A 72,089-nucleotide genomic window follows, 5' to 3' on the forward strand; every position below is an offset into this window, starting at 1 on the left:
GAGTTGATCTCAAATCTGTTCTCAAAGGTTTAACTGCTTGTGACCCTACAAGTGATTTTTCTACAAACTCTCTAACTTTGTGCAAGACTGTTTATGATCTAAGAAGTGCCTCAGCTCCATAGACTGTGTTCCAATTGAATTTGGCTGTCCTGGCTCCCTGCAGACACTTCTAGTCCATTGACTTTGATATTGTTTGTCCCCTATAGGTGATAACTTGTTGTAGACTGTTACTGCTGGGAAAGGCGTGTCTCGATGTCATTGGAAGATTTAGTTGTCCTCACATATACTGAGAACCTGTTTAACCGTTTCCTTCCTTAACCCTTTACTTTTTGCAAACTCAGAATCTGCAAAGTATAACTAGTGTGATATGTGCATGCCATTACTGTCCTTTTGAATGAAGTCATCTCAGGGGGTTTGAATTGTGGAAGAAGCATATCCAAAGAGTATCCACTAACTTGTGCTGATTCTGAAACGTAATTCTAAAGTGTATTTGCAGTGTTACATCAATTGCCTTTTAGAAGAACGCTTATTTAAAAATGTATGTTAAATAAATAAATAACTATTTATAACTGAAACCTTGAGTGTAAGTGTTACTTGGCTACTTGCATTTACGAATTTCATCTGTACAGCTCTACAGCTCACATTTACCCCTCTTGAGATAGGCCTGGCTGATCGGTCACACTACCAACTTGTGTAGTACAGACCTATCCCAAAAGGTGGCATACCTAATACCAAGCAGATAAGCGTTGTGTGGTCTCACACAGTGTGACTGCATCAATGCTTACCTAACTCAAAGCTTGAAGTCCCTAGGTACATAGCATAATTAAGAAGTAGATAATCACAGATTAAAAACAGACTCACTTTTACTACAGATTACCAATCATTTACATTTAACACTTTAGGGGAATTTCTGTAATGGGCCCGATGGGGTGAATGACGAAAGAGGGAGCCCCTGGTAATAAGTCTTTTTGTAATCTTCATTATGAAGAAAGTCCCTTTATTTAGGACAAGCGGTCAGATGGTCAGCAAGGTTAAAATACATGTCATTCATAACAACATAAAGTAATAATTTACTGAGCTGGAGTTACTGGAAACGTGTGCACCAATTGAGAAAGTGGAGTCCAAAACTAACCCCAATGATCTCATCATCAATGAGTAGGGATGATTGAATTTGAGATTGTGGTATGTGGCATAGTCTTAACAACCTTGGGAAGCATATAACGAAGTGCAACAAGAAGGATTTCATGTTTGTCCTTATTCAGACACAATTTGCCTTCATCCATTTATCAATCTTGATAATAAATTCTGCATGTGTGAGTGGCCATTTGAAGGGTCCTCCTTCAACCTGAAACAATTGCAGTGTCTTCTGCATACTTTCAGAATGTGGCACGATAGTTGACTAACATATCATGCAATGGTTTCAAATAAATGCCAACTAAAAGCAGGGAAAACCCTGCTCCATGAGGAACTCCGCACTCAATATTTCAACCCTTTGCACTTCAAAAGCACCTAGTTTACTTTAGAGATTCTGTTGCCCAAGAATAAAGGATATCCATTGAGCAGACATCTCTGACACTCTTGCTACCTCCATCAGATGATCGATTAGGACAGAGGTATAAAAAGTGTCCATTGCGCAGACAGGTCCAGTAGCTCCAGGAGAACCTCCTTCCCTTCATCAAAGGTATGTAAAAGATTCCTTAACCTCAAGAAGGGCAAGCGCCGTACCTTTATTTGCCCGGGAGCTGGATTGGAAGTAGCAGAGAAGGTGATTATTTTCCATATGTGCCTGAAGCTGTATAGATGCAATCCTATCTATGGTTTTTAACATTCAATGCAGATGTATTATTGGGCAGCCATTTGTAAAGTTACTGGGGTCCAGTGAGGGCTTTTGCAGCAGCAGTGACATTTTCCATGTCAGATGTAACTGGTGCAAAATCAAACAAAGAAATCATTTGAAAAGCAGGAGGAGGCAGTTCTTGGAGGAGTGCGCTCAACACTGGACATGTCCTCTCCCCCTGTCCCCAGCTCACTCCTTCCCCATACATTCGTTTGCAGCATGCCCCCCACCAGCTGGTGGCATGGTCATATTAATGCCAAGTGTTGCTTTAGCTGACAGCTCAGGGCCTGCATCTGGCAACAGGGCTGTGTGTTCTCTCCCATCGGCTGTGCTGCATGCTGACAGGAGAAAAACAAATCCTTCCTGATGATAATAAACTGCCCAGAACCTCCATCAGTGAGGGTCTTATGGTGTAAAGCAGGGATCCCCAACGTGTTGCTCGTGGCACCCTAAATTGGTGCTCGCCAGTTGCTCTTGGCCATGATGTGGAGGCCTAGAAGGAGGTGCTGAATGGATGAGACCTCAGTAGCACTGTAGTCAGGACAGAGTCCTGGACTGTGAAAGAATGTTGGCCAATGAGCCGCTGTGTTTCCAGCTGGCTTATTTTTATACATGCAAGATTTGTGTTTGGTGCCACCATGCACATCATTTTTCAGTAAATGTCCTTATTTGTTATGGTAGTGACATTGCTAAAACCCTGTCCTCTCCAGTTACTTTGCCCAACTGACAAATGTATTAATGAGTACAATATTTGAACCATGTTTGTGTCATGGAGAAAATTGGCATATTCTGTTCCTTGGTACAGGTAGTATGAGCAAAATGGACAAGGAGGTGGTATGCATACCCAACTTTCCTTTATTAAATAATGTGCATGCACACTTTCTGTACAAGTGAGGTTTGTGTCTGTTGCCACCATGCGTATTTATCGACAATATTCATTTTGGTTCCAACTCTATTTATTATTAGATAGTGTCCTAGCAGAAAAATGGTCATCGATTGATACTCTGCCCATCTGGCACATGGTTAATGGGCAGAAACTGTAAATGCATGCCACATTTTTCATAATTAATTTGCCCTATATGCCAATCCAATTAAGTTATTGTTAATAGGTTTAAACTAACAAGCCAATTCATGGATTCAAATACTTTAACACCACCACACCCCTCTATGAAGTGGTCATCAAAAGCTCAAAGGTCTGACCAATGTTTGCCACTAAGTCTTGTGTGAAATCTCTTTTGGGCAGAGAAAATCGGCTCCAAATAATTAAGAAAGTTATTATTTTTATTCCTAATCATTTTTCACCAACTCAACAGCCTTCTGGAGCTTTAATACACATTTGCCATAACATTCCCATATAATTCTCAGGGGATAACCTCCAAAGGCCCAATGAGGTGATCTTTAAAGCCTACCATGTAATAACCTGAAGTACTAATTAATATTTAATCATATTTCTCCATTAAGTCAGCAACATTTAAAAACATGCTTCATATTTTTCATACAATTCACACAGAACAAGCCCAAAATACATAGCAACTTTAACATATTCAAACCTGCTATATATAAAAGCCTGATCATTACAATTAATTGTATATAACATAGCTCCGATGTAGTCCACGCTTATGCAAAACAGAGAAACAACGGCAAAATAACAGAAAATGAACCAAATCTTTGACTCCTATTTTGTAAGCGCATTTTGTGCTTCCTCCTGCACACTTTCTTAATTTATTGAGTGGGTACATTTTAACATACCATTACCACCAGCCTCCTGCATTCTGGGTATCTTATTTCACAGATTTCTCCTTGCCATCTTATAGGTGTATGTAAGTCTGTATATAAGGCTAAAGTGGGCAGCCTATGTATATTTTGGACATCTGACTCTTTTTCCATCAGACAAGCTCTTGCTTTTGTAGCTATTTTGAGGTGACTTAAGGCACCAAAACAGTTATATCCCATCCCTATCCAAATGGACAGTGCCTTACAACCACAGTATTTTTATTCACCAGGGGAGGCTACAATCGCACTTGCACTGAAATTCACTTTATGATTAGCAGAAAATCCCAGATGTGCTTTTAAAAAATAAGGAACATTCTTAACTGGCTTGGCACTTTCAAATTGAACACCCCCAAATCAGCTCACAAGACACTAGCAGGTTTATCTGCGGGGAGACCTGCTATTTGGCACAGCAATTTATTTTGCAACCCCTCCAGGAAATGACAGTTCTAACCACCCTAGTTTTTGCAGCCTTAAAATCATGGATCAGACATTTGTCTTGTATACCTCCAGTCACTTCTCCAATCAGAATGCTGCAAACTTGAAATTACAACGTAAAAAGCCATTTAATCACTAATGATGCCTTTTCAGCTATCTTCTTTAAATGACTGACGCAAGCACAGCTCTTTCAGAAGAGTAGGCTCAAATAAAAATGAGACTGCCCCCTCATCTCTACATTCATTCAAAAACTAATTACAAGGTTTCATCCTTTGCCTGAATACCATCATTTTAGTTTTTATTATATTTCATTTCAAACTGTAATTCTCAAAATAGTAACTTATGCTTAGCAGGCCCTGTTGGAGACCTGCAGGGGGCAAGTCCAAAATAGCTGTGTCTTCTGCATAAGGTAGCATGCTTCAAAATGAACCCTTCCGGCGGAGGGTGGATTAACTTTCCTAAGAGAAGTACTAGAATCGACATCCAAAAGGAATACATTGGAACCAACTGACATCCCTGCTTGTCACATTTATTGGTGTTGGAAAACAATGAATAATTTGTAATCTTGTATATTGGACTGATGCTGAGATGTCTGCATATCACGTTGGAAAAGACTTTTAAAAAAAACAATATTGACCTGTAGGAATGTAGGAGTAGGACTCAGACACAGTGGGCTCATGTTGATTGCCATATACTTTTATTGAAAGTAAAAGGGTGGGGGACTGGGGAAACGCCTCTATTTCCCTAAAGCTAAGAGGGTTTCCCTTCCTCAACAAAAACTAAGGAAACTGTCAGGATGTCTTGTCTAAAGTAAATAGTCCACTGTCACAAGTCCGAAGCCTATTTCCATCTCTCACACTATTGACTAACTTATAAAAAACCAAAGGTCTTCTTAATTCAGAATAATAGGTTGTAGATCTAATCAAAGAGTTCCAAGTAACAAAGGTTCCAAACCCAAATGTCGTAAATGTAAAATAAAGTTCCATACAGTTCTTAGATATTTCTCCATTGCACAAACTTCGCAACAACCAGGGGCAATGACTCCTTTGCCCTGGTTCCTTCTCCTGTAGGTCCCAGATCTCTGCTTCTCTCTCTTTCCGCTTGGGCCAACTTAGTTCACTTCCCTGCCAAGTATGGTCCTTAGTAAATTACTCTGTGGTTTCCCTTCTTCTCATGGGATTGGCCCCCAGACCCCTCTTTATGTTCGGGAACTGGGGGCACTCTTCTCCCAAGTACCACCACAAGGAAGAGGACTTGTGGGTTTCTCGTGTAGTGGGTCCCAAACCTCCCTTCTTCGCGTGAGGTTATTGGAGCTCTCTTATCCCATGTACCACCACGAGGAAGATGACTTGTGTGGTTCTCGTGTAGTGGGTCCCAGACACCTCTTTTGTGTTTGGGTGCTTGGAGCCCTTTCCTCACAAGTACCGCCACAAGGAAGAGGACTCATGTTGCTTTCTTTTGGTGGGTTCCAGACCCTTACGTTTCTCTTGTTGGGGGACAGACATGGCTCATATGCATGCCAGGTACTGTGACTATTAAGATGCTGACTACACCGTCTTAGTTTCCCACCAGCCAGTCTGAGTGCTCCCCTTTTGCGCTTCCCTGTCTGCAGGAACATCGGGAGCTTCTCTCTTCCAGGTCACCTTCTGGTCCTTCCACTGTGGACTGGCCCTTGTCCTTCCAGCTCCCCTCTTGGCATCCTGGTGTGCTTCCTTGAACCTTCCTGCACCATGCTGGCTCCTGCAGCTCCTTCATGGAGGATTAGACAACTTCTTCCTGAGTCCCTTTTCATTTTGTACTCTGCATTGGCCAATGAGCAGCCAGCAACAACTAGACTGCTCATTGTGGTTCTTAGGAAAACTCTTCATGCCTCCGCTCCTCCTTTTCATCCCAATACTTATTCCAAGTAGTCCAGAATGCTCATGTTGGTTATGTGGAACACTCTACATTCCTCCATGAATCTTCTTTGTCTCAGTGGTTGTCAATAGCATATCTTTCAACTCTTCCCCATTCTTCCTTGTCTCAGTATTTCTACCCTTGCTCTCCCTTGGGTCGGTTGTGCTCTTCATAGTCCCAGTACTTATCTAGGGAAATAGCAGGGCGACTATAGCTCATGAGCCTATTAGGGAAGTGGTTGTTTTTTGGGTTATTGGAAGGGGGGGTCTAGGGTCCGGTGATTGGTGATGATACTGCGTTCTCAGGGTAGTGTCGTTCTTAGTCCCATGAGGGGTTTCCTCTCCATGTGATCCTCTCCCTGTGCACCACCCTCAGAGGAACTATTGTACCCAGTACGTACCGTCCCAGCCCCATGGGAATGGTCTCCCCCATAGGGGAAAAGGGACAGCATCCACAGATTTGTCACAGACTCCAATAAAATGTAAATTACGCCACATTATGTTTCTATCAATCAAATACTGATGAAATCCACTGTGGAGTTCTACGGACTCCATAATAGGGGACTAACACCACCCAACCACCACTTGGAATCTAGCAGTGATACCACTGCACCAAGTGGCAGTAATGGTATTTTTGAGATGCCACCAAACTCGTAATGAGCCCCAATGTCCAGTAAGGGAATTGGCCTATATATGTGAGGGGCTGGTGGTCCAAGAAATACTTATCTAAGGGGATGGCATAATGCCAGTCTTAACAACAGCAATAAACATAAAACGATTTGGTGTCCTTCAAAAAAGCTCCCATTGTTTCTCAAATTCTTTTTTTGTCTTAAGCCAATTCTTTTTGCCATTTTGAAACTATAAATCTGACCAGCAGTGAACACACCCCTCATTAAATCGAACCATTGTGCATCCCTTTCTATAAACTGGAACTCCTGAACCTGGGGACACGGTTTGCCAATAGCTCTGCCCTGGATAGTTTCTCCTAAAGACTCAAACAAACTGACGCTTTCCTTTGTGGCCTCTGAACTGGTCAACAGTTTTAAGAGAATATCTTAATTTCTTGTGAATTAGTAATTCTTTCCAATGCCTCCTTTTCAAGCGTAGGCATCGCCAACCAGCCTCTCTGGCTGTCAGATATCTTCTTTGTGGTGCCTACCCTGGCCATTGGAAAATGAACTCAAGAGGATTGTGTTTACTCTTTGATCAATAAGAAATGTACCATTTCATAACATTCCTGGAGGAAAAAAAATCCACAACACAGTCATCAATGACTGTGTAACAGTATTGCCGATCTTGCATGCTTAGGAATGCCCCATTTGCCGTTAAAGACCCCATAAAATCCTAGGCGGAATCTCAGTAGACCTGAAAAATCAGTGGTCCATTTGTGGCCATTTTTACTGTCCATACATTTGCAATAATATTTTGCTCGGGAACCTGAAACCCTTGGTAATGTTTGTTTACTCCTACTCTATTTTTGAACATCTAGACTGGTCCTATATGTCTAAAAATGTACAACTGACCATTCAATTTCCTCAACATTTCTTGTAGACAACCACTTAACATCAAATGAAGTTAAAGGCCTTGCACATTTCCTTGACTACACTAACACGTGGTCTAGATAAATATTAAGTACTGCAAATGAAATGTTCTATACGCAGTTTTAACTTTGCTACATTTCTAATTAGTGTTGCAATCATTTTTCCGCCAACTGTGCGCCAATATGTTACATCAAAAAATTGATGTTGCTCACCATTTAATTTGATATGCCAATTTTGCTCATTGCGCACAAAAGGTTGGGGACCCCTGGTGTAAAGGGTGTCCTTTCCATGGACAACAGAGCTTATTCTATACCAGAAAAATCTTAATGCTTACATTTACTGCACACCATAGCACGTCTGGTTCTAAAAGAATATAGAGTGTTTTCATCCAGAATGTTGCCACCTCTTCACTCCCCTCCACATGTCTGTCACCACTTCTCCTTTCCAAATGTGCACCCTTTCCCTCTAAAGCCAGCTCTTGGCCATAAAGAGCCATAAACCTGCCTGCACCCACCACAATACAGAGAAGCTATTAGGAAAAACTTAGGCACAAGAAAAGCACTCGATGAAACGTCCCAAAAAAGAAATGTTTTTTTTCTTTTTGATGGCTCTAATGCATTTTTTCTTAACATCACAAGTGCGTAGGAACACAGAGCTATGGCTTTTAAGGGCAGAGATATAAACAGGTTGGCACAGGGTTGTCCATTAAGATTTGTCAAATACCTTCTTAACTCTCTTTGTTATCCGCATGATTATCTGAAATGCAAAGCAATTAGTGGTAGATGGCTTGCTATTAAATATAGGCAGATAAAGCCTCAAAAACATGTAAATGTTGGGTGATTAGAACTGAATGAGGTGCATAAGAAGCTGCAGGAAACAAGGTCTACAGCTGTGCTTATGTGCAGATGTGTGATTATGTAACACAGCAGATGTCCACACCTTTGTGGAACTCTCCCGTCCCATGCACACCCAATGTATGTTGAAAAACAACCTGTTATGGTGTTTATCACGAGAAACTCGAGTACCTGTTGGTTTGGTTGTAGATCTTGATGTGGCAGCCAGACTGACAACTGTCTCCAGATGGACGTATGACGTGAGGAACCGACCCTTCGACCACCCAAAATGGTACTGGGTGAAAGATGGACCGACTCCCAACGCCACGGGGTGCTCTCTCCTGATTAGCGTGACGTCAGGACAGTGCAAGCACTGACAGGAGAAGCAGATGTTCAGTGTAGTTGAGTGTCCGATGAGGTTGATTGCCGGAGTGGGATATTCAGCAGAGCAAGTCCAGGAAACAATGGAACTGATGTTGGGAATGGTCGTAGTTCCAACGAAGACCAAGGCAACGTAGCTGAAGAGGTAAGGTCAGGCCAAGGAAGGCAGCCTGAGGAAGTTCCAAGGGGTACAGGCTGACAAGCAAGAGGGCGAGGAACTGATACAGGAAGAAGGGGAACCGGCAGGAGGGGAAACTCACAGGAGAGGAGAACCCTAGGAGAGCCCAAGAGCGAGACCCAAAGGGAAATGAGGAAGGGGAACCCCGGGGGAAGGCCAAGGTGGGAGACCAGGAAACCCCACAAGGAAGCAGTTAGGAAGACAACCAGGACAACAACCAGGACCCAAGCAAGAACAAGGCCAGGAACAGGAAACTGAGCAGGACGCTCGGGAGTCGAGCGAGCAACGCGATAAACAAACCGCTTTGAGATGCAACTAACCCTCGCTCTCGACTCCTCTTTTTGGCCGTCAGCAATCGAGAGGCTTGAGGCGCAAGCTGTCTCGTTGCCTGATACTGACGAGCCCAAAACGAGGCTTGGAACGCAAGCTGCAGCAGTAGCGAGGGCCCAGTCTACTGCGCATGCTCGGAGCCGGGAGCATGATCGTCCGCGCATGCGCAGAGACACACCAGCTCAGACCCCCGATACTCTCCCGGCAGCAGACCCCCAGGTGCGAAAGCGCGGATAGAGCCGCCAAAAGGGAGCGGAGCGGACTGGCGTAGAGGTTCCCAGTCTCCAGGTAAGTGGCGTGACACTATGACCCCCCCCAGAAAGACCCGGGGCCCCAGGTTTCCAAGGAAAGCGACCATAGAATTCACGCACAAGGCGGGGAGCGTGCACATGCCGGTACGGTTCCCAGGTGCGATCACAAGCCGGGTACCCCTTCCAGTCCACCAAAAAATGCAGTGCCCCCCTGCAGAAACGGGCATCACAGATCTCCTGGGTCTCAAATTCGGGGACACCCTGCACTAGGACTGAAGTTGGGGGAGGACAGGAATGACCATGGGTATCGTGAACATAGGCTTCAAAAGGGAGACATGAAAAACCGGGTGCACCCGCCAAGAGGGAGGCAGCTGGAAGCGGTAAGCCACAGAGGACAGGCGCTTGGTTATCCTAAATGGACCAAAATATCGAGGAGCCAACTTCACAGGTAAATTGTTAAGTGGCAGGTTCTTAGAGGACAACCAAACTCTGTCACCAACCTGAAAGTCAGGTTCCACACTCCTCCTCCTGTCAGCCTGCAATTTCATACGTTCCTTAGCTTCCATCAAGGACTTGCGTGCCATCTCATGTTGCTTCCGAATGGTTGATATCAGTGAATCGGCGGAAGGAACCGAACTGGGAGGCACAGGACGGCAAGGCATCAATTTAGGGTGCTGGCCTGCAGAACAGTAGAATGGGCTGTATCCTGTAGAAGCATGGATGGAATTGTTGTATGAAACTTCAGCAAGATCCAGACAAGTCTTCCAGTTGGACTGAGTAGCGTTGGCAAAACAACGGAGATAACACTGTAAAGTCTGATTAGTCCTTTCCGTAAGACCGTTGGATTGCGGGTGGTAACCAGAACTCAATGCCCTGCGGATGCCAAGATGATCACATAGTTTACCCCAAAAATGTGAGAGGAACTGAGATCCCCGATCCGAAATTATCTTTTCTGGTAGGCCATGGAACCGGTACACTTCGTGCAAAAAGGCAACAGCCATCTGGGCAGCCGTGGGTATCTTGACGAAAGGAATGAAGTGGGCATACTTAGTAAAGCAATCAACCACCACCATTATGCAGGTATATCCATCAGAGGGAGGCAGTTCAACAATGAAATTGGTGGCGATGGTGTGCCATGGATAAGGAGCTAATTCCGTAGGTACAAGTAATCCCAAAGGCCGGCCGCCTCCTGGGAACCTTGGACTGGGCGCAGACGGGACAACTTCCCACGTACTTCTCGAACTCTCCAGCCAAACCAGGCAACCAAAACTGTCGGGATACCAGTTCTCGAGTAGCGCTAATTCCACGATGTCCTCCAATCGGTGAATCATGAAAGCCGTGCAGAATGTCATTGCGAATAGACCCGTCGGGAATGTACAACCTCTTCTGGAAGAACAGGAGACCCTCATATTCAGATACTGATTTCCGCTGAAGAAGACCCGTCCGTTCCGGATCCTGTTGGGTGGCATCGGAAATGCACTGTAAATGCGGAGAGAGTGTCAACAAGAAATGGTGTGGGGAAATGAACGGCTGATCCAGACTGGGGTTTCCATCCTCCTTCTCCAAGGATCGGGACAAGGCATCCGCCTTCAAATTAGAGGCACCAGGGACGTATGTAACATGGAAATCATATGGAGAGAAAAAAAAAGCCCATCTGGCTTGGCGAGGCGTACGGCATTGTAGAGAACGCAAGTACTGCAGATTACGATGATCGGTACGGACCTCTACAGAGAAGCGACCTCCAAGTAAAAGATGTCTCCACTCCTCGAATGCAGTCTTTATGGTCAACAATTCCCTTTCAATTACCGCATAATTCCTCTCGCTGGGGGACACTTTGCGTGAAAAGTAGGCCACCGGATGTTCAATGGAAGTTCCGGGATCACATTGTAAAAGAACAGCCCCTACAGCGAAATCCGAAGCGTCTGACTCCACTATGTAGGGTAATTCGTCTTGAGGGTGACGCAAAATAGGAGCGGTAATGAAAGCCGTCTTCAGGGAATTGAATGCCTTAGTAGTAAGAGAATCCCACACATAAGTAACCTTGCTGCTGGTCAACCTGGTGAGTGGCGCTGAAATTTGGGAAAAGTGTGGAATAAATCGCCTATAAAAATTGGCGAAACCCAAAAAGCGCTGCAAAGACTTGACGTCATTAGGCTGTTTCCAATCTTGAATTGCTTGGACCTTCTTGGGATCCATTTGTATGCCAGTATGGTTAATCACATATCCCAAGAATTCAATACTGGATTGGTGAAAAGAACATTTTTCTGCTTTGGCAAACAATTGATTACAAGATAAGCGACGAAGAACCTCATGTACATGTCCTACGTGGTCCTCCTCCGTACAAGAAAAGATCAGAATGTCGTCCAAATAAACCCAGACCAAAACACCTATCAGGTCACAGAAAATGTTATCCATGAACCGCTGGAAAACGGCCGGGGCGTTGCACAATCCAAAGGGCATAACCCGGTACTCATAATGCCCAAAAGGTGTTTTAAATGCAGTTTTCCATTCATCCCCGGCCTTGATTCTAACCAGATGATAGGCTCCACGTAAATCAAGCTTAGTTAAAATCCGGGCAGTGTGGAGGGTCTCCAGGATACTGTGAATCAACGGCAATGGATATCGATCCTTAGTAGTAATATCGTTCAATTGCCGGTAGTCAACACAAGGTCTCAGGGTTCCTTCCTTCTTCTTAACAAAAAACAAAGGGAATCCTGCGGGTGACTTTGAAGGTGCTATGTATCCCTTACTTAAGCATTCTGACAGATAGTCCTGTAATACTTGTCTCTCATTCAGAGTCAGAGAATACAGCTTTCCGTGTGGAATCTCAAAGCCTGGCAACAATTCAATGGCACAATCAAAAGAATGATGTGGGGGGTAAAGGTATGTCCCCTGGCTCAGAAAACACACGTTCAAAATCGGCGTACACTAGTGGAACATGAGAAATGGAACAAAGACCAGACCCTTTGCCAAGGGATTCCAAAGTAGTCGAAGGGGTCTGAATCTGAGCTGGCAAGCCGCAATTCTGAGAGCAAAAAGTGGAGGAAATCGACAGAGTATGAGTCCTCCAATTGATGAATGGATTGTGATGTTGAAGCCAAGGTAATCCCAAAACCACTCTGTATGTAGGTGACTTAATGACATCCAAGGCAATATTCTCCAGGTGTTCGGCAATCCGAAGCGCAAGATCCACTGTGTGCAGACAGACGGGTCCGGAAGACAAAGGAGTCCCATCGATGACTTCCACAGGTAGGGCAGCATCTCTGGAAAGGAGTGGTATCTTGTTGATGGTAGCGAAAGCTTCATTGATGTAATTACCTGAGGCTCCACTATCCAGCAACCCGTATACTTCCAGGACCTTGTCTGGCAATTGTAGTTGAATCTTCAAGGTCAGTAAAATGGCTGGTTGCATGGGATGAAGCACTGAACAAGATGAAGAAAGGACTGAAAAAGGAATGAGACCTGTCGTTGCCCTTCCATTACACAACAGGTCCTCTAGTTTTCCGCCTTCTTCTTCTGAGGGCGTAAAGGACATGTGCCCAGGTAATGCCCAGAGGCCCCACAAGGAAGGCACAGACGTAACGTCCTTCTTCGTCTCCTCTCCTCCTCCGACAAAGGACCTCTCATAGCCCCTAATTGCATCGGCTCTGTTCCAGAATCCGTGGAACCCAACGATCCGGCAGGAGCACTGGTCATTCTGGAGGTGAACCTCTCGGAACGACGTCTTTCCATTCTTCGTTCCGCTAACCTTTGGTCGATCCGGAGCACCTGTTCAATAAGGCGTTGAAGGGTCTCTGGCTCAGGGATATGAAGCAACTCATCCTTATATTCTTCTCTCAGGCCTCGGCGGAACAGAGTCTTCTGGGTGATATCTGGCCATTGTGAATCGGTTGCCAATTGACGGAAACGACTGATGTATGTTATCAAATCGGCGTTTCCTTGTTTCAAATCCATCAATTGATTCTGCGCTGCAGATGCCAGATTGGGCGTCTGAAAAACCTCCAGGAAAGCTTTCTCAAAGGATGCAAAATCGTTCAAAATGGGACTATTGGTAGCTACCAAAGGTGTTGCCCAGGCCAGAGCATTCCCAGTTAAATTTCCCGATCTTGGACTTGTCGTTGTTGAAATAAGTTGATCTGAAGAGAAAATGGATTCGACAATGATTACAAAATTCCGCCACTCGTCGCAGATCACCGTCAAATTTAATTGGAGATGTATGTGCTAATGAACCTTCCGATTGCGGGGCACTCATTGCCCCCTGTGTTACCATTTGGCGTAATGCTTGATTTTCCTGGTGTAGTGCAGTCATCTCGGCTCTGAGACTTTGTAACTCGGTTCATATTGCTTGATCGTCCTCCATCTCCAAATCAGAAGGCTAGCGTCTCAATCTGTTATGGTGTTTATCACGAGAAACTCGAGTACCTGTTGGTTTGGTTGTAGATCTTGATATGGCAGCCAGACTGAAAACTGTCTCCAGACGGACCTATGATGCGAGGAACCGACCCTTCCACCACCCAAAATGGTACTGGGTGAAAGATGGACCGACTCCCAACGCCACGGGGTGCTCTCTCCTGATTATCGTGACGTCAGGACAGTGCAAGCACTGACAGGAGAGGCAGATGTTCAGTGTAGTTGAGTGTCCGATGAGGTTGATTGCCGGAGTGGGATATTCAGCAGAGCAAGTCCAGGAAACAACGGAACTGATGCTGGGAATGGACATAGTTCCAACAAAGACCAAGGCAACGTAGCTGAAGAGGTAAGGTCAGGCCAAGGAAGGCAGCCTGAGGAGGTTCCAAGGGGTACAGGCTGACAAGCAAGAGGGCGAGGAACTGACACAGGAAGAAGGGGAACCGGCAGGAGGGGAAACTCACAGGAGAGGAGAGCTCTAGGAGAGCCCAAGAGCGAGACCCAAAGGGAACTGAGGAAGGGGAACCCCGGGGGAAGGCCAAGGTGGGAGACCAGGGAACCCCACAAGGAAGCAGCTAGGAAGACAACCAGGACAACAACCAGGACCCAAGCAAGAACAAGGCCAGGAACAGGAAACTGAGCAGGACGCTCGGGAGTCAAGCGGGCAACGCGATAAATAAACCGCGTTGAGACGCAACTAACTCTCGCTCTCGACTCCTCTTATGGGCCGTCAGCAATCGAGAGGCTTGAGGCGCAAGCCGTCTCGTTGCCTGGTACTGATGACCCAAAACAAGGCTTGGAACGCCAGCTGCAGCAGTAGCGAGGGCCCAGTCTACTGCGCATGCTCGGAGCTGGGAGCATGATCGTCCGCGCATGCGCAGAGACACACCAGCTCGGACCCCCGATACTCTCCCGGCAGCAGACCCCCAGGTGCGAAAGCGCGGATAGAGCCGCCAAGAGGGCGCGGAGCGGACTGGCGTAGAGGATCCCGGTCTCCAGGTAAGTGGCGTGACACAACCAAGAATTTGCTATTTATTGTATTTTGTTTTATAATAATGCCACTGTAGACATTGTGTGTAATTAAAATAACTTTACTATTCCTGTTTTTTTGATTTCACAGTTCATTAACTTTTTCAAAGTAAATTAAATCCTAAATTCAATTAATAAGATAGACTTGATAATCACAACAAGAACGCTCCACGTTCCATGATCGGAATCACCAACGGAACTACCCAAACTCCTTTCAGACTATACTCGCACACATGTTCTGTAAACATTCATACTGTATGACCATTGTCAACATGCCCGCCTCTGGAACTACACTAGCCTACTGAGCTATCGGCACTTCACCAGCGCAGCTCTATTTACATCGATCAAGGTTTGTTTACCCACCATAATCATGCTCTCAATTCACACTGTATGATTGTCTGTATTTTGCCGGATCCTTAACTTGCCAGTACTTCGCCTGTTTCACTGCCATAGCGCACTATACCCCTCTGCTACCTCTACACTGTTCATTACTTGAACTTAATTGACTTGCTACACTCCTAACCTGCGGCTCGCAATCCACACCCTGCATATCTGATCTACCTTCTCTAAATAACCTGTTCATAACCTGTCCTAGCTGCAACACAATGCCGCTCTTGCCCATTTGCATTTTTATCTTTCTGTTCCCGCGCTTCTCCCAGATAAACCTGCACTGCTAACAGTGTACATCAGAACTGTGATACAAGTGCATCAATTCATTCAATGGTCCACTGCATAATTATAACGTATGCCATTCACATTTGTTGTGCTCATCATGCCCATACACCCTACATTCGATTCTGCTCATCTGCTAGACAGCCAGCTAACGCTATCTTAGTACCTAGCCTTGTCTATTCCAACCTAGATGTTGCCATACGGTCAAACGCCATCCTTCTTGCTACCTGTATTTTTCATTTGTAGCCTAGAGTGTGAGTGCCCCATTTTAGGTGATGCCATACTGCTTTTTAGACTAGAGTGTGATTTCCAGAATTTAGGTGATGCCATACTGCTTTTTAGCCTGGAGTGCCATTCTCAAATTTAGGCGATGCCATACTGCTTTTAGCCTAGAGTGTCATTCTCAAATGTAGGTGATGCCATACTGCTTTTTAGACTAGAGTGTGATTTCCCCAATCTAGGTGTTTCCACATGTATACATTATGCTGTTTGGCTGCATGTTTTAACATGCGTTCACTGTTATGCTTGTTTAGCTTAGCCCCACCTCATGGCATCAACCGTTTTATGCTGACCTACTGTGCTTTGGTGCTTACTTTGACAATTCTGCATGCCGTTTAAGTCTTGCCACTACGATTGCTCGCTCACACCTACACCATATAGGCAACACAGTATCTAACTTTGTATTATACGCGAGCTGCACTGTGTCGCTCTGTGCCACATTAGTCAAACCTGCTTAGAGCTTTTATTTAACTCATTGCGCCATTGTGCTCGCCCGCCCCCCACCTACCTCTGAATTGATCCACAGGAACTTGTTCACCTGCTGCAGGTCGGCGCGCCCCATTTTGAATCCCAGGTGTCTAACACCACCATCATGCTTTTTAGGACTATCCATATCCTTTATTATTTCATGGCCTTACCTGTAGCCATTATTGCTCAGCTACTCATTGTGATAACACCTACACATCTCCCAAGTGCGCTCTCTCTAACCCTCCACTCCTTATCCCCCCAACAGCTCCCTCAGCTGTCAGATAGCATTACCTATCTTAGCCCTTACCACCAGCTACTGCCCAGTTTAGACCCCACAATGGGCTGCCCCGTGACTACCACCACTGAACATTACTACAGCAGCAACTATACCAACCAATACCTTAATGATCCTGCTCTTTGGCTGGAACACTTTGCAAGGAAATCCACGCCGAATCAACCATGCTCCCTCTCGCTTAAAAACAAGAGACTAGGTTCAAGATTCCACCTATTACACACCTGTAGCAATAACTCCAAGCACACTTTACATACACCACCTCGCTCACCTTCACCCACCAACACGGTGAAATCCACTACTACAGCAGCCAAACTGCCACAGATCAAGGGCGCCCTTATTAACGCCAGATCTCTTCCAGCTCACGCACTAGACATCGCAGACCTCATCACAACTCTAGAACTCGATTTTATTGCCATATCCGAAACATGCCTACATGCTGCATCCGGACCTTCACTGTCCTTGGCCTTACCGCCAGACTACGGCATCACGCGATGCAATCGCAACACTGTCCAAACTAGAGGTGGTGGAGTGGCCTTCATTCATAAAAACCCTCTCGGTCTAAGAATGTCGACCAATTCCAAACTGGAGTCAGCCAAACTACTCTCAGTGAAACTACCACTAACACCTAACCAAACCGCCACCCTCCACCTTATCTACAGACCCCCGGGTCCTGCACCCTCCTTTGTTGGCGAAATGTCCACCCTTCTGCTCGACAAAACTAAAACCAATTCACAAATTATCATCCTAGGTGACCTTAATCTGGGACTTGATGACCCTAAAGACTCTACTGCATCAGATCTGGAGAACGTACTAACTGACTTCGGCTTCACTATGCACATTCAAGAACCCACCCATAACAAAGGTAGGACCCTTGACTGGTTAGCCGGATCCAACTGTAATATTAATGTCCTCTCCAATACCCTCTGTTTATGGTCCGACCATCACATCATCACCTTCAATATTGGAGCATCCCCGCGTGCCCCGACCATGATAGCTCCAACCCTCCCCACTAGAAACAAAAGGCACATAACCAAGGAGAAACTACTCCCATTGCTACTCCCATCGCTCAATGCAGCCACATACTCCTGCACCAACCCTACATCCCTAGCAGACACCTACAATCGTACCATGCTCACTGACATAAATTCTATCGCCCCTATCAAACTTAGGAAGTCTAAACCATGTACACATCTCAACTCGTGGTTTACACCGAGTTAGGAGTGCTTCGCAAAGCTAAACGCTGCGCTGAAAATCACTGGAAAAGTCACCCCTCTGATGGGCATAAAGACGGTTTCATCCTTGCCTCCCTCACCTACAAAGATGCCATTATCACTGCCAAAAAGGAGTCCCTTAATAACCGTATCTTGCAAGCAGACCTGAACACAAAATAACTTTTTAAGATCTTAAAATAACTTGAATCTCCAGCCACCCCCCTGACACTTGCACTAAAGACAGTATGTGGTGTGCTAACATCCAGTCCACTCTACTGAAAAAAATCTCTACTCTATAATCTAAAATCAAAGACAAACAAGACAGCCTGAAGCTGGACAACCGTCCACCCACCCCTGTAAGGGATGCCCCTATAGATTCTCGTAATACTAAACCTTTTGCCTTCTCCCCTCTCACTATTGTTGAGGTAGAAGACATCATCAAGAGAATCAAACCTTCAAACTGCTAAGGTGATCCTTGCCCTGCTCCTATCATTAAGGATTCTGCCCACGACTTGGCCCCATTCATCACGGCCTTCATTAAGTCCTCTTTTAAAACAGGCACTGTCCCTGATAACCTCAAGGACGCATGGGTGATCCCACTGCTTAAAAAAACATCCTTAGACCCAAGCATACCTACTAATTTCAGGCCCATAACCACCGTCCCGTTCTTGCTTAAGATTTTAGACCGTGCAGCATACGTGCAGATCCAAGACTACTTGGAATCCAATAATATCCTAGGCCTGCGACAATCTGGATTCCGCCCCAGACATGGGACTGAAATGGCTCTGATAGACCTAAAAACCCAAATTGAGGTCCTGAAAGACAATGGGAAACTAGCTATCCTACTTCGCCTAGACCTCTATGCGGCTTTTGATCTGGTCCACCACCAAATCTTTTGCCGGCACCTTCATTCTGCTGCCCACTTCTCAGACTCAGCCGCGGCATGGATCAAATCCTTTCTGAGTAACAGATCCATGAGGGTCTTCTCACCCTCCGCAGCCGCTGATCCCGCTCCAATTCACTGCAGCGTTCCCCAAGGTTCTTGCATGTCACCCACACTGTATAACGTTTTCACGAAACCGCTCTTTGATGTACTTGATTATCTGGGTGTCTCCTATACCAACTATGCTGATGACACCCAGATACTCATCCCCATCACTGGCGAATATTTAGTTGACACCAAGGCCTTGAACGACATTTATCTGGTCATCCAGGCCTGGATGGCCCAACACAAACTATGCCTTAATGACGACAAGACGGAGCTCTTCATCTTGGGCTCCTCGCAACGTCTTAGCAAACTAATTCCTTCCTACCAGTCATTTATCATTGATGGAAACACCATTAAAGTCTCTAAAAACACAAAAACATTAGGTTTTTACCTTGACGCCACTCTTTCCTTGTCTCGACAAACAAATGCAGTCAGATCAGCCTCTGCTTACACCTGTAAACTTATTGCAGCTTGTAGACTGTTTCTGACTACTCTGAACTGCGTCACCTTAGCCAGAACACTCATTATGTCTAAAATTGACTATTGCAGTGCCATCTACTTAGGGACTAGCCAAGGGAATCTGAATAAACTACAAATCACCCAGAACAATACAATTAGGGCAGCCCTAAACATTCCTAGAAACCACCACATTTCCGAATCCAGAACTAACCTTCATTGGTTACCAGTCAAGCAGAGAATATCATTGAAAACACTCGCCCTCACGCACAGAACCCCCACGGCTCTCCCTCCATTCTTCCACCCGACCTCAAAGAACTGCCCAGACCCATAGCCTATCGATTCCATGGTTCAAACTCCAAAAAGCAGGGGGGACACGAGCTTCCCTGTCCTAGCTTCCAAGCTGTGGAACACCCTCCCTGTCACCATCAGATCAGCGGACTCATTTAACACCTTCAAGTTGAAAACGAAACCAAGGCTCTTCGATCAGAACTAGGCACTCCTATACTTGCGCTATACGCCACAGCTCCACAGTCACCTGCCCTGCCTCCGACTACTTTGCTAATCTGTTAAATACGGCATATTTACCTGCCGAACTTCTATTTTACTATGACTATCGTGCCACTTTTCTACTACGCAACTACCCATTGATCTCTGCTCGTTGTACATTTTGTCTTTATGGCTCACCTTGTTAACTACTATTGTAATTCATGTATATATCTATGTTTGCGTATTATTTATGTATATAACTATGTATGTATATAAGCTATGTATGTATATAAACTCAAGCTGCGCCCTGATGCCCTTGGGCCGGATGGTGCGCGTTATAAATAAACAAAATACAAATAATTACTGGGATGAGGAAGAGAGGGCCTAGGGCTAATGAAGATTACAGGTAGCTAAGTCAGACATTACCTCCATGTACCTTTACCTCATCCCAGTACTTGTGTATGAGGCAGAGTACACAAGAACTGCCTCATCCACAAGTATTGTGGCGAGGAAGAATAGGGCTAGGAGTAATCAAGGCATTAAACACAAGTAGTGGCACAACACCATTGAGTTGACTGGGCTTCAGCACTGCCCCCCTGACATTTTGGGCTATGTTGACTCGACTTGACTGACCTTTAGAGCAGTTGCCGGACAGAACAGGACACAAATGTTAAACGGCACCTGGGTTTTGCTGTTAATAAGGGCCCAGCAATAACCAACGTAAAGCATTTCACTGTTAGCACATGCATTCAAATGCCACATTTTTTAGGCAATTAAAATCACGATGTGGGTATAGTACTTGCTTGCATGCCAGGGGAGTGATTGGAAGGGTAGAGAGGGAATAGGATACTTAAAGGAGAGAGTTAACTGCTTGTAACATTGAATCTGCACTAGAATAGTCTCATTAAAACGCGTAAAGAAGACGACCCCACACAAATAAGTTTGCCCCTCCCCACCACACGTGAAATTAGCACCTTCTTCTATGCCTACTCTGTTATTTAGAATGGTAGACGACTATATGCCCTGTAGATACAGATTCAGAAATGACATATTAGGGTGTTGGTTTAGCCCTCATTTGTTATAAATTGTCCCTTCTAACAGCATCGTGTAGCGGTTGCCAGCTCCCACTTACCGCGAGTCGTCCTGTTCTTAGAACCCACACTTTCAAAAGGAACCGCGAGGAGACTGCGTTCCTAAATGGCTCCTTTTTTATTATTGTGCGTTATGATGTCCCACTTATATTTAGTTTAATGCCTATCCGCGTTTTTTAGAGTTGTCAAAATTTCTGTGTTTCATATTAGACAATACCGGACATGTGTGATTATGGCCAGGGCCACTTTCTTATGTGATTTGGGTACTTTTCACGTCCGGTCTACAAAGAGAACATTTAAGCTTGTGAAACACAAATATTAACAAATATTCATGCCAAGAGATATAAAGAAATGCAGTGAAGTGCCTAAATTATAGACTTGCTTCAAATCATGATTCACCAGTCACCACTTAAACAAAATATGCAACTATGGGCAGATAATGTAATCCCACTGTGCGTTATGTGCCGAAAAGTCTCTAGGGGTGTTTTGGTTTGCAGAGTATGATGTTCAAAGCAAGCAGGGCCAAGCCAAAGGTTTTGGTACTTGGAGTTGTTGATTACATTGGTACATTTATAGTAGCAGTGACGTACAGACATTTCTGGAATTTTAAAACAAAGTGTTGGGTTTCATTAATCAATTATGTACTGCATGTATGCCTATAAATGTAAATGCCTTAAACAACTCCAAACACCCAAACAGTTTATTTTGCCAATGTCTGATCTTCTTGTTTTGGTGCACATCGTGGTGTATGTTTCTTAGATGTTGTACTTGCATGGCTGCAACACATGTAATTATCAAGCTCCATGCCTTCCAAATGTGACACATTGCACAAGACCTACCTGAGTGCTACATCCCTGGAAAGGGGTCGAACACTTCTCTTTACAACATGCCAGTCAGGGTACTGCTGGTGAGATACATGTCAATTATTAAGCACCAAACTGAGTCCATCATTGGAGTGGCTCTCAGGAAAGGTGTGTGCTTAGTTTGATGCCTGTCTCCACAGTGCGGGCAGGGTGTGTTGGAGGAGATTACGGGGAGTGAGGGATGGTTGGCATGGGCATTTAGAGGGAAATGAGTGCCTCAGTAAGTAAAACGAGGGTGCTCATAGTGATATAATGAGGAAGACAAGCAGGACATGGGGGTGGGAGTAAAGGAGTGACAATAGAATCACAGAGGGACCAAAGGCGGGCCCGCAGACTGAGTTACAGAGTGCCAAGAGCATCCTGGAATGGCTATTGTTGACCAGAGGGAACGAAGTACCCACAGGGGCCTTAACTGAAGGTCTGGCAGAAACCAAAAGAAGAGATTATTATTATTTGTATTATTATTATTATTATTATTATTATTATTAATATTGTATTTATTTAGCGCAGACCATTTTTCGGGAAGCAACAGAGCGCTTTGCAAATTATAGGATGAAAGACACATTGAGGGAAGCTAAGCTAACAACGGGTGAGTTTGGGGAAGTGTGGCCATTTTGGCTGTAAGGGATCTACATACAACTATGGGAGGAGACGGTGGGGGTTCACCCAGCACCCACTCTCAGGTTAGAAAGGAAGACAGGGTATGTGGGCCTATATGTTAGGGGGGAGCCATTTCTTGAAGAGGAGGGTGTTAAGCTCCTTCTTGAAGTGTAAAAGCCAGGGGGTGAGTCCTTTGTTGATGGGTAAGAGGTTCCAGAGTCGGGGGGAAGAGACAGAGCAGGCCTGTCTTCTAGTTCTTTCCTTCCTGCATCAGTGGAGTTCAGGTCTGCACATGTCCTTAATTCTGGTGTATCATAGGCCTCTGGAGAGGCAGAGCTTCTCTGCAAGGTAGCTTGTGGACTTCAGGGCAACATAACTTGTAGATGATGCAGCAGTATGTTTAGATGATATGTGCTTGCAGCTGGAGCCAGTGCAATTCAATGAGGCCCGGGGTGACGTGGTTCAATTTCTGGGGTTCTTGGATGAGTCGTGCTGCAGAGTATACACCCTATCTCTGGGTTTGGTAGGGTATTTGCCAGAAGGCCTTCCAGAAGGGCATTGCCACCAACCAGTAAGGAGAGGATAAATGCTTGAACAGAACATGGGAAGTTTTGTCTGGGATAAGGGACTTGATTCTCCACAGGAGAGAAAGTTGGTACCAAGCCCTTTGTGTCTTCCTGGCTTTGTGCTGTCTTAAGGAAGGATGTCTGTCGATTTCAAACCCAAGGGGCTTGGTGCAGGTGGTCAGCTGGCCTGGATGTCAGGTTGTTCAGTGTTGTTGAACAGCAGTAAGAATGAAACAATGTGAGTCAGGCCACAAGCCCGTAGATGTCTTCTTACGTGGAGAATATCTTAAGGCAGTGCTGCCTGTCATCTACGTGTTGGTGGATATGGATGTAGTGTGGAGCCACAAGGGTTCTGAGTGGATCCATGCATAGGTGGAAGATCACAGGGCACTGTGGGGTATGGATCCTTGTGGTACTCCACAGGTGATGGGTAGAATTGGTGATCTGGAGAAATCCATTTGGATGAATTGATGAGAGGTGAGGACGATTTTGCTGATCCCCATGTGGTGATGTAAAATCTTGGTGATTTTCTTTTGGTCTACGATGTTGAATGCTGCTGAGAGGTGATGGAGAACAATTAGACAAGGATGTCCATCAGCAAGGATGTTAAGGGAATTGTTAAGCACATTTATGGTTGCCATTTCAGTGCTGTATCTGGGTTTGAAGGTAGATTGATGGCGCCAAACAAGGTTGTTGGTTTTGATGTGTTTGAGTAGTTGTGTGGCTGCTGCTTTCGCAAGAATATTACCTAGGAAAGGGAGATGGGTGATGAGGAAGTAGAATCTTAGGTTGTCGGGATCCAGGGTTGGTTTCTTGAGAAACAGCAGCATTTGGCTGGACTTGCGTGTCAATGGGTAGGTGCCTTCAGTAAGGGAGATGATGATTGTCAGGTACGGGAGGAGTGCTTCAGTCGGAAGGGTCTTGACTATGGAGACAAGCAGGATGTTCTCTGCGTACGATGTGTCCTTCAGGTATGTTAGTGTGGCAGGAAGACATTTCATGGTGAGTGTCTTCAAAGTTGTCTAGGTAGTAATGGTTTTGAAAGCTTAGATGTGTAGTGTGCTGTCAGTGTGGCCTTGATGTGTATGTGCTTGTGGTTCATGCTGATCTTGCTGATGAAAAAAGCGTTAATAGGAGTGGATTTTTCGATGGATTGCAGTGAATTTGGCTCATGCAGAGGGTTGATGCAACATTTAATGGCTTAGAAGAGGGCTCTGCTTTCATTGTTAGGTCAAGCTATTGTATTTTGGTAGTAGTAGGCAATGGCAGTGGTGAACAGTCACATGCATGTAGCACAGAGTTCTTTGAGTAGTTCTTGATCGATTGCACTGCAGGAATTTCATCGAAATTCTGTTGATTCTGTTGTTGAAGTTGAGTTCTTGAGCGTACCAGGGTGCGGAAGGTTTAGGCATGATGGTGCATTTTTTCACTGGGGCATGGATGTTGCTGTTAGTTGTGAGACTTGTGTTGAGTCATTGAAGAAGCTGGTCAAAGTCCTGGTTCGTTTGAGGAAGCGTGGCCCATGTGAAGTGGAGGTTGCCAAGGTCTTCCGTGCGAGCATGCAGTGGGAATTGCGTGAATGATCTGAAGAGTTGTTTGCAGGTTTCCAATATGTGTGCTTAACTTGGATGGTGTGACTAATGTCAAAGGGGTTCGCCAGATGATTCAGTCAGTAAAGTGGGATTGGAGAGCTGTGATGGAGAGTGGGAAGGTCAGTGATGAGGATGTGAAGTTATTGCCTTTCCTGTGAGTTTGGTCCTGGGTCTTTTGTATGCTATATAAGGTCCAGAGTGTCATTAAAGCAGTGCATATCTTCCTTAATCGAATTGGTTGCTGTGAGTATTACTAACAGGGTTGCAAAGGGCAAGAGAGTGATTTAAGGGAGGGGCCACCAGAGAATCACCAAATATTTGCGGGGCTATTTTTTAAGAAATGTACTCAGTGGGTGAAGATGGAGTGCTTGCATGAGAGTCCTAGAAGAGACACAAAGTAATGCTGAATAATTCTCAGAGCAAGGTTATTGCGAGAGGATAGTCATGCTACCTTTCAGTGTGAGGTGGAAAGATTAAATTGTTGCAGGGCCTTTGTGCTTTTTCAATTACCCAGGCAGTTTCATACATTTTTGATGCTGAGCACCAACCCAAGATTTCGATAGGAATTCTAATCCTGACATATATATCTAGATTCTCCAGGCATGTTCCCTCACCAATTTGACTACTAAGGGCTTACTGATTGGTTGCAACGTTTATCATGAATTTCATGAAGCAAAGCACATATATACAGTGTGAGAGCATTACAATACCATTCTCTCTCTAATAGTCGAGGTCAAGCCCCTGCAATCTCACGTTGCTGCTAAACGTGTGTGTGGTATACAGATGCAGGCTTATATCAACAATGCTCAGCTGCCTGGGATCTCCAGAATGCATGATCTGCATGACTTGGATGTCAGGATTGAATCCACAGCCTGGGCCTTTGCCCCAGAAGAAGCCCACACATATGTAATTTATGATAACCACCAGTGATAGGTAGGCCACAAACATTTTTAAATGATGCTGCACAGTGATTGAAGATCAGGCCCCCAATCCTCAACACAAAAACCCATAAATTGAGACAACCTTCTCCATTGCTTTGTTGATTTATGGTAGAAGACATCCAACTGAAGGTGATGTGAAGAAGCCCTAATGAGAAAGTTGAAAGTCTCCTTTCTTTCAGTGGGACCACCTGCAAAAAACTCCCCTACAAACACATGCTACCTCACCTGTTCACTGGCAAATGGCACAACCTGACTGCTGGAAGAGATCACTATTAATAAACACCCTGAAATTGATAAAGATAGAGAACAACACTGTCAAGCCTACAAGGACATCAATGTGCATTGTCATCACCTGCCTTAAAATAAAAGCAAACTTCCTTCCTAGTTTTGGGTACTTTTTGTCAACCTACTATCACCAGTGATGTGTCTCCCCATGACCAGGGGCTGTTCATCACACCTCATCAACCTTGACTATCTTGATGGTCGTTCATATGCTGTGAAACCATCAGGGACCTTTTTTACACACTGGCATGCAATCGAGGGAACCTATGCACCACCCAAACAAGACACCACAGGGTCCAAAAAACAGGTAACTGTAACCATGAGAGTCCATGAAAACAGAAGCTGTTTTGATAAATCTGGGCTGAGGCTCACAACAGCACCTAACCTTGAGGTTCTATCCTGAAGGTATGTCAGCTGGCACATGATAACAGGTGAAGGATGATGACAGTGAGTTGTGTATGCTTTTGGTCCAAACACAGAATCTCTTGCCCCTCTATCCCTGTTAGGCATTTGATCCTCACATGGGAATCAAGATAAATAAGGCCACGAGAGACATGCTGCTAAAGTATATGCAGAACCCAGACACCATCACCGTCTGTCTTGACCACTGTAACCATGTAGTGCAGTAGGGACATCCCCCGGTAGACCAATCAGCCCTCTCATGGCCAGAACTCTGGTTCAGGACTTAGCGAAGCAACTCCATTAGACTGAAAAACCTACATTGGACATGTTGGGCACACCTGCAATCGTGTATGGACCGTAAAGATTCCCAGTGTACCCCTAAAAAGTTGTGGGTTTTGCAGTTTACCATTTGAACACATGCAACTAGAAGGTTAGGGTTTTCACTTTTTGACATTTTCTTCCCTGCAAATAACACTTCTAGGTGTACCAAACTTTTTCAAAGTATTTGAGAACTGCTGTTGTCCTGGAATTATTTGTATTCACTGCAATGATTTCTTATGGTGGCATTTCCTGTTTCTGCCGGGGGTTAAACAGTATTTACCTTTTCCAGATATCATAACTCAAATAGTTCTGGAGCCACCCATGAAAAAGTCACTTTATTTCCATAGTCTTGAGGTTTTTCTGCCAGAGGAAGGGACCGATTGATAGTGCTACACCAAAACCGTGATAAAACAGACTTCAATGTGTTCAATATCTGAACTTATTCAGGGAGAAGGCATCTGTTCTTGGCTTTCTCCAGGGCCCTCTTAACATCCTCATTTCTCAAAGTGTAGATAATGGGGTTTAACATTGGTGTTACAACAGTAAATAATACAGCAGCCACACGGTCTTCCTCCAGCGACGCCTCTGTTGTAGGTCGTAAATAAGTGAAGAGGGCTGTCCCATATAGTACCACAACCACTGTTAAGTGTGCAGCGCAGGTGGAGAAAGCTTTACGCCTCCCCTCCTGTGAGCGGATCTGTAGCAGAAAAGTGCTGATGTAAATATAAGAGAGGACGGTCATCAAAAATGAAGCCATCGCCAGAGAGCCGGTGACCACTGACAGGAGAAGCTCATTGAGGTGTGTATCAGTACACGCCAGCCTTAGGATAGGTTTGATATCACAGAAAAAGTGTTTGATTACATTAGATGCACAGAAAGGCAATCGGCATGTCATAACTGTGTGTAGCATGGAATGTAGAAATCCCATAAGCCAAGAGCTGGAGGCCAGGCTTACATACAGCCTGCAGTTCATGATGGTGGTGTATCTCAAGGGGTTACAGATGGCAACGTACCGATCATAAGACATGGCTGTTAAGAGCAGGACCTCAGTGCTACCTAGGAAGTGGAAGAAATGGAGTTGTGCAATGCTGCCTGCAAAAGATATGGTTGGCTCCTGAGCCAAGAAATTTACCAGCATTTTAGGCACAGCCACAGATGAGAAGCAGATATCCAAGAGAGAAAGGTTACCAAGGAAGAATTACATTGGAGTATGAAGACGAGGTTCAATGATGGCAATGACCACTATGGTGAGATTCCCCAGCATGTTGATAATGTAGACAATCAAAATTATGCCAAAGAGAAAAGGCTGTAAATGCAGAAGATTTGTGAGTCCAAGGAGAAGAAATTCTGCCACCATTGTCTCATTGGGCTGATCCATGTATATTTATTCAAATCGTCCTGCAGAAAAAAATACAATGTATCAGGACTATATACATGTCAATATTACATTATAAGATGGCACTTCCGAGATCATCTATTCCAGGAAGATAAACTATCTCTGATTATCTAGAAAACAATGGTTCTCATGATGACCAGCTGACCACTACTGACCACTGTTGACAGAAATAGCCTATACATATCCCAAATTGCCTTCCAGAGGAGAAATTCATTTAAGACAGATTCTTGTTAAAACTTATGTTATGTTATGTTATGTTATGTTATGTCATGTCATGTTAAGGTCTGATAGTGGTAGCTCCCTTCAGACTTAAAAAAGGGGCAGGTAAATCCTTCCCTATAACCGCAGCAGGCCTTTGGAACAACCTCCCCGGACAGTTAAGGATTGAAGCCAATTACCAACGCTTTCGCAAACAACTGAAAACCCACATCTTCAAGTAATACATATACTACAACCTGCCCACCTACCTATGCAGCCCTAATGTCTCCTGTTATGTGTTTTATTATCTTACTTTTTGTCTTTGTGTTCTTGTCTCAGCGCCCCGAAGCTCGAGAGCTACCGGCGCAATACCAGTAAATAAATAAATATGTTATGTTATGGTGCATTTGTATAGCTCCTTATGTACCATTGGTATGATCTCAAAGCACTGTGGGTTGAACGCCCTGAGGGACCGTGGTCCGTATCAGTGGAGAGACTAGTGTAGCATATAGTGCTTGGGTGCACCTGGTATGTGTGCAGCCGGAGTGGTTTGGGCAGATTGTCTGCATTCTAATGCTATGTGTGGTGTGGTTGATGGGAGAGATCAGTGTAATGTGTGCAGCAAGGAGGGTGGTCTTTGAGTCTGCATTCTGGCTGCCTTGGGAACTGTGTAAGAGATTATGTGTGCCGCTAGGCCGATTTATTCATGGGATATAGCTGTATTCAACCAGACTATTGAGGTGTTCTATGAGAGATGTAGGTATGTCTGCAGCTAGGCCAAATTGATTGCGAGGTGCGGCTGTGTTCTATTGTTTGTTGATGTAAAGTGGAGAGTGAGCATATTGGTGTAGGAATGAGTGTGTGTGCTTGTCAGTGGGTGGCCTCATTTCTTGGGATGCTTTCAGAGCTCAGTGCGCCTGCCATGTCTGTCCTGGTGGTTTGTGGCAGTGGATTTCAGAGAGGTAAACTGGCTGGTGAGAATATACCACACCTCAAATAGTGATCTTACTTCCTTATGCAGCCTTCCTAAGTTTAGTTTAGTTTACAACATTTATATAGCGCTGCCGTGAACCCATAGGCATAAGGGTGCAGGACAAAACATAAATTCATAGAAGGGAGAAAGCCTCTCCCTTCTCTCTCTCCCTCCCCTGCTGACCTACCTGTCTGCTGTACTGACAGATTAATTGGATACCCTCAGAGTCTCTCCGAGTCCAGGCTCTTTCTTGATTGGTCACCCTTACACTGTATCCGTGCCTACCATGCACTTAGGGGCTGTAACTGTAACTCTGCAGCCCCTTGTTCTCCTTGCACTACCCATAGCGTGCTGCCCTGGCTGCACTTACTCAGAGCATTGCAGCCCTGTTTTCCCCTTCCCTCTCCCTTGCACTTCCCCCCTCCCTTTCCTCTTGCACCTCTCGTTCTCGCAATGACCCAAGGCCTAGTGAGATCATTTGTCTTGTGCTCCCTCTATCTTCCGTCCCTTATCTTGTCACGCATAGAAACACTTGTGTACAGACGCATTATAAATTACTTTTATCATATCATTTTATCACAGATGCCCAGAAAAATATACAATTCCGTAGTAAGAAATGGCTAGACTGGCAGCACCCAAATACCAATCTAGCCCGGTAATTACACTTAGCAGGACTGCTTTATCAGAAATTCCCAGTTAAAAGAAAGTCAGACCAAGCTGAGGAATGAGTAGACTGGCTGCACCAAAATGCCTCTCTAGCCACTAATACCACATATCATGCCTGCTTAGCCTGGACATGGACAACCATTATAATTTATTATAGCACAATCCCCCCCCACACATCCCCTATCCCTCCCAGCCTCTACCCCAACCTCCAAAAATCAGCTCCTTGGCCAAGAATTACCTCCATGTCCCTCTTCCTTGTCCCAGAGCTTAAGTATGAGGTTCCCTGCCGGCCCACATCCTAAGGCTCACAACACAAAGCAGGCTCCTGTCCCGAGCCCAGTCCCTGAAGATCGCCGTCGGATCAGGAGAGGCACTAGAAACAAAAGGCACATAACCAAGGAGAAACTACTCCCATTGCTACTCCCATCGCTCAATGCGGCCACATACTCCTGCACCAACCCTACATCCCTAGCAGACACCTACAATCGTACCATGCTCACTGACATAAATTCTATCGCCCCTATCAAACTTAGGAAGTCTAAACCATGTACACATCTCAACTCGTGGTTTACACCAGAGTTAGGAGTGCTTCGCAAAGCTAAACGCTGCGCTGAAAATCACTGGAAAAGTCATCCCTCTGATGAGCATAAAGACGGTTTCATCCTTGCCTCCCTCACCTACAAAGATGCCATTATCACTGCCAAAAAGGAGTCCCTTAATAACCGTATCTTGCAAGCAGACCTGAACATAAAATAACTTTTTAAGATCTTAAAATAACTTGAATCTCCAGCCACCCCCCTGGCACTTGCACTAAAGACAGTATGTGGTGTGCTAACATCCAGTCCACTCTACTGAATAAAATCTCTACTCTATAATCTAAAATCAAAGACAAACAAGACAGCCTGAAGCTGGACAACCGTCCACCCACCCCTGTAAGGGTTGCCCCTATAGATTCTCGTAATACTAAACCTTTTGCCTTCTCCCCTCTCACTATTGTTGAGGTAGAAGACATCATCAAGAGAATCAAACCTTCAAACTGCTAAGGTGATCCTTGCCCTGCTCCTATCATTAAGGATTCTGCCCACGACTTGGCCCCATTCATCACGGCCTTCATTAAGTCCTCTTTTAAAACAGGCACTGTCCCTGATAACCTCAAGGACGCATGGGTGATCCCACTGTTTAAAAAAACATCCTTAGACCCAAGCATACCTACTAATTTCAGGCCCATAACCACCGTCCCGTTCTTGCTTAAGATTTTAGACCGTGCGGCATACGTGCAGATCCAAGACTACTTGGAATCCAATAATATCCTAGGCCTGCGACAATCTGGATTCCGCCCCAGACATGGGACTGAAATGGCTCTGATAGACCTAAAAACCCAAATTGAGGTCCTGAAAGACAATGGGAAACTAGCTATCCTACTTCGCCTAGACCTCTATGCGGCTTTTGATCTGGTCAACCACCAAATCTTTTGCCGGCACCTTCATTCTGCTGCCCACTTCTCAGACTCAGCCGCGGCATGGATCAAATCCTTTCTGAGTAACAGATCCATGAGGGTCTTCTCACCCTCCGCAGCCGCTGATCCCGCTCCAATTCACTGCAGCGTTCCCCAAGGTTCTTGCATGTCACCCACACTGTATAACGTTTTCACGAAACCGCTCTTTGATGTACTTGATTATCTGGGTGTCTCCTATACCAACTATGCTGATGACACCCAGATACTCATCCCCATCACTGGCGACTATTTAGTTGACACCAAGGCCTTGAACGACATTTATCTGGTCATCCAGGCCTGGATGGCCCAACACGAACTATGCCTTAATGACGACAAGACGGAGCTCTTCATCTTGGGCTCCTCGCAACGTTTTAGCAAACTAGATCCTTCCTACCAGTCATTTATCATAGATGGAAACACCATTAAAGTCTCTAAAGACACAAAAACATTAGGTTTTTACCTTGACGCCACTCTTTCCTTGTCTCGACAAACAAATGCAGTCAGATCAGCCTCTGCTTACACCTGTAAACTTATTGCAGCTTGTAGACTGTTTCTGACTACTCTGAACTGCGTCACCTTAGCCAGAACACTCATTATGTCTAAAATTGACTATTGCAGTGCCATCTACTTAGGGACTAGCCAAGGGAATCTGAATAAACTACAAATCACCCAGAACAATACAATTAGGGCAGCCCTAAACATTCCTAGAAACCACCACATTTCCGAATCCAGAACTAACCTTCATTGGTTACCAGTCAAGCAGAGAATATCATTGAAAACACTCACCCTCACGCACAGAAACCCCACGGCTCTCCCTCCATTCTTCCACCCGACCTCAAAGAACTGCCCAGACCCATAGCCTTTCGATTCCATGGTTCAAACTCCAAAAAGCAGGGGGGCACGAGCTTCCCTGTCCTAGCTTCCAAGCTGTGGAACACCCTCCCTGTCACCATCAGATCAGCTGACTCATTTAACACCTTCAAGTTGAAAACAAAATCAAGGCTCTTCGATCAGAACTAGGCACTCCTATACTTGCGCTATACGCCACAGCTCCACAGTCGCCTGCCCTGCCTTCGACTACTTTGCTAATCTGTTAGATACGGCATATTTACCTGCCGAACTTCTATTTTACTATGACTATCGTGCCACTTTTCTACTACGCAACTACCCATTGATCTCTGCTCGTTGTACATTTTGTCTTTATGGCTCACCTTGTTAACTACTATTGTAATTCATGTATATATATATGTTTGCGTATTATTTATGTATATAACTATGTATGTATATAAGCTATGTATGTATATAAACTCAAGCTGCGCCCTGATGCCCTAGGGCCGGATGGTGCGCGTTATAAATAAACAAAATACAAATAAGTACTGGGATGAGGAAGAGAGGGCCTAGGGCTAATGAGGATTACAGGTAGCTAAGTCAGACATTACCTCCATGTACCTTTACCTCATCCCAGTACTTGTGTATGAGGCAGAGTACACAAGAACTGCCTCATCCACAAGTATTGTGGCGAGGAAGAATAGGGCTAGGAGTAATCAAGGCATTAAACACAAGTAGTGGCACAACACCATTGAGTTGACTGGGCTTCAGCACTGCCCCCCTGACATTTTGGGCTATTTTGACTCGACTTGACTGACCTTTAGAGCAGTTACCGGACAGAACAGGACACAAATGTTAAACGGCACCTGGGTTTTGCTGTTAATAAGGGCCCAGCAATAACCAACGTAAAGCATTTCACTGTTAGCACATGCATTCAAATGCCACATTTTTTAGGCAATTAAAATCACGATGTGGGTATAGTACTTGCTTGCATGCCAGGGGAGTGATTGGAAGGGTAGAGAGGGAATAGGATACTTAAAGGAGAGAGTTAACTGCTTGTAACATTGAATCTGAACTAGAATAGTCTCATTAAAACGCGTAAAGAAGTCAGACGACCCCACACAAATAAGTTTGCCCCTCTCCACCACACGTGAAATTAGCACCTTCTTCTATGCCTACTCTGTTATTTAGAATGGTAGACGACTATATGCCCTGTAGATACAGATTCAGAAATGACATATTAGGGTGCTGGTTTAGCCCTCATTTGTTATAAATTGTCCCTTCTAACAGCATCGTTTAGCGGTTGCCAGCTCCCACTTACCGCGAGTCGTCCTGTTCTTAGAACCCACACTTTCAAAAGGAACCGCGAGGAGACCGCGTTCCAAAATGGCTCCTTTTTATTATTGTGCGTTATGATGTCCCACTTATATTTAGTTTAATGCCTATCCGCGTTTTTTAGAGTTGTCAAAATATCTGTGTTTCAAATTAGACAATACTGGACATGTGTGATTATGGTCAGGGCCACTTTCTAATGTGATTTGTGTACTTTTCACGTCCGGTCTACAAAGAGAACATTTTAGCTTGTGAAACACAAATATTAACAAATATTCATGCCAAGAGATATAAAGAAATGCAGTGAAGTGCCTAAATTATAGACTTGTTTCAAAGCATGATTCACCAGTCACCACATTTCCGAATCCAGAACTAACCTTCATTGGTTACCAGTCAAGCAGAGAATATCATTGAAAACACTCGCCCTCACGCACAGAACCCCCACGGCTCTCCCTCCATTCTTCCACCCGACCTCAAAGAACTGCCCAGACCCATAGCCTATCGATTCCATGGTTCAAACTCTAAAAAGCAGGGGGGCACGAGCTTCCCTGTCCTAGCTTCCAAGCTGTGGAACACCCTCCCTGTCACCATCAGATCAGCTGACTCATTTAACACCTTCAAGTTGAAAACGAAATCAAGGCTCTTCGATCAGAACTAGGCACTCCTATACTTGCGCTATACGCCACAGCTCCACAGTCGCCTGCCTCCGACTACTTTGCTAATCTGTTAAATACGGCATATTTACCTGCCGAACTTCTATTTTACTATGACTATCGTGCCACTTTTCTACTATGCAACTACCCATTGATCTCTGCTCGTTGTACATTTTGTCTTTATGGCTCACCTTGTTAACTACTATTGTAATTCATGTATATATCTATGTTTGCGTATTATTTATGTATATAACTATGTATGTATATAGGCTATGTATGTATATAAACTCAAGCTGCGCCCTGATGCCCTTGGGCCGGATGGTGCGCGTTATAAATAAACAAAATACAAATAATTACTGGGATGAGGAAGAGAGGGCCTAGGGCTAATGAAGATTACAGGTAGCTAAGTCAGACATTACCTCCATGTACCTTTACCTCATCCCAGTACTTGTGTATGAGGCAGAGTACACAAGAACTGCCTCATCCACAAGTATTGTGGCGAGGAAGAATAGGGCTAGGAGTAATCAAGGCATTAAACACAAGTAGTGGCACAACACCATTGAGTTGACTGGGCTTCAGCACTCCCCCCCTGACATTTTGGGCTATGTTGACTCGACTTGACTGACCTTTAGAGCAGTTGCCGGACAGAACAGGACACAAATGTTAAACGGCACCTGGGTTTTGCTGTTAGTAAGGGCCCAGCAATAACCAATGTAAAGCATTTCACTGTTAGCACATGCATTCAAATGCCACATTTTGTAGGCAATTAAAATACGATGTGGGTATAGTACTTGCTTGCATGCCAGGGGAGTGATTGGAAGGGTAGAGAGGGAATAGGATACTTAAAGGAGAGAGTTAGCTGCTTGTAACATTGAATCTGCACTAGAATAGTCTCATTAAAATGCGTAAAGAAGACAACCCCACACAAATAAGTTTGCCCCTCCCCACCACACGTGAAGTTAGCACCTTCTTCTATGCCTACTCTGTTATTTAGAATGGTAGACGACTATATGCCCTGTAGATACAGATTCAGAAATGACATATTAGGGTGCTGGTTTAGCCCTCATTTGTTATAAATTGTCCCTTCTAACAGCATCGTGTAGCGGTTGCCAGCTCCCACTTACCGCGAGTCGTCCTGTTCTTAGAACCCACACTTTCAAAAGGAACCGCGAGGAGACCGCGTTCCAAAATGGCTCCTTTTTATTATTGTGCGTTATGATGTCCCACTTATATTTAGTTTAATGCCTATCCGCGTTTTTTAGAGTTGTCAAAATTTCTGTGTTTCATATTAGACAATACCGGACATGTGTGATTATGGCCAGGGCCACTTTCTTATGTGATTTGGGTACTTTTCACGTCCGGTCTACAAAGAGAACATTTTAGCTTGTGAAACACAAATATTAACAAATATTCATGCCAAGAGATATAAAGAAATGCAGTGAAGTGCCTAAATTATAGACTTGCTTCAAATCATGATTCACCAGTCACCACTTAAACAAAATATGCAACTATGGGCAGATAATGTAATCCCACTGTGCGTTATGTGCCGAAAAGTCTCTAGGGGTGTTTTGGTTTGCAGAGTATGATGTTCAAAGCAAGCAGGGCCAAGCCAAAGGTTTTGGTACTTGGAGTTGTTGATTACATTGGTACATTTATAGTAGCAGTGACGTACAGACATTTCTGGAATTTTAAAACAAAGTGTTGGGTTTCATTAATCAATTATGTACTGCATGTATGCCTATAAATGTAAATGCCTTAAACAACTCCAAACACCCAAACAGTTTATTTTGCCAATGTCTGATCTTCTTGTTTTGGTGCACATCGTGGTGTATGTTTCTTAGATGTTGTACTTGCATGGCTGCAACACATGTAATTATCAAGCTCCATGCCTTCCAAATGTGACACATTGCACAAGACCTACCTGAGTGCTACATCCCTGGAAAGGGGTCGAACACTTCTCTTTACAACATGCCAGTCAGGGTACTGCTGGTGAGATACATGTCAATTATTAAGCACCAAACTGAGTCCATCATTGGAGTGGCTCTCAGGAAAGGTGTGTGCTTAGTTTGATGCCTGTCTCCACAGTGCGGGCAGGGTGTGTTGGAGGAGATTACGGGGAGTGAGGGATGGTTGGCATGGGCATTTAGAGGGAAATGAGTGCCTCAGTAAGTAAAACGAGGGTGCTCATAGTGATATAATGAGGAAGACAAGCAGGACATGGGGGTGGGAGTAAAGGAGTGACAATAGAATCACAGAGGGACCAAAGGCGGGCCCGCAGACTGAGTTACAGAGTGCCAAGAGCATCCTGGAATGGCTATTGTTGACCAGAGGGAACGAAGTACCCACAGGGGCCTTAACTGAAGGTCTGGCAGAAACCAAAAGAAGAGATTATTATTATTTGTATTATTATTATTATTATTATTAATATTATTATTATTATTATTATTATTATTATTATTATTATTATTATTATTGTATTTATTTAGCACAGACCATTCTTCGGGAAGCAACAGAGCGCTTTGCAAATTATAGGATGAAAGACACATTGGGCCTCATTACGACCCTGGCGGAAATCGCGGTGCAAAATGCACCATGGGGCACGGCGGAAAGCTGCCGATAGCGCCATGGGGGTTGGCGGATTCACCGCCCCATTCCGACCTTGGCGGGGCGGTGAATCCCCATTCCCCATTTTACCCTTCCCCATTCCCATTTTTCCCCCTTAGGGTATAATGGGAGTGGGGAAGGCGTTAATTACGCCACCGTTAAATACGGTGGCGTAATTAACAACAAGGTCCCGTAGCGCCATGGATTTCTCCGCCCGGAAAAACCAGGCGGAAAACGCTCCATGGCGCTACGGAATCTCGTAGTAGGGCGGACGGGTCCGCCGCGAATAACGCTGGCGTAAACCCACTCCGCCAGGGTCGTAATGAGGCCCATTGAGGGAAGCTAAGCTAACAACGGGTGAGTTTGGGGAAGTGTGGCCATTTTGGCTGTAAGGGATCTACATACAACTATGGGAGGAGACGGTGGGGGTTCACCCAGCACCCACTCTCAGGTTAGAAAGGAAGAATGGGTATGTGGGCCTATATGTTAGGGGGGAGCCATTTCTTGAAGAGGAGGGTGTTAAGCTCCTTCTTGAAGTGTAAAAGCCAGGGGGTGAGTCCTTTGTTGATGGGTAAGAGGTTCCAGAGTCGGGGGAAAAGACAGAGAAGGCCTGTCTTCTAGTTCTTTCCTTCCTGCATCAGTGGAGTTCAGGTCTGCACATGTCCTTAATTCTGGTGTATCATAGGCCTCTGGAGAGGCAGAGCTTCTCTGCAAGGTAGCTTGTGGACTTCAGGGCAACATAACTTGTAGATGATGCAGCAGTATGTTTAGATGATATGTGCTTGCAGCTGGAGCCAGTGCAATTCAATGAGGCCCGGGGTGACGTGGTTCAATTTCTGGGGTTCTTGGATGAGTCGTGCTGCAGAGTATACACCCCATCTCTGGGTTTGGTAGGGTATTTGCCAGAAGGCCTTCCAGAAGGGCATTGCCACCAACCAGTAAGGAGAAGCTTGAACAGAACATGGGAAGTTTTGTCTGTGATAAGGGACTTGATTCTCCACAGGAGAGAAAGTTGGTACCAAGCCCTTTGTGTCTTCCTGGCTTTGTGCTGTCTTAAGGAAGGATGTCTGTCGATTTCAAACCCAAGGGGCTTGGTGCAGGTGGTCAGCTGGCCTGGATGTCAGGTTGTTCAGTGTTGTTGAACAGCAGTAAGAATGAAACAATGTGAGTCAGGCCACAAGCCCGTAGATGTCTTCTTACATGGAGAATATCTTAAGGTAGTGCTGCCTGTCATCTACGTGTTGGTGGATATGGATGTAGTGTGGAGCCACAAGGGTTCTGAGTGGATCCATGCATAGGTGGAAGATCACAGGGCACTGTGGGGTATGGATCCTTGTGGTACTCCACAGGTGATGGGTAGAATTGGTGATCTGGAGAAATCCATTTGGATGAATTGATGAGAGGTGAGGACGATTTTGCTGATCCCCATGTGGTGATGTAAAATCTTGGTGATTTTCTTTTGGTCTACGATGTTGAATGCTGCTGAGAGGTGATGGAGAACAATTAGACAAGGATGTCCATCAGCAAAGATGTTAAGGGAATTGTTAAGCACATTTATGGTTGCCATTTCAGTGCTGTATCTGGGTCTGAAGGTAGATTGATGGCGCCAAACAAGGTTGTTGGTTTTGATGTGTTTGAGTAGTCGTGTGGCTGCTGCTTTCGCAAGAATATTACCTAGGAAAGGGAGATGGGTGATGAGGCAGTAGAATCTTAGGTTGTCGGGATCCAGGGTTGGTTTCTTGAGAAACAGCAGCATTTGGCTGGACTTGCGTGTCAATGGGTAGGTGCCTTCAGTAAGGGAGATGATGATTGTCAGGTACGGGAGGAGTGCTTCAGTCGGAAGGGTCTTGACTATGGAGACAAGCAGGATGTTCTCTGCGTACGATGTGTCCTTCAGGTATGCTAGTGTGGCAGGAAGACATTTCATGGTGAGTGTCTTCAAAGTTGTCTAGGTAGTAATGGTTTTGAAAGCTTAGATGTGTAGTGTGCTGTCAGTGTGGCCTTGATGTGTATGTGCTTGTGGTTCATGCTGACCTTGCTGATGAAAAAAGCGTTAATAGGAGTGGATTTTTCGATGGATTGCAGTGAATTTGGCTCATGCAGAGGGTTGATGCAACATTTAATGGCTTAGAAGAGGGCTCTGCTTTCATTGTTAGGTCAAGCTATTGTATTTTGGTAGTAGTAGGCAATGGCAGTGGTGAACAGTCACATGCATGTAGCACAGAGTTCTTTGAGTAGTTCTTGATCGATTGCACTGCAGGAATTTCATCGTGATTCTGTTGATTCTGTTGTTGAAGTTGAGTTCTTGAGCGTACCAGGGTGCGGAAGGTTTAGGCATGATGGTGCATTTTTTCACTGGGGCATGGATGTTGCTGTTAGTTGTGAGACTTGTGTTGAGTTATTGAAGAAGCTGGTCAAAGTCCTTGTTCGTTTGAGGAGGCGTGGCCCATGTGAAGTGGAGGTTGCCAAGGTCTTCCGTGAGAGCATGCAGTGGGAATTGCATGAATGATCTGAAGAGTTGTTTGCAGGTTTCCAATATGTGTGCTTAACTTGGATGGTGTGACTAATGTCAAAGGGGATCGCCAGATGATTCAGTCAGTAAAGTGGGATTGGAGAGCTGTGATGGAGAGTGGGAAGGTCAGTGATGAGGATGTGAAGTTATTACCTTTCCTGTGAGTTTGGTCCTGGGTCTTTTGTATGCTATATAAGGTCCAGAGTGTCATTAAAGCAGTGAATATCTTCCTTAATCGAATTGGTTGCTGTGAGTATTACTAACAGGGTTGCAAAGGGCAAGAGAGTGATTTAAGGGAGGGGCCACCAGAGAATCACCAAATATTTGCGGGGCTATTTTTTAAGAAATGTACTCAGTGGGTGAAGATGGAGTGCTTGCATGAGAGTCCTAGAAGAGACACAAAGTAATGCTGAATAATTCTCAGAGCAAGGTTATTGCGAGAGGATAGTCATGCTACCTTTCAGTGTGAGGTGGAAAGATTAAATTGTTGCAGGGCCTTTGTGCTTTTTCAATTACCCAGGCAGTTTCATACATTTTTGATGCTGAGCACCAACCCAAGATTTCGATAGGAATTCTAATCCTGACATATATATCTAGATTCTCCAGGCATGTTCCCTCACCAATTTGACTACTAAGGGCTTACTCATTGGTTGCAACGTTTATCATGAATTTCATGAAGCAAAGCACATATATACAGTGTGGGAGCATTACAATACCATTCTCTCTCTAATATTCGAGGTCAAGCACCTGCAATCTCACGTTGCTCCTACACGTGTGTGTGGTATACAGATGCAGGCTTATATCAACAATGCTCAGCTGCCTGGGATCTCCAGAATGCATGATCTGCATGACTTGGATGTCAGGATTGAATCCACAGCCTGGGCCTTTGCCCCAGAAGAAGCCCACACATATGTAATTTATGGTAACCACCAGTGATAGGTAGGCCACAAACATTTTTAAATGATGCTGCATGGTGATTGAAGATCAGGCCCCCAATCCTCAACACAAAAACCCATAAATTGAGACAACCTTCTCCATTGCTTTGTTGATTTATGGTAGAAGACATCCAACTGAAGGTGATGTGAAGAAGCCCTAATGAGAAAGTTGAAAGTCTTCTTTCTTTCAGTGGGACCACCTGCAAAAAACTCCCCTACAAACACATGCTACCTCACCTGTTCACTGGCAAATGGCACAACCTGACTGCTGGAAGAGATCACTATTAATAAACACCCTGAAATTGATAAAGATAGAGAACAACACTGTCAAGCCTACAAGGACATCAATGTGCATTGGCATCACCTGCCTTAAAATAAAAGCAAACTTCCTTCCTAGTTTTGGGTACTTTTTGTCAACCTACTATCACCAGTGATGTGTCTCGCCATGACCAGGGGCTGTTCATCACACCTCATCAACCTTGACTATCTTGATGGTCGTTCATATGCTGTGAAACCATCAGGGACCTTTTTTTACACACTGGCATGCAATCGAGGGAACCTATGCACCACCCAAACAAGACACCACAGGGTCCAAAAAACAGGTAACTGTAACCATGAGAGTCCATGAAAACAGAAGCTGTTTGATAAATCTGGGCTGAGGCTCACAACAGCACCTAAACTTGAGGTTCTATCCTGAAGGTATGTCAGCTGGCACATGATAACAGGTGAAGGATGCTGACAGTAAGTTGTGTATGCTTTTTGTCCAAACACAGAATCTCTTGCCCCTCTATCCCTGTTAGGCAGTTGATCCTCACATGGGAATCAAGATAAATAAGGCCACGAGAGACATGCTGCTAAAGTATATGCAGAACCCAGACACCATCACCGTCTGTCTTGACCACTGTAACCATGTAGTGCAGTAGGGACATCCCCCGGTAGACCAATCAGCCCTCTCATGGCCAGAACTCTGGTTCAGGACTTAGCGAAGCAACTCCATTAGACTGAAAACCTACATTGGACATGTTGGGCACACCTGCAATCGTGTATGGACCGTAAAGATTCCCAGTGTACCCCTAAAAAGTTGTGGGTTTTGCAGTTTACCATTTGAACACATGCAACTAGAAGGTTAGGGTTTTCACTTTTTGACATTTTGTTCCCTGCAAATAACACTTCTAGGTGTACCAAACTTTTTCAAAGTATTTGAGAACTGCTGTTGTCCTGGAATTATTTGTATTCACTGCAATGATTTCTTATGGTGGCATTTCCTGTTTCTGCCGGGGGTTAAACAGTATTTACCTTTGCCAGATATCATAACTCAAATAGTTCTGGAGCCACCCATGAAAAAGTCACTTTATTTCCATAGTCTTGAGGTTTTTCTGCCAGAGGAAGGGACCGATTGATAGTGCTACACCAAAACCGTGATAAAACAGACTTCAATGTGTTCAATATCTGAACTTATTCAGGGAGAAGGCATCTGTTCTTGGCTTTCTCCAGGGCCCTCTTAACATCCTCATTTCTCAAAGTGTAGATAATGGGGTTTAACATTGGTGTTACAACAGTAAATAATACAGCAGCCACACGGTCTTCCTCCAGCGACGCCTCTGTTGTAGGTCGTAAATAAGTGAAGAGGGCTGTCCCATATAGCATCACAACCACTGTTAAGTGTGCAGCGCAGGTGGAGAAAGCTTTACGCCTCCCCTCCTGTGAGCGGATCCGTAGCAGAAAAGTGCTGATGTAAATATAAGAGAGGACGGTCATCAAAAATGAAGCCATTGCCAGAGAGCCGGTGACCACTGACAGGAGAAGCTCATTGAGGTGTGTATCAGTACACGCCAGCCTTAGGATAGGTTTGATATCACAGAAAAAGTGTTTGATTTCATTAGATGCACAGAAAGGCAATCGGCATGTCATAACTGTGTGTAGCATGGAATGTAGAAATCCCATAAGCCAAGAGCTGGAGGCCAGGCTTACATACACCCTGCAGTTCATGATGGTGGTGTATCTCAAGGGGTTACAGATGGCAACGTACCGATCATAAGACATGGCTGTTAAGAGCAGGACCTCAGTGCTACCTAGGAAGTGGAAGAAATGGAGTTGTGCAATGCAGCCTGCAAAAGATATGGTTGGCTCCTGAGCCAAGAAATTTACCAGCATTTTAGGCACAGCCACAGATGAGAAGCAGATATCCAAGAATGAAAGGTTACCAAGGAAGAAGTACATTGGAGTATGAAGACGAGGTTCAATGATGGCAATGACCACTATGGTGAGATTCCCCAGCATGTTGATAATGTAGACAATCAAAATTATGCCAAAGAGAAAAGGCTGTAAATGCGGAAGATTTGTGAGTCCCAGGAGAAGAAATTCTGCCACCAATGTCTCATTGCGCTGATCCATGTATATTGATTCAAATCGTCCTGCAGAAAAAAATACAATGTATCAGGACTATATACATGTCAATATTACATTATAAGATGGCACTTCCGAGATCATCTATTCCAGGAAGAGAAACTATCTCTGATTATCTAGAAAACAATGGTTCTCATGATGACCATCTGACCACTACTGACCACTGTTGACAGAAATAGCCTATACATATCCCCAATTGCCTTCCAGAGGAGAAATTCATTTAAGACAGATTCTTGTTAAAACTTATGTTATGTTATGTTATGTTATGTTATGTTATGTTATGTCATGTTAAGGTCTGATAGTGGTAGCTCCCTTCAGACTTAAAAAAAGGGGCAGGTTAATCCTTCCCTATAACCGCAGCAGGCCTTTGGAACAACCTCCCCGGCCAGTTAAGGATGGGAGCCAATTACCAACGCTTTCGCAAACAACTGAAAACCCACATCTTCAAGTAATACATATACTACAACCTGCCCACCTACCTATGCAGCCCTAATGTCTCCTGCTATGTGTTTTATTGTCTTACTTTTTGTCTTTTGCGCCGGTAGCTCGAGAGCTACCGGCACAATACAAGTAAATAAATAAATGTGTTATGTTATGGTGCATTTGTATAGCTCCTTATGTACCATTGGTATGATCTCAAAGCACTGTGGGTTGAATGCCCTGAGGGACCGTGGTCCGTATCAGTGGAGAGACTAGTGTAGCATATAGTGCTTGGGTGCACTTGGTATGTGTGCAGCCGGAGTGGTTTGGGCAGATTGGCTGCATTCTAATGCTATGTGTGGTGTGGTTGATGGGAGAGATCAGTGTAATGTGTGCAGCAAGGAGGGTGGTCTTTGAGTCTGCATTCTGGCTGCCTTGGGAACTGTGTAAGAGATTATGTGTGCCGCTAGGCCGATTTATTCATGGGATATAGCTGTATTCAACCAGACTATTGAGGTGTTCTATGAGAGATGTAGGTATGTCTGCAGCTAGGCCAAATTGATTGCGAGGTGCAGCTGTGTTCTATTGTTTGTTGATGTAAAGTGGAGAGTGAGCATATTGGTGTAGGAATGAGTGTGTGTGCTTGTCAGTGGGTGGCCCCATTTCTTGGGATGCTTTCAGAGCTCAGTGCGCCTGCCATGTGTGTCCTGGTGGTTTGTGGCAGTGGATTTCAGAGAGGTAAACTGGCTGGTGAGAATATACCACACCTCAAATAGTGATCTTACTTCCTTATGCAGCCTTCCTAAGTTTAGTTTAGTTTACAACATTTATATAGCGCTGCCGTGAACCCATAGGCATAAGGGTGCAGGACAAAACATAAATTCATAGAAGGGAGAAAGCCAGTGAAGAAGAGGGGGCTAGGCCACCAATCAGCTAAACAGCAAGGTTTTCAATTTCTTCTTGAAAGATTCCATCTCAGGTTGGTCTCTGAGATTAAGAGGGAGATTGTTCTAGGCCTTGGGGGCTGATATATAGAAAGCTCATTTTTCTGCCTTTTTGGTTTGACTTCTAGGAATGCTCAGAAGTTTTTGATTATTTGATCTCAGAGAACGATTTTGTGTTCTTTCCGAAATGAATTGCCTTAAGTGATCAGGCATAGTGCCATTGACGCACTTATAGGTAATCACCATAAGCCAGAATTGTATTCAAGCTTCCACTGGTAGCCAATGCAGGCCTCTTCTTGCAGTCGAGACACGATCACGGCGCCGGAGCCCTGAGACGGCTTGAACAGCCCCATTCTGAATAACTTGGAGTCTATTCATGTCTGATTTCTTAAGGCCATCCAATAAGCTACAACAATAGTCAATTTTTACTCCTCCAATTGCACAGGCAATTGTTTCCGCATTGGCTTGACTGATGAAGGGCCTGAGCTGGGCAAGAAGTTTTAAATAAAAAGCTGCACTGTAAACCAGGCTGCTCACATGAGATTTCATGGATAATTGTTGATCCAGAACTACCCCCAAAGTTTTTACTTTTTTAAGGGGAGTGAGGGTGGTCTCACCAAAAAGAAAACTAGTATAGACCATGCCCAGCTTATATGCTAAGGTGGGCGAGGCTACAAGCAGAGGTTCTGTCTTGTTCTTGTTCAGAGCAAGATTGTTTCTCAACATCCATCTCTCAATAATTGCATAGACACGATTCAATTCTGCCTCATCAACTGAATGGGTACCCACCATGGGGACAACACATTGGGTATCGTCCGCATAATTTGTGAACATGATCCCCTCTTGCTCAAGAAAGCAAAAAAGGGAACCATGAACACGTTATGTAAATAGGGGTCAGACAAGCACCCTGGGGTACACGAAATTTGATAGGGACAGAAGAAAAGACTCTGCTAATACACTTGTTCAAAAATGGGGGCGAAATTGGCTACTGCCTTCAACCTGTCGACCAGAATGGTATGGTCAACCAGGTCGAAGTCAGCAGATAGATTCAGGAGCATAACCATACATGCCAAGCCCCTGTCCATCCGCTCCATCAATTTAGATTCAATTTCTAAAAGGGCGGATTCCGTACCATAGCCAGCTCGAAAGCATGACTGACGAGAGTTAAGCACAGGATATTCAATAAGGTGCTTGGCAAGTTGTTCATATGCAACCCTGTCCAGAATTTTTAGGAGGAAAGGTGTATTAGTAATCGGTCTGTAGTTAAGGGGTCTTCAGGGCCAAGGCCAGGTTTTTTTATGATAGCGGTGACCCATGCTTGTTTTAAGACTTGTGGGAACATTGCCTTCCATAATGGAGGCATTCACAAAGTTGCATATGGCCGTCAGGAGCATCGGTGGACAGGTTTTAATAATAAGTGCAGAGCAGGGGTCTCCTTTACACAAGGTGGTTTTAAGACCCTTAACTATATTAGAGGGTTCCTCTTCTGTGATAGCGAGGAAATTGAATTGGGGTATAGAGGGGTCTCTGTTAAACTCCCAGGACATTTTAAGTGTGTGTCCTATCTATGTGCCTACAACTTTATCTTGGAGTGCAATGTGTTGAGAATTGATGATAAGAAGATTAATTTCATATTTCGTCCGATGCATTCGTTTTAGGATAATGCATTTAAAAATGTCAACTAATAACAATGAGTATCGCTCCAGAATTTATAATGGGGTGACATCAGCTAACTATTTCCAAACAAAGAGTTCTTATTGAGCATCTTTTACAATGGCAGTAACAATATTTGATTTGTCCTATAAATAACTTTGACAAAGCTCTACATTATGTGGAAACATACATACAAAATAAAGATTGAGGAGGTCCTACTAAATACTGGGTGCAATGGAACTACTGCAGTTGTTAGAATACAGAGCACTCTCAAATGAATTGTCTACAGTCTTTAGCTTAAAAAAGGCATCATTGTCTTAATAAATGTTTGTGAAGGCAGACATTAAAGACCAATGCATTTCGGACCTGTTCAGACCTTCAGCAGAGCTATTTGGCGAAATGTTTATATAAATAGTAACTTTGATTCAGTACAGATAACAGCACTGTTCCTTTTGAGTGTATGATACAGTCTATAAGAGGACCTCTGGTCGTGTGTGTCACTCAAACTTTGGCCTCACCTTAGTAATGCTCTATTAATAGAGGGTTTTGACAGTGTTTACCTGCCTGGTCAAGTATTCAAGAGACAAATCTTTCAGCGAATGAGCAGACATCTTGAAATATAAGCAAAGAAATGCATCACCCATAAGCCCTACTTGGATAATTCAAGTTTGTTATATAGTAGACAGCATAGAGCGGGGCAGAACATCTACCCACGCACACAGTTACCATTAAGGAACCAGCATGGGTGCATTTGTATGGTAAATCAGAAGCAACATACTGTTTCGCGCAAAATATGTTGCCTCCGGATTCACTGATTCCTGCACTGGAAATTTATATGAACTAAAGTTGCTGAAAATAAGAATAGTTCACTATCATAAGCATAGGCGGGGGTAACAGAGAGGGAGACGATACTGCAAGAGGTGTTTTAATAGTGACACTGCTGAAGTTGAATCCCCACCCTCGTTTTTCTCTTCCCGTATATCTAACCATGGATCCCCATATGAAAAGATATATGGCAATGATTGCATTTAATACATTTAATGCAGCATCAAGAATAAGACATATTTAAATGCCTATGCTTCTGAGGACAAGTGATCTGCTTCTTGCGTGGGTCTGCATTGGGGTTACCCAATTCACTTTAGGTGTAGGTAAAGTTGAGATATATAACACAGGGCAATAACTGTAAATCATGTGTGTTAAGCAGAATTATATTCAGTACCCTTTGGGAACACTACACACAATTAGGACTACAAGTGGCAGCACTAATTTACCTTTGGTACAGGCCTGTACTACACAGTAAAGTGGTAGCAATGGCTGAGCAGCCAGACTTATCTCAAGTGCAAGTGAGCAGTATCAAATAGTTACACAAAGGACCGCAGTTACTATGATTCAAGCAAACACTGACTCAAGGTTTCCAAGAAAAAGAATATACATTTACTTACTCTTCAGTTGTATAACAATTCACTAAAGTAAAGCAGTTAAGAAATCACACAGTTAATACACCACACCACTCCCAATAGTTTCCAGACAAGTTAAGCTCACAAAATGAAGGGGGAGCAAAATGGCACTCTGTTAATTAAAAAGGGAGGGCAAGGCAAAATTAGGTAGAAAGGGAGCAATACCAACAGGTAAGTAAGCAGGGCAATCTATAAAGAGGAACTACAGTGATGGAATCAAGTCAAATAGGCTTAGGGCGAACATCAATAGGACAAAAGTATTTTGCTCAAGAACACACAGTTCAGGGTAGTTTGTGTTTAAGTCTTTGCCAAGAGTTCAGAACTAAGTTGGTCCGCAGAAATGTTAGCTTAAAGAGAAGAGAAGGACAAGCTCTCGGATTGGCGAAAGGTTTCACACCCTTCCACCGCGGTTGGACGAAACGAACAACCGGATGTTGAACAGTACCTTAAATGGAGAAGAAGCTGTAGCTGCGGCGGACTTTCCTGGTAGTTCCAGCAGGCTCAGAAACCAGCAGCAGAGCAAAGCAATGAATAAAAGGTGCGCTCCTTAAAACCCAAAGCAGGGTCAGACCGTCCTGGCTATCTGGCACACTGTAGCTCTCTACAGCGAATTCAACCAGAAGAGGGGGACCTGGCTTGGAGTTTGGGTGAACTGGTTGGTCCCACCAGCTCAAGGGAAGAAGATTCTTGGAAGATCCTCTCTGGCGTTGGAGTCTGAAGATTCTGACCTGCAGCAGGGCTTCACTGGGTGGTTCAGTCGTGGTAGGGGCCCTCGTCTGTCAGCTCCTCTTCGGTTCTCTCGTTCCAGTGGCGACTCTGCTCTTCCAAATCCAGAGACCTGCTTTTTATGCAGTTTTCACCCATTCACTCAGCCTGGCTGTCAATCACACAGCAGGGTGGCTGTCCTGGCAGGGACAGTCACCCAGCCAATCAAATAGGAGTGTGACTTGGGTTACCAAGGGAACCCATGGCAGGAGTCTTAAAATCCGTCCCTCACATCCTGCCTACCCAGACTTTCAGGCGCCAAAGGAGGGCTTCTGTGCAGAAGCTGGCAAAAAAACGGTGAACAAAGGAACCAAACCTGGTTTGACTCGTAGAGACAAACATGAGAAAGACTTTTCGAAAAAGAAATGACGACTAAACCCAGCCGGAACAATATTAAAAGAAATATGGTCAAGCAGGTTTAAGTTCGAGGCTACCAAGATAGCCTAAAACAATACTATGGTTATTTAAGATAACCGCGGTAGGAAAAATAGGGTAGTTACCACTGCCACCAGCCAAGTCTTAATGGAAAGGGAGCAAAACAATGCTCCAAGAGAAACAGACAAAAAGGGATAAGTATTAACCCTTTCCAGTACTCTATGTAAGGTGGTGTGTACTGGGTCTGTGGATTATTTAAAAGAGACTATTAAAGTTAATAGCAACTTTACATGTTCTGGGGGACAGTAGTCAGCCCAGAAAATGGAGTCTGAGTTGGGAAGTCTAAAAGACAACCCTGTGTCACTGCACTGAGGGTGCTGTGTAACACATAGTAAAAACATGATGCCTGTGGAGTAGGTGAGGCTCCACAGTCCATGAACACAAAAATGTTAAACACACACATCAACACACATGTAAGAGTGGGAAAAAAAGGCTCACACTCTTACCAGGTGAAAAAAAGAAATCTTAGAAATCCAGCAAAGCTGCTGAGGGACTCACTAGGTAAGGGAAATTAGCCATACTTGAGAATTCTCCCTAACAATGTGTCCCCTACTTTTTTGTTTGTGGGACATGACATGCAGTTTGACACATTCACGATCTCAGTTATTATAGGTGCTAACTTTGTGGGCCGGAGGCCACTGTATGTCAGGTGGTTTTGAGACCACAGGGATGAGTCTCATCAGCTCACTTTGGTCACAACATCACTAGTGTCCATTGTATTGTATCTGTGTTTGTAATGTAATGTTCACTTGGGGATTAACTCTCCAATGAATGTATTACATGATATGTTTGGTCACTGTTATCACAACGTCTAAGCCCCACTATTAGAATACAAATAAGGTTGTGAAGAATACACAAAACCTCGATGTAACTGTAGATTAATACATTTTAGAGGATGTTGTTGGAATAGTCTTTTGATTTAACACTAATGAACATTGATTGCGCCTTATTAATTCCACGTAATCGGGGGTTCCACAGTGGGTCTTCCCAACTAGAGATATTTTTGAAACAAGTCCCTATGGGACCTGATGAAGGTAGGTGAGAAGATGAGAACTCATTTGGGTTTTCAGTAACATGTGTCAGCTGGTTTACAAAGGCCCAGGCTGATGAACATATTTTAAAGAAAAACTGCCCATATACTTTATTTAATTATATTTCATTCATATAGAAAAGGGACCTTAATGCTGTGCAAAATGTGTAGAGTTGGATTCACAATGTTTTTCCAGCACCATTGCATTATATGTTTTTTGTAGTGTTGGGGGGTGGGGACTCATGTATTTATATCTCTGATTATATAAGATTTAGCTATTACCCTACCAAATGCTATTTACTGGTCACTAAATTAAGCATGTGTGGTTACCTTTTTCTGTATTTGTATATCATTGAATTTTGATAATTTAAAGTCTTTCTGCGGTTAGTTAATTACTTTTTGGTGGATCCACTATTACAGTTACTTAAAATACCCAAACACTCTATAAAATACTAGTTTAATACATGCAATTATTTCATTAGGCAAATACCATGTTTGTTAATGTCAAATATAACAAGAGTAAGTATTTTCTTTCAAAAATAAAATGAGCTAATTTAAACGAGTGCCTGTAGTCATGCAGCCATGTTTCATGACAATGTATACACATTGTACTTTAGTATTCGGTAATGATATGATAGACAGAATGTGTATTTAAATGTATATAGTTTGAGTTAAATGTCCTGGTAGGCCTTTGCTTCATTAAATTGTGATTACCAGTAAGAATAACACATCAAGCATATTTCCTCTTTAAATGTAACCTCAAAATGGTCTACTGAAATTCAACTCTGGTTAAACCTAAGATGTGTGCTTATACAGGGCTCAGCTCTCTTAAAACACAGAGTGCAAGTGTCAGCTTTCTGTAAACAGACCTCATCAATAGTCAGTGACTAAGCCATTATAAGAAATTAATAGACATAACTTTGTGTACACAGAACAAAAGTCTTGTCTGGAAAATACAAGAAAAATACACTTAATATATTCTATATTCCATATTCTTGGATTTCATAGGCCTGTGCATTTCGGGTTAGCTGGCCTTACTGGAATGGCATTGGCATTGGAATGACATTGATGGATGCATGGTCAGCCAGTAATGGCAACTTCAGATGATGATATGTTTACACAAACCCTGAACATTGACGCGATAGAACAATAAGACCTCATCCATTATGCATATATGTCCATTAAGGAGCATAAATGATTCCTTTGTTTCACAAGTTTTTTTCAGTTAATAACAAGACCCGACCAAAACATGTAATTTGCAGCATTGGAAATTAAATAGATTTACAGTGACAAATAATGCAATACAAAGTATTGAACCCTTTGCTTCATTCAAAAAAACAAAACAGCCCTAATCATGTGCATATACAAATTACATATTAAAATGAATTAATTTGTATTAATGCATTCACATATTTTACTGATTGTGTTCTGCCTGCACCTACAAAAACATGAAGGATATCTCTGAATTCAGAATGTTCTTGTGATTCTGAATATATAGGTATCAATAATGGCACAGATCAATACAAGACATTATATGGGAAAGTCATATTTCAGTCCAATTTGATCATAATTCCTGAGGGAAGGGCTAACACACAGTTAAAATATGTCTTTTTATGACATGGTAAAATGTATTGGGTCAATCAAAGCAAAGAGGAGGATTCTTGTGGGTGTAAGCAAGTTAAGTGAACCTATCACAGGTATCATCCAATCCAGAATTGCCACATCAAATGATGCTGCATCAGTGGAGTCTATTGGGTATTTAAAGATCAAGATGTAGGAAGCGAGGATGGGTTTTTGGGAAAGCAGAAAAGGAAGAAACTGGAAGAAACCTGATTGGGGTACCTCCTGGATGTAGCTGATGAAGAGTCCTCCTCAAGTAGGCCTTTTCCCTAGGCAGCTGAATGCAGATGCGTTTTCCAAGACAGAAACAGATTGCCTGAGAGGCATTTGGAAGAAGGAGGGCAGATTGACAGGAAGAGCTTACCTGGTGGATTTCCCGTGTGCTGTTGACATGCCTACATTTCATCAGCCTTTAAAAGACAAGCCACGAGTGAATCCAATATGTCCAGATCATTTAGATACATTTCCCAAGAATTAATTACATTCCAGATCGCAATTGAAAATATTTTGAGGGAACCCTGTTGACAGGTTATTTCACTATGGGTATTTGTGTTTTTAAGTGAAACTTTGTGGAAGTATTTTTAAATTATAATGCCTTAGAATCTATATTTGTGCAAGGCATATTTGCTTCTGGCAATAATCAATTATGAATACTTTACCTGAGTTTTCACAGAAGCAGTTGTATATGCATGTGTCAGCATGGTGTGCAATATGACTCACCCAATTTCAGTGATTGGTAGACTACTTGACCTGTGAAAAAAAATAGTTTAAACAAAAAGAAAATCCTGAATATAGTTTTCTACTCCTCAAAGTGGACTAGGAAGAATGTTAGTTTCTCCCCTTAACTGCCATGATAATAATGGCAATTTGAATTAGCAATGTCATTGGTAGGAATTAAAAAATATTCCATAGATGTATTTATTTAATAATGTAGTATAATGTGAATCTGGCACAAGAGCTGCAGGGCTCTTTACAACGTTTGGAGGCCAGTGTTGGGCATACGATTTTTGGATAGAAGTACAGTTCAAATGACTGATGTAAGGCCTGAAAAACATGGATTCAGGAGGTATTGCACGAGGTAAAGATGGATGAACCACATTTTTGTGTTTTGCGGAACTGGAGGATGAGGGGCACATTCCGTGCCTGCAGTGGGATCGAGTTCCAGAGAGTCAGAGCATGTTAGAAGAAGGACAGTTTGTGGGTCTTATCTTGTGAGCTAGCTTTGGCTCCACCCTTTTGATGAATTTGTTATGGGAGGAACAAGAGCCTCCAGAAGTGTGGAGTTCAGCCAGCAGGTATGTCAGTATGCCGTTCAAGACTGCTTTGCAGATGATAAAAGTTGTTTTTAACAGGATCCCGGTAGAGAGAGGGAGCCAATGAAAGCACATGCAAGTAGGAAGAGGTGTGGTTGAAAATGCAGGCACTTATAATGAGGCTTGCTATGGGATGCTGGACAGCCTTGAGGAGGGCCAGATGCGTGGATAGCAGCTAGGTAAGGAGGGCATTTCCCCCATCAATGTTGAAGATCCAGAGAGCCTAAACTAACATGCAAAGGTTGTCTGGGGAAATTAAGGGCTTGATTGGGAACTATTGCCAATACTTACTACTAATTTCAAAGAAAAGTGTGGGATAATGTTCACCAGAAGAGAAAGAAGTGTTCACAAAATGTAAGTCAGGATGGTATGGCTGGGTCTCCCTTCCCCACGTTTGAGGCATGGGACAAAGTGGGACTCTCAAGCACAGCACACTACTGGGCCTCGAGAGCACAAGGTTCACAGTTCAGTTCAACAATACCAAAACCCCTTCAGTGGTTAAGTCCCTTTCCTGCAGATGTAACAAACAAACAAACGTTCTCTCAGTGTTCTTGTACTCTGAGTGATTGTTCTTCACCCCTATTTTTCCTTTTAAAAACGGGCCACCATCCGTCAGGTTCACTACGGCCTTTCTTCAATACAGTTCATGTATTCCTAATACCATTCATGTATTGCTCAGTTTAATCAGAAAGCAGGCTTTCTTTCTCTTTAGCTTTCTTTCGGCATCCCTCTGTCGGGTTCACATTTGCCAATTCTCACAGTTCACAATAATAGTGGAAAGCTTTCCTCTGGCAATGGATCAGAGACTTTTTATTATACAAGGGATTTGATGTGACCCTTGCAGGACCACTCTGATGGCTCACACCACCCTTCCCTAGAGTCTTCTGGTTGTTGTAGTTTCAAAAACAGGTCCCGGTCAGAGACTTTTGAATGAGCGTCGATGTGGTGCTGGACCCCTCTGCACCTGGACCTCAACTGGACTTTCTTTAAATTTCAAACATACACACAAGTCCTTTCTTTTTGCGTTCAAAATGTTGCTACTCTCAACCTTGGGCTTAACACAGTTTGGTTTGATATCAGCTTCCTCCGACTCACCGGCTGTGCTGAACCCATTGGTTTCTTTGTTCTCTGGAGTCAAGAATAGTACCACGGTAGCCAGCTTTCCTCCCCACTTGCGTTCTAAACGCGGAAGGCCCCAGTGTACTGTTGACATCTGTTGCTCTGCGCAACAGCTGTAACTCCCGGTCTTACGATTTTCCTTCTGGAGGCTTTGTGGGTCTGAGTTGAAAAGGGCAAGGGCGATTCCCCCTTCATCGTCCTTCCAGGTCTCACTGCTTTTCTTCTCCCTTTGTACTGCCAGTTTGATGTAGCTGTCTCATCATGTGTTCGGCCTTGCTCGAAGTGTGCTTTCGTGCTCCGCCTTTTATCCCTGTGCGGAAGGTAAAGGGTCATCAGGCGTGCAGGGTTATTGTCAATTGCCTGACTCTGCCTGACCTGATTGTTGGGACATGTCAGGTGGCTCTCGTGTTAGTCCGTTGTCTGTTACCATGTAAGAAAGTGTTTGTGTGGGAAAGGGGGGGGGGGTAGACCCTCTAAATATCCTACAGGGTAGGATGGGGAAAAGTTGTTACAGCGAAGGGGATACCGTGTCTCAACCCTCTGTGTCCCACTTCCACTCCCTGAAGACCCCTCGCACAGGTGATCCTCCCCCACTTGTCCAACCCAGGAACTGGATCCAATAGTGATGGCCGTGACCTGGCCACCTGGACGGCAGGTCTCCGTGGACAAGCGCGTGAGACACCTTCAGGTGTATCACAAGGTGTAGTAAGCAGTCTTAGCCTTAGAGACTGTGGGGGTAATTCATAGAATGCAGCAGCGCCAATTACGCCCCCAAGAAAGCCCCTTGTGCAGGGAAAAGCCATCAAAATCCCCAATTCAGCGCAAAGGGCTGCGCTAACCCTGTACCAGCATGGCAAGCGGGGTACGTGTATCACTGGGGTGCGCGGGAAGTTCCTCACGTTATTTCAGCTGGGTACGTGTATTTCAGGGGTGCGCGGGAAGTTCCACACGCGATTCCATCAGGGTACGTGTACATCAGGGGTGCGTGGGAAGTTTCACACGTGAATTCAGCAGGGTACGTGTATTTCGGGGTGCGCGGAAAGTTACACACGTGAATTCAGCAGGGTACGTGTATTATTGGGGTGCGTGGAAAGTTCTACACGCGATTCCATCAGGGTACGTGTATATCAGGGGTGTGCTGAAAGTTCCACACGCGAATGTCCTGGGTACGTGTATTTCGGGGTGCGCGGAAAGTTACACACGTGAATTCAGCAGGGTACATGTATTACTGGGGTGCGCGGAAAGTTCTACACGCGATTCCATCAGGGTACGTGTATATCAGGGGTGCGCTGGAAGTTCCACATGCAAATGTCCTGGGTACGTGTATTTCGGGGTGCGCGGAAAGTTACACACGTGAATTCAGCCGGGTACGTGTATTACTGGGGTGCGCGGGAAGTTTCACACGTGATTGGCCCTGTGCGAGCATGGTACGTGTATTTCAGGGGTGCGCAGGAAGTTTCACATGCGATTTCAGCTGGGTACGTGTATATCAGGGGTGCGCTGGAAGTTCCACACGCGAATGTCCTGGGTACGTGTATTTCGGGGTGCGCGGGAAGTTACACATGTGAATTCAGCAGGGTACATGTATATCAGGGGTGCGCTGGAAGTTACACACGTGAATTCAGCAGGGTACGTGTATTTCAGGGGTGCGCGGGAAGTTCCACACGCGAACATCCTGGGTACGTGTATTTCGGGGTGCGCGGAAAGTTACACTTGTGAATTCAGCAGGGTACGTGTATTACTGGGGTGCGCGGAAAGTTCTACACGCGATTCCATCAGGGTACGTGTATATCAGGGGATGCGTTGAAAGTTCCACACGCGAATGTCCTGGGTACGTGTATTTCGGGGTGCGCGGGAAGTTACACACGTGAATTCAGCAGGGTACGTGTATTTCAGGGGTTCCGTGGAGTACTACACGTGAATTGGCCGAGTGGGTCCTCCCAGGTGTTCGCTCCACAACCTACACGGCCCCTGCAGGCAGCACACACCACGGGGGACTACCCTGCACCCCCACTCATGTCCCCCAGCACCCCCACCCCCCAGCACTGTGGGGCACCCTCCACCAGGCCCCCAACTCATGTCCCCCTGCACCCCCACCCCCCAGCAGTGCAGGGCACCCTCCACCAGGCCCCCACACATGTCCCCCTGCACCCGGACCCCCCAGCACTGTGGGGCACCCTCCACCAGGCCCCCAACTCATGTCCCCCTGCACCCCCACCCCCAGCACTGTGGGGCACCCTCCACCAGGCCCCAACTCATGTCCCCCTGCACCCCCACCCCCCAGCACTGTGGGGCACCCTCCACCAGGCCCCCACTCATGTCCCCCTGAACCCCCACCCCCCAGCACTGTGGGGAACCTGCCAGCAGGTCCCCACTCATGTCCAACTCATGTCCCCCTGCACCCCCGCCCCCCAGCACTGTGGGGCACCCTCCACCAGGCCCCCAACGCGTGTCCCCCTGCACCCCCACCCCCCAGTACTGTGGGGCACCCTCCACCAGGCCCCAACTCATGTCCCCCTGCACCCCCACCCCCCAGCACTGTGGGTGACCCTCCACCAGGCCCCAACTCATGTCCCCCTGCACCCCCACCCCCCAGCACAGTGGGGCACCCTCCACCAGGCCCCAACTCATGTCCCCCTGCACCCCCACCCCCCAGCAATGTGGGGCACCCTCCACCAGGCCCCAACTCATGTCCCCCTGCACCCACACCCCCCAGCACTGTGGGGCACCCTCCACCAGGCGGCCAACTCATGTCCCCCTGCACCCCCACCCCCCACCACTGTGGGGCACCCTCCACCAGGCCCCAACTCATGTCCCCCTGCACCCCCACCCCCCAGCACTGTGGGGCACCCTCCACCAGGCCCCAACTCATGTCCCCCTGCACCCCCACCCCCCAGCACTGTGGGGCACCCTCCACCAGGCCCCAACTCATGTCCCCCTGCACCCCCACCCCCCAGCACTGTGGGGCACCCTCCACCAGGCCCCCACTCATGTCCAACTCATGTCCCCCTGCACCCCCACCCCCATCACTGTGGGGCACCCTCCACCAGGCCCCCACTGATGTCCCCCTGCACCCCCACCCCCCAGCACTGTAGAGCACCCTCCACCAGGTCCCAACTCATGTCCCCCTGCACCCCCACCCCCCAGCACTGTGGGGCACCCTCCACCAGGCCCCCACTCATGTCCAACTCATGTCCCCCTGCACCCCCAGCCCCCAGCACTGTGGGTCACCTGCCAGCAGGCCCCCACTCATGTCCAACTCATGTCCCCCTGCACCCCCACCCCCCAGCACTGTGGGGCACCCTCCACCAGGCCCCAACTCATGTCCCCCTGAACCCCCACCCCCCAGCACTGTGGGGCACCTGCCAGCAGGCCCCCACTCATGTCCAACTCATGTCCCCCTGCACCCCCACCCCCAGCACTGTGGGGCACCTGCCAGCAGGCCCCCACTCATGTCCAACTCATGTCCCCCTGCACCCCCAGCCCCCAGCACTGTGGGGCACCCTCCACCAGGCCCCCACTCATGTCCAACTCATGTCCCCCTGCACCCCCAGCCCCCAGCACTGTGGGGCACCTGCCAGCAGGCCCCCACTAATGTCCAACTCATGTCCCCCTGCACACCCACCCCCAGCACTGTGGGGCACCCTCCACCAGGCCCCAACTCATGTCCCCCTGCACCCCCACCCCCCAGCACTGTGGGGCACCTGCCAGCAGGCCCCCACTCATGTCCAACTCATGTCCCCCTGCACCCACACCCCCAGCACTGTGGGGCACCTGCCAGCAGGCCCCCACTCATGCCCAACTCATGTCCCCCTAGACCCCCACCCCCCCCAGCACTGTGGGGCACCCTCCACCAGGCCCCAACTCATGTCCCCCTGCACCCCCACCCCCCAGCACTGTGGGGCACCTGCCAGCAGGCCCCCACTCATGTCCAACTCATGTCCCCCTGCACCCCCACCCCCCAGCACTGTGGGGCACCCTCCACCAGGCCCCAACTCATGTCCCCCTGCACTCCCACCCCCCAGCACTGTGGGGCACCCTCCACCAGGCCCAAACTCATGCCCCCCTGCACCCCCACCCCCCAGCACAGTGGGGCATCTGCCAGCAGGCCCCCACTCATGTCCAACTCATATCCCCTGCACCCCCACCCCCCAGCACTGTGGGGCACCCTCCACCAGGCCCCAACTCATGTCCCCCTGCACCCCCACCCCCCAGCACTGTGGGGCACCTGCCAGCAGGCCCCCACTCATGTCCAACTCATGTCCCCTTGCACCCCAACCCCCCAGCACTGTGGGGCACCTGCCAGCATGCCCCCACTCATGTCCCCCAGCCAACATGTCATCACAATCTAGATCCCTTGCCCCTATGGTCAGCCTCCAAATGCCAAACACCCACCCGAGTATTGCATCCACACACTTAGAAATAGCAATAACATGATAGAACCCCAATTGCAAGTTTGGAAATGAACACATGTTCCTCACATACACCCAATGGGTGTCAGTGAATCTCAAAACCCATATCATGATATGCATGAAACCAATGAGATGATACTACACATTGAAGTTTGAACAAAAAATATGTATTAAAAGAAACATAAATTGAATCAAAAATAAACAAACAAAAATGGGAATTTAAAATAATAAAAAGCAGCATGTCCGTGAAACAATGCAAAACCACAAATCATAATCGAAAGGAAAGGTGTCCAAAGTCACAGTCCACAAAAGTAAATCCAATGGAAAATTTAAATGTAAAGTGATTGCTCCATAGGTAAATTGTAAAAAAAAATGAAAATCCAACAGTCAACTATATACAGATAAACAATCCAGGGTCCATGATCCCAACAGAAGAAATGAAACCTATCTAATAACACTACCTAATAAAAAAAAACTATATACAAAAATGTGGCCCATTGTCCAAAAGGTCCAAAAAAAATGCGAAACCAAAGGAAACCTAACACTAACTAGAGAACTATTTACGAGGGCAGCGGGCTAGTCCGACGGCTCACTTTTGGATGTCCCAGGCCAGGGCATCATCGAACTCCTGCTCAATGTCCCGGAGGCGGTCCTCCTCCATGGCCCCGAGGGTCCGCAGGACCGTCGACGTGTCCACCTCCAACCCCCTGCGGATTGCCTCGAGGCACTCGGCCCGCCACAGGGCCCTCCGCATGGAGTTCTCCGCCCTGACCATCGTGAGCTGTGCCTCTTCCGCCCGCTGCAGCTCCGCATCTATGGCGTGGCCCAACCGCTGCCAGACGGAAGACACTTCCCGTCCTGGGTCCTCCTGCCCTTTGGCCGATGCCTGCCCCTCCGATGTCGAAGGCCCCGAGCCATCATGGCTCCCACCACGTTGCTGCTGCTGCTGTGCCTCTGCCCGTGCACTGCCTTCTGCTGCCTGCACATCCTCCGCTGGCTGGGGTGCAGTCGTTGATGTGGCCACCCCTGCTGGACGTCCGACTCCCGACTGTGGCAGGGATGCCTCCTCCACCAGCCTGGCCGCACCATCAGAGGCAGCTCCACAGGGCACCCAGGCGGCTGATGGGTGGGAAGATGGCACAGAGGACGAATGGCGCATAGGGGGTTCAGTTGAGGAGGGGGTCGTAGCAAGCCCCATCAAACGGAGGAATCCCGCCTGGGTGACCTGTCCCAGTAGGCCGACGCGGTCAACGAGCCATTCGAGATGACGTGCAGTCTCCTCATGAAAAGACTGCAGGTCACCTCGCATGGCCTGTTGACGCAATGCCACACCAGTCAGGACAGGCTCAACCCGGACCCGGATAGCCACGTCCGCAGGCAGAGGAAGGCCAGTTGTCGTGAGCTCATCCCCTGCCTGAAAACGGGTCTGGACGTAGGCATCCCTGCTGGTGCAAGATGATGCAGGGACAGGATCAGGGACAGGATTGCACACAGGCACCTCCGCGGCGGCCTGTGCTGCCTCCTGTCTCTGGTCCTGCACTGCACCACTAGCACCAGTGGAATCCCCACCTCCAGACCCCGTCTCTGTTGCTTGCACGGCCTCCTCCTCCACCAAACCCCCCACCAACCTGGATGACTCCGTGCCATCTTCCCCCGTTGGGCCCTGTGGGGTCCCAGCTGCCCCTTCAGCTGCCGAGGAGTCCAACTCCAACCTCCACCTCTTGGACCTCCCCCCGGCAGCTGCGGCCTGGGACGCGGCACCGGACTCCTCACTCCCCGACGAGATCACAACCTGGGAGGGGAGCCGGGCCTTGCGTTTCCAGCTGCCGGTGGGATCCCCGCCGCTGTGCTCCACAGCACCTTCTCCACCCTCTTCATCAGTTGACGCTGCAGACAGGGAGAAATAAAACACAGGCATAAGGGCACTGTACAATGGACACATACACACATGACAGTTGTACATGAGTGGCATTGGCAAACCTCAGACATGCCATCACAATCCCCAACACACATGTCAATTCAACTTGCACACATGAGCCATACCACAGCCATATCGCAACTGCCAGCACCATCCATACACATACAACAGCATGAGCAGGCAATGGTGAGCCAGACATCACATGCAACACAGGGAGTGCACTACACATGTACACACACCAGCACACTTGCATGCATGTGTACACCTCTGCCAAGTGTCGCAGTGTTCAGATGGGCATCCATGTCACATCTGCCAATCAGGCTTCCACATCCCGCTGTCACATGCATCCATGTTGCATCACTGTTGCAACCTTGTCAAATACACACACATGCACATGTACACAGTGTTGATACATGCAGCTGAAAACAACATACATGCGTGACATCACAAACATGTCTACTTACATACACATTCATCCAAACATGTGTGCCCACACAACTGCATTTGGCATGCAAGCCTACACACACAAGCACCATCCATGTCTCACACATGACAGCCCTCGCATGTGTTAGCCTCACGGCACTGTACACCCCCACCCATACTCGACCCCATACAAACAGATGTGCAACCTCCACACTACTGAAACATCACCACACGCACAGCTTACAATCAGGATGCATGTACACTTACCGCTCGACTCCAGATATGCGTTCCAGGACCCTCATCTGATCTTCCGACAAGTGGCCCCGGCGCCCCTTAGCATCCGCTGCCTTCAAGAGGCGCCGGGCCTTGTTGAGGGTCCTGGACCTGAAGTCCTCCCAGCGCTTCTTGACATGTTGGAAGTCGTGGACTGCCAACCCCTCCGCGTTGATGGCAGTCACGATGTCCTTCCAGATCCAAGTCCGTCCTTCCTTGTCGGCGCAGGAACTTCCGAAGAGGGCATCATACTGCCCCAGGACTTGCTCCACCAGGACACCAACTTCCCTGGCACTGAAGCTGGTGCCCCTCTGCCTCTCTGGCCGGGGGTTGTCAGTGGTGCCAGATGTTGCAGTGCCCGACATGACAACCCCAGAGGCAGGAGTGGGTGGGCAACTGGGTCCTGGGGCTGGGCTGTGGAGCGATGGAATCCCAGTCGGGAGTCTTCGGTTCCAGCAGGGGTGGTCACAGCAACAGCACCCCTCGCTGATGTGCAGGCAGCAAATGGCAGGGCACGTGGGCAGCAGGCAGTCAGGCAGCAGCAGATGGCAGGTGGGAGCGTGCTCGGGGCTCTGGGGGGCAGTAATTCAGCCTTCTGGGCAGGAGCGTGGTCTTCCGTGTGATTACGCATGGCCAGCTTGATACGGAGTGATTTGGCACGTGAAAATTCTGCACGTCAGCGTGTAATTTGAGGAAAGGCCCTTAGCGCGTAAGCGCGTCTGCACGCATACGCAATTTCATTGGACAGAAGGCCCTTCAAGCGCAAGCGCCCCTGTGACGTGACGCGCGCAGGTGTGCATGGGCGTTTCAGCGCGCGTGAAAAACTACACGTCCGCGTGTAATCCGAGGAAAGGGCCCATGCGCGTAAGTGACGTGACACGCGCGGGCGTTTCCCTCAGCACGGGTTAAAGGTGAGCGGGGCCAGCAGTTTGCTGTACGTGCCTTTCGTGGAGATGCCGTGTGTTGCTGCTTCCTGTTGTTTCGCGCGCCATCACAACTTCACAGCTATCAAGGACGTATCTCTTCTTTTGGCGGAGGTATTGGCTATGCGTGTTTTTCTGCATCGCGCTAGTTAGACGGTGAGTCGCACACGCTCTTTTTCCCACTGCGGGTGCCCCTGTGTATCGCACCCATTTTCGATGTCATAGTAACCTGCGTGTCCCACGCGTACGCATTATTCGTGTTACTGGGTGCCACCGCGTACTGCGGGAGGTTGAAGCCACGCACGTAGACTGCAGGGTTGCGTGCACGGTTTTACTGCAGTTTTGGGGTGCCTGAGCGTTGCGTGACCCGTCACTACATCACCGGGGTCACATACAGCCTTGCAGGTGCAGGGGGGCTGTTAACATCTTGCTTCCCACCCCCTTCACCCCAATTGCCCAGGTCAATTGTGGTGTACACCTCCCATTGGCACTACTCCATCTGTGCCGGCACTACTCCATCTGTGCCATGGTTGGGAGGACACCAAAGGTGAGGGGCGCCTCAGCTGGGCGTACTCCTCGTGGCGGGCGTGGTCGGGGACGTGGCCGTGGTGACTAGGGAGTAGGGGGACTCCAGGGTGTCCAGGGCGGCCACAGAGGGGGAAGAAGCAGGGGTGCGCCACTTGAGCACAATGTAGTGCCATGTGTCGGTGCAGTCATGCCACCACCCCCTGTGGTTCCGGGGGATGCAGCTTCTGCATCTGGCACTGGCGCCCGTGTGACCCGGCAGTCCGTTCCATCGACTACCATGGGCCCAAGGGTAGTGGTAGCTGCAGGTGCAGCTGTGGACACTGCCACCCAGGCTCAGGGTCTGCCAGCGCAGGCTGCGTTGGCACTTGAGGAGCCCTTGGTAGATTTCCAACAGGCCAGGAGGGAAACCATAGGGGCAGGCCGGGCTGCTCAGACCAAGACAGGTGTCCCTGGGGCAGTTATGTCATCTGCTGCCCCGAACAGCCGGATGTTGGCAAGTGCAGGGACAGATGCACCCAACAACACCCCGGTTGTGAGTCTGCCAACCAGGACCGTTGCGGTCAATGTCCCTGCCACAGATGATGTTGCTGCGCAGGGTCCATTAGAGGGCACCCAGCTGCCAATGACACAAGTCAGGCCTTTGGTCGTCCCTCCACCTGCCACTCCCTTGGCTCAATCCACCGAACCCACTGGCCATACTGGTCAGGGCGGCATTAGCCAGCCAGGGTCTGCGCCACAGTCCAAGAGGAGGAAGGTTGCACCTGCAGCACAGGCTGGGACCCCACACACAGCCACGACCTCCTGCACGTCGAGGAAGAAGCCTTTCTGCAAGCAGGAACTGGATTTCCTCGTGGGCTTCGTGCGGGGCCACAGCCGTGACATGCTAGTGGGTGCCAATAGTCAGACTACGGCTGCCCAACCTGACACCCACTGGAAGCATGTTGCGGAACATGTCAGTTCATTCGGCCATGAGGTGCGCACGGCGCAAGAGTGCAAAAAGCGTTGGAATGACATCAAACGCAGCACTAAGGCTAAACGTGCCTCTAATTACAACTTGACTCTGGTGACTGGCGGTGGGCCTGCACCAGAGGACGAAGAGCTCACTCCGCATGAGGCACTCGTTGCGGAGTTCATACCACCTGAATTGGTCGAAGGAGTGGGAGAGATGCTGGACTTTGATGCCCAGTCCAGTGAGTGTTGATGCGTGTTTGTTGAGGACGTGTGTGTTTCACTTGTGGGATGTGTTGTGCATGATTCCCACTACATGTGACATGTACATGGTTCTTATGTGTAAGTAATGCAATGCTTCCGTGATGCATGTCTCCTCTGCCTGCATGTGGGGACTCCATGTAGGCATGCTCCCTTGCCCCTCCTCCGCCACTCTGCACCCCAGTTCCACCTTTGCACTGGTCTGCTTCAATCTTGCCAATGTGTACATTCCTGTTCATGCGTCCTGTGTAGATGCTAACTTCCAGCGTAGAATCTGCCAGAAATATGCCATGTGGTACAGCTTTAGTACTTGATGCAGGGTATCTCACTTGTACTGTGCATAGGTCAGATGTCCCGCAGGGACATGAGTGCCCATTCATGCTCCATGTGCATTGCACGCATGCCCCTATGTGTCCTTGACTGGATGATCACTGTAATACAAGTTCTTGGTTACATACATTGCATGGCATCTCATCAGCCTTCCCATGTCAACTGTGGCTCAGTACTGCGTTGCACACATGTTTAGGGTCTGAGAATCTGTGTGGCTCACAGGCCTCAGCCTGTTCAATGGCCAATGACTCTGTCCAACTGTTGTTGCGTCTTCTTCACACGTGGGCGGCCTCCAGAGTTTTCATCATGTGTCCTGCTTGCTGTCCCATCATCATTTGCAGTGTTGTCACTTGAATCACATTAAGCTGTTGATGCCAGTCAACACTGCCTGTCAATACACAGGTGTATGGTCAGCCTTTTGATACTATGCTAGGCATCCCTGCTTTGGTACTGGGGTGGAAGGGTGCTTGGCTTCTAGATATGGTACACATTGAATGCACAATGCACGTGATGCCTGAATTTGACCTTGCACTGCCTTCACATTTCCTGGCACACACCATGGAGTCCTTGTACATGTAGGTAGTGAGTGGCGTACACATTTTCTGCACTGCATAGACCCACTTCCATGGAAACTGCCACCTTTCAACAGGTCTGATCACAGAAGCAATTCAAAGTTGACCCAGCATGCATGCCAGGTTATATGTTGTGTGTCACATGTCTGCCTGATGCGTTTGTTGTCGGTGTGTGTTGTGTGCTTCTGACATGTGTAGTGACCTTTTTTCTCTCTATTTTTCAGGTGATGACACAATGGAGGCGGAGGATGGTGTTGTCATGCCAGACACAGGGTTGTTACCACTACATCAACCCGGCACAAGTGGGGGTCGTGGGATGGTAGGCCACGAAAACCCCTAAGTGCTACAGTCCATCTTGTCTCTGGCTGCCTATGAGTCCAGCCTTGATGACGACTCTGACATCCATGTTGAGTTGGATGAGCATCAAGTCCATGTGTCAGGGGTGAGTGATTCTAATGTGGACACTCCTCTGTCTGCGACACCTGCACTGAGGGATCAGACAGTCTTGGTTCCTCCGCCCGTGGTGGATCGGGACGCAGGGTCACCCTCCACACCAGTCACTGATGTGCCTGGGACATCACGTCGACGGGGGCATGTATTCGTGCAGCCGCGGGCGGTGCCAACACAGCGAGGACACCCGGTCCTTGGGTCCCGCAGGGGTCAAGCCCGGCAACGCGGTCGCCGCGCGCAACTGCAGTATACTGAGTGGGAGCAAGACATGACTGCCAATTCAGAACGGCAGGGGGCAGCAATGGAGAACATCGCTGAGAGCATGGAGCGTGTGGCCCGATCTGTGCTCCCCCTGCTAGGCAGGTGCTTCTCCAGCTGCAGGCGGCACAGTCCAGGGCCCGCTCGCTCAGGCTGGGCATGGCGGCCTCAGACAGGGCACGCCAGGCTGAAATGTCGTCTCTGCGTCAAGCAATTGTTGCTCATGCAGAGGCGCACATGGATGCCCTGAGGGAGGAGTATGCTTCCCTCAAATCCACTCTGGGTGTCCTTATGATGTCCCAGAGGCAGCGGGCAGAGGAGAGGTTTGCACAGCTTGAGCGTACCATCTCGGCTGAGCTACAGGCTTGCCGGGAGGTGCAGCGGTTGTCCAGCCAGGCCTTGCAGGAGGAACTCTGTGTTACACGTGCTACCTTGCAAGAGGAAGCACATGTATCACGTGAGGTTCTGCATGCAGACCTACGTCACATCGCCACACAGAACCAGGCTCACCCGTCCGGCAGACTTGCTGCCAACGAGGGGCAAGCTGTGGCTAGGCGTGGCCAGGCTACTGTGCCACGTCCTCCTTTCCAGGATGAGCCAGACTCGGACGACCATCTATCTCCCACAAAGGTCGGGCTGTGCAGGCGTTGAGCCCATGGAGGTGTTTTTTTTTGGCTCAGCATCATTGCATGTGGGTGTTGAGCAGCACCCTGTACCTCCCCCCTCCTGGGTGCCTCCCCTCCCCCCGGGTCGTATGTGGCCATTTTTGATTTTTCTTTTAGTTTAGTTAGTTAAGTTTCTGTTTGATAGTTAGTTTAATTAGGTAATGTAGGTTTTCCATAGTTAGTGTAATTAGTTAATATAGTTTAAAATTGCTTGTCTATTGTGCTTTCATGTGATGGTGCGGTGCTTTGTGGCTTTTGAAGGCATCCACTGTCTGTTCCAGCTGGGCCCTTCAGGCTTGTCATGTGTATGTGTTTGCTGCTTGGGGTCCTTGACTCACATATGCCACTCCTGCCTCCCTTATCCATGGGCTCGCAAGGATGGTTCGGTGTGACAATCTATTACACAAGGGCTTTGGACTGTCACATTAGTGGCATGTCTGATGCTGTGTGACTTGTGTTGACACCCCTAGTGGGGATGATTTCGGTGTTATTGTCCACTGTTCAGCTTTTGCTAGATGGGGTGTTTCATGATTAATGTGTACATTCATTGCTATGCATTGTGTAGTATGTTTCTTATCTTTACTGTACACGTGCTTGTTGCAATTCATGCCGTAGATAGTGTGTTCCACACTTTGGATGTGAAAGGCGGACTGATGGTGTGATTTCTGATGTAAGTCTCTGACATGGTCAAGTAATGAGATGCCTGAAGAGACAAACACAGATGACTTTAAATCATTAATCATGTGTTTCATGCCCTTTCTACAGGGGGATGGGCCTCCAGAGCACCTTTGCCAGCAGACATGGCCCATTGGACGTCTGAATTCTGGACACGTTTGTTGGTGCCCACATGCACATGTGTGCACAAGCAGAGGCACAGGGATTGCAGACCTACATCCTGGAACTGCTGACGTGTTCCAAGGAACTCCAGGCAAGATGAGCAGCACAGGGGGGCCACAACACAGCAAAGCTTGCACCAGGCGAGTTGCACATGCAGGCTTAGTCACAGCACTGAGGGTGAGCTTGGACAAATATTGGTGTTGAAGCACACAATGCAGCTCAGATGTGTTGGTGGACTGATGGCTGTTGATTGTAAGGTTGTCTGGGACACCTGCAGGGGCAGTGGGACATACCCTCCGGTACACCAAGGTCCATTGAGGCACTTGTATCAACCATGTAGCCTTCCGAGACATGGAAAGGGGCAGCTCACAGGGACATACAGCAAGGGACATACTCGGGTGCAGTGCATTTCATTTCCATGTACATTTTGATACATGCACTGCCAACTTTGTTTCGGTCATGGTGGAACACAACTTGTTCTGAAGTCATGCCTTGCTATATGGATCTGTCTGCTTACCCAGGGAACATTGTATGTTGTGTGAATTGTGACACATTGGTGTTCCATTTGCCACGCACCCACATGCGGCTGACTTACTGCATTGACTGTGTATGACCCATCACAGGGGTAATGTTATATATGGGTACGAAGCATCTACACCAGATTGTCTGTTTGTAGAGTAGTTTGTTGCTATGGGGCATGTTTGGTGGTGTGTTTTGTGTAATGGGCACGTACAGGTTATTGACTGTGGCTCTCTTTGCAGCATTGCAGTGCTCCTGTAACCGGACCTGAGAGTGCGCAGGCAGGAGGCCAGCACTCAAAACCAGAGCTAAGTGTCTTGTTGTTTTTCTTTCAAACTGCTCTGCATAGGCTTGCTGGGGGGTGCACTAATGCATGGATGAATGTGTAATTCAATTTGGTATGTTTTTTTTCCCCTAATCACCCGGAGTCCTATCCAATTTTAAACCCTGTACCCTCTACCCGGTGTTCCTGCTTCCCGTACCTATCCAAGCAACGTTCCCTAACCCTCTTTCCCCGCTGGGGTTGTGGATGCCTGTGTAAGCCCCAAACTTGCAGGCGCCAAAACCCTAGAGGGGGTGGTTGGTTCGTGCCACTCCTAAGCCTGGATTACAGAAGGCCATGACAATGATGTCCACGTTTGTTCGGATTGTGTATGTGTTCATGCAGGTAGTAAATTTTCGTGCATTCCCTACTTTCATGTGTCATTCCTCCTCCCCTCTCCTGCCACTCATTCCAGTTATCCAGTGTGCCAACACGTGTCCCGACTGCATATCCCTGACTCTCCTTCCCCACCAGGGTCTCAGAGGCCTGTGTGAGTTTGACCTTGCAGGCACCCGGGACACGGTGGGGGTGGTTGTTTCATGACACTCCCGCGCCTGTTCACGGGACCTGGGACAGTACACATCCGTTCATGGTGCATCATTCTATGTTATGTACCACACATGGTTCACATCCTGTTGTGACATTGTTTACTGTGCTACCTTGGTTGTTACATCATTGTTGTAGTACTTGGCTTTTGTGAGGTACTGCTACGTCAAGTCATCTACTGGAGGGTGTTCTGGTTCATTTTTCTGGCTTGGATTTTGTGATTTTGCAAATGAGGGTGGACTCTGAGGGTGCAGGCACCTTTTTACACACAAGGTGGGAGATGGTGACGAAGGGGAAAGGTGATCCTGTGGCCAGGTGGAATTGAGGGTTGAAGGCTCCATGACCCAGGTGCAGTTGTTCAGTGGGTCATGGTCATTTGTGAGGGGGGGGGGGGTTGTTGTTGATAGTTGCCTTGCCCTGCAGTGTGATGGGAACCCTGACATTGTAATGGTGGTATCCTATGTACATGTTGTGTTCTGCTGATCAATGCCTGTTCATGTGTTGTGTTTACCTTTCAGGTGTGAGGGGATAGTTGTGGTTTGACATGCTGGGGTGTACACATGGTGAATGTTCACATGTGATGTGTAGAGGACACTGATGGTCACTTGATTGCACATGCATATGTTGAGTGCATGTCCTTACTGACCCACACACTTGCACTCTGATGCACTACATGTACAACCACCCTTGCATATCCACGTGTACACTGTCTCCCTTCTGGTGCCCACTGTGTCCCTGCAGCACATGTTCTGTGACCAATTATGGATCCTGTACATGCCTAATTTGCTTTTTGATGTGGTCTGTCGCTTAGATGTAATGCTCAGGGTGTGCATCACACACAATGGCTGTTCACTGTGCTGTGCGCTGAGCAGTGTGTTGCAGGAGTTGGACACAGCACACAGAAGCTGCAGTGTTGATTTTGCAATGCACAATGTGCATGTAGACAGGCATTCATTGTTATGTTACGTCTACAACTCTTGTAATGCATTTGGAAATGACTTATTTTGGGTGGGAGGTTGTTGGTCAGTCATTTCATCTGATTCCATGTCAGGCATCATTGTCTGATGCCACTGTTCATTTTTGACATGGCAATGTGTACCTTATTGTTACTGTGTTGGTGTATGGGTATTGCTTGCCATGTCATGTTGTGGTTTGGGAGGGTTTGAGTGACATAACAGTGATGGCCATGGCCTGTTTTGCAGGTGTATGTGATTCACACCTTGCATGTCAGGGTCATCCGCTTCTCAAAGCAACTAGCTGGGGGTAGATCTCTCTCTGCGGCAGGGGCCTCCCTCTGGAACAGCCTTCCTGCCTCACTGGAACTTGAGGAGAACCATCTCCGGTTCCGGAAGCACCTCAAGACCTTCCTCTTTGCTTCTGCTTTCTCTCTGCCTCTCCCTTGCAAAATTCTTCACTGGAACTGCACTGGATCTGCAACTGGGCCACTCTCACCGACCTCGGTCCCTGGCCCAGCCACTCTCCACTTGCACTGCCTCCCTGGCAACCCCTGCACTGCGGGACTGTCTCTCTATCCCTACAGCCCCCCCTTCCCAGCACTTGTCTGCACTTACCTTTGCAGTTACCACCAGCTGGCCTATTTGTTTGTTTTTTAGTCTACTTACCGTGTACTGCACTCCCCCATCCCCTTCCCCTTGCACTTTTCCCTTCCCCCTACCCCTGCACTTGCATGACACCTGGCCTAGTAGTATCGTTGTCTGTCTTCCCTTGTTCCCCACTCCCTGCCTCATCGCACCTTGAAATACTTGTGTATAGGCCATATCATGTCATGTCATATGTGTGCCTTTTGGTCACAAAGGATAGCTTGTGTTTAAGTAGCTAGGGATGCAGACAATGTGGCACTTCCATGGCAACTATCTCAGGGTGGTAGGGTTGTGACAGTTGAGTGTCTCTTTGTCATCATCGATTGTCACCTGGTATGTGCCAGGCCTGTGTGCACTCCGCAGGGGTGGGAGTTTAGGTGAAAAATGTGGCCACAAGCTGGGTCCGGGCTTCCTCGCCACGTGCCCTGTCCCCTCCCATGGGCAGCGCCTGTGCCTGTGGTTGGGGATGTGGGGGCACCACCATGTCCACCGGTGCGCCCTGCCGTGTTGCAACATTGTGCAGGACACATGCTGCCACAATGATCCTGCACACTACTGGGGGTGCATAGAGTAGCTGCCCGCCAAAGCGGTCAAGGGAGCGGAAACGTGACTTGAGCACTCCGAATGTGCGCTCCACTATGGCCCTGGTTGCAATATGGGCGGCGTTGTATCTTACCTGGGGTGGTGTGGTGGGGTTCCGGATTGGCGTCATCATGTGGTTGCTCAGAGGGTAGGCACTGTCCCCTGGGGAGGTGATAATGTTTGTGATTATTGGGGTTTGTGTATTTGTGTGTGTGTGTGTGACATGCATGCATGTGCAAGGGCATTTGTACTCACCTAGGAGCCAGTTGTCGCCATGCTGCCCAGCTTTCAGGGCCCGGCTCAGGGCGGACATTCTGTATATGAAACTGTCATGGGTGGAGCCAGGGTAATTTGCATAGACAGAGGTGATGATTCCCTTTATATCGCATACCACCTGTACATTGATGGAATGCCAGTGGTTGCGGTTTCGGTAGATGTGCTCAGTGGCCCTAGGTGGACGTAGGGCCACATAGGTGCAATCTATGGCACCGAGCACTTTGGGGAAGTGTGCCACCCTGAAAAAATCCAGGACAACGGCCTGCCTTTCTGCGGGTGTTCTGGGCATGTATATGTGCCTGCGGACTGAGGGGCGCGCTGTCATGATTGCCAGTGCCTGGTGTAGGCAGCGTGACTGCGTGGCCTGTGAGAACCCCCCCCCACTATGGCAGTAGTCCGCTGAAATGACCCAGTGGCCAAAAAATGCAGGACATTGAGCACCTTCTCCAAGGGGCTCAATGCTTGGGAGCAAAGGGTGAGGGATGTAAGGTCATCTTCCCACTCCCTGACCAGGTCTAGGATGATATGGGGTGGAAACCTATACCTGCCGTAGACCTGGTCGTCAGGCATCCCAAAAAGGCTTGTCCGTGGTGCGAAAATGCGTGCCCTGGCTATTCTCCTCCTCCTGCAGTGTCCCACGATCAGTGCTGCGACAAATGGGGCATTCATCGTAGCTGTATATACGTGTTTGTTGTTTGCGCGCACTTTTATGCTGTGCGCGGGGACACTTCCGCCTGCCTTCGTGTGGCGGACGCGTTGACGCCTGTGTGAGTCTTTTGCCGTGCGCGGGTTTCCCGTATTCGAATCCATGAATACGGGTTGTTGGCGTGCGTGTGGGCGTTCCGTGTAGTTTCCTGCAGTACTTCCCCAGTTACGCCTTCTTTTTCACGCGTTATTCCCCATTCCGCGTGTTACGCCCACTGTTCCGCACACTTTGGTTGTGTGCGCCGTGCTAGTGCGCTTTTGCTGTGCACGTAGCGCACGCCGTGTGTGCCCGCGTGCACCATGGCAGGATTGGGCGCACGGTCAGCGGGAAACACGCGCAGCGTCTTCCTTGAATCGCACGCGTGCGCGTGCGCTGCGTTTCTCACGCTTGCGCCTGCTTGCGCTGGGATTTCCAGCGCACGTTTGCTCCATGAATCGACCCCTGTGTGTCTTCATTGGGTGCGTAGGGATTTGAGAGTTGTCAGATCCTCTGATAAGTGTTTTCTGCATAATTGCTTTTCCAAGGATCTGATTGGCACTTTATTGAAGGTGAGCTCAGGTGTGCACCGTGACGTCGATTGTTTGGCTTTAGTACGACTATGCTTTGTGGGCAGTGTGGGTGTCAAATACCTTCTTGAAAGAGAGGTTGAATGATTCCAGAAGGGATGTTGTATGCCCTGTGATGGGTAATGTCAGGAAGATTGCCTCTAGGGTGTCTAGTGGGAAGTTCTTGGACGAGCAGCATTCAATCAATGGGCATTTGACCTGGCCTTCATATGGCAAAGATTTGTGTGAGAATATAGAGGGATTGCGGGGACATTGGTCCAGTCAAGAGGGTGTAGGTGCATGCAGGAAATGTGAGGCAAAGAATAGGACAGCATGTGGACTTTGATGAGGGAAAGTATGATTTATTTGAGGTCTATGTCATTTTTGGGTAAAGTCTCTCATGAGGTGCAAGTTGGCCGAATTGTCATGTGTTAAAGGGAACCAGCACAAAAGGGATTCAAAAGAACTGGGTGTGGGTGCTAGTGTAGGAGACACCTGGTGATGTCAGACTGGTTTGTGAGGGGCAGAATAACTGCCCCTCGGCCCACTGAGGCACAAACAATGAGGTCCTTGTCTTTGTCCATCCTTTACTGAGTGTGCCAGTGTTGAAGACAACTAGGGAGGAGTGGTGACATTTGTGAAAGAAGGGGCAGAAAAGTAGCAGGGCCTGGTCAAGTGAAAAGCATCCTCTTCAAAACTGTCTACCTAGAGCTGGGCTGGAGTGCTAATGTAGTCACCAGGAGGCCGGGAAACTGGTAATGGATGGAGCAGAAAAGGGCAGTCGTTAAAGATTGAAGTCATTAGAGCTTAGATTGTATTCTCCCTGGAGCAGACCCATTCAACCTGCTACTCTCCTGATGTGTTGGCCTATTGGTCTCATGATCCTTCACTTTGGAGTGTTTGGAAGATGCTGATGGTAGTTGTATACCAAAACTTGGTAACTACAATGGAGCAATTGTATTTGCAAGTAAAGAGTTATCTGCTGTAAATGTTGATTTAAAACCAGTGTATAAACCAGAATATTCCAGAGAAAT

At 46.9% G+C, this 72,089-nt stretch overlaps 1 protein-coding gene and 1 pseudogene across 1 annotated transcript; both read right to left on the minus strand.

Moving 5' to 3' along the window:
• Positions 1-26,845: 26,845 nt before the first annotated feature.
• On the minus strand, positions 26,846-27,784 carry LOC138526736 (olfactory receptor 12D1-like; annotated as a pseudogene).
• A 13,669-nt stretch (positions 27,785-41,453) lies between these two features.
• Positions 41,454-42,392, minus strand: LOC138526807 (olfactory receptor 12D1-like). Its single transcript, XM_069637550.1, has one exon. The coding sequence runs from the start codon at positions 42,390-42,392 to the stop codon at positions 41,454-41,456; it is 939 nt and encodes a 312-aa protein (XP_069493651.1).
• Between the last annotated feature and the right edge of the window lie 29,697 nt (positions 42,393-72,089).

Source organism: Ambystoma mexicanum, chromosome 1p (assembly GCF_040938575.1).
Source record: "Ambystoma mexicanum isolate Mex_15411 chromosome 1p, UKY_AmexF1_1, whole genome shotgun sequence".
Classification (NCBI taxonomy): Eukaryota; Metazoa; Chordata; class Amphibia; order Caudata; family Ambystomatidae; genus Ambystoma; species Ambystoma mexicanum.

Bases quoted from the DNA above. Each gene is read 5' to 3' on its own strand.
- LOC138526807 (XM_069637550.1), bottom strand. From the start codon at position 42,392: ATGGATCAGCGCAATGAGACATTGGTGGCAGAATTTCTTCTCCTGGGA.